The sequence below is a fragment of the Lactuca saligna genome, chromosome 9 (genome assembly GCF_052625555.1).
Source record: "Lactuca saligna cultivar CGN05327 chromosome 9, ASM5262555v1, whole genome shotgun sequence".
In the NCBI taxonomy this organism is placed as follows: domain Eukaryota; kingdom Viridiplantae; phylum Streptophyta; class Magnoliopsida; order Asterales; family Asteraceae; genus Lactuca; species Lactuca saligna.
In genome coordinates, this window is record NC_136425.1 from 172950898 (window position 1) to 173022986 (window position 72089).

Here is a 72089-nt window from a genome sequence, read left to right on the forward strand (position 1 = left end):
CATGACGTCCTCCACCCCTGAACGTTTCTACCGTTCGTGGTTTTGGGGTGTGACACTACACGACTAGAAGAAAGATGAAAACGATGACTTTTACCCATCTCACATGAATCACAAACAGATAGGAGTTTATTTGATGACAATGGAAGATTAATTGAAAAAACTAAGTGTCTTCAAATAGGTTCATTAGGATGAGCAAGTCGTCTATCCATCCTTGAAGAGAGGTTTTAACGCCCATGAAACCCACATGAGGATGCATAGAGAGATTTATTTGCACTACTAGAAAAACAGGATTTTACGACGTGCAATGCGTGTCGTAAAACACTTAGACGACGCGCAAATGCATGTCAACGAAGGCCTTGTCATAATGAGAGACGACACACTTTTGCTGATCGTCTATAGACGACGCGCATTTATGACACGCAATGTGTATCGTTAAAGCCGCTGTCAAGAAAGGCGACGTCATGTATGAAGATGACAAACATTTTTACGTATCGTAATTTTAAATTTTTTATAAAAAAAAAAAAAATTATTTATAGATTTACTAATTTTCAAATTAAATTTGCATATCATGTCTCATAATAGAAAATAAATTACCATATACAAAAAATACAATCCATTGCACAAAAGTTAATGTCATATAAATAATCATTCCAAACGTAGACAAATGTAATACATCAAATGTGAAAGAGATGAAAGTCATTAACAAATAATTGTTGAACTACATGAACTTGTTGCCCACCTTCACAACAAGCACCTGGATATTGAAGCACCTGGATATTGAAGACTTTTTTATTATTTCCTTGAAGGTTTCCATTAACATTGAAGGAAAAGATCATACTAGCGATACAAATTCATAGTCCTTCATGAAGCATCTATACACCAAGCCAACCAGATAAGAATTAAAGACACTGTGATACATTAGGAAATCAAATAAAAAAAAATAAGTTAAAATGATGAACAATGAGACTTCAGGTTAAGAACTTAGTCATACAGTAAATGATTGATGAAAATTACCTTGAATTTCATGTGCTCTTCGTTGAGACTCTCCAATGTGATCCCACCTTATCCTAGTAAAAATTAACCAAAATAGACAACTAATTGGTAGATTTTTAATAGCATAAAAATTAGGTCACGAAGTTTAAAATACCATAAGGTATAACTATTTTCATATAAGGTAATAATAGACTATGAGTATTAAAAATCTACACAACTAGTGTTTTTATTTTACACAAGCACAAACACATAACATAAAAAATGTTTAATAAATAGCAGGAAATAAAGTAAGTTAGAGAGGAAACGTGTTCTTGTGATATTTTAAAAGGAGTGGAGGGAATGGAAGGAGAAGAGAACAACTTAATAGATTTGCCCTTGCCTACATACCCAACTTCATCTTCATCAATGTTCAGCTATGTCTCTATCTTGTAAAGATATTGTCTCCATTCCCCCAATTTGGAGAGGTAGTAATAAGCCTGCACGATAGAATCACAAGAATAATGGAGAAGATTGTAATTTTAGTTTTTAAAACTAGAAGATATACTTCATGATAGAATCAACTTTAATGTATTCATTAAAAGGGAGAGATGATTGAAGTAGTAACTTGAATCCTTTTGATGAAAAAGCCCAATGTCACAAGAATCTGTTGAATATAAACATGTTTTCTATTCCTAAATAAGAAGTAGATACATTAATTTATTATCTTGATTTCAAAAAATTAAAAGTATGATGCAATTTTCATACCAAATCAGAAAGCTGAACATTTGAGAACAAACTCGAATTAATACTTTTATTGGGCCCACATGGAAAGTAACTAGAAGTTTCCCTTGACCTAAACAACTGATTAATAAAGTATTAATTAAACACTTGGAAGTACTTTTTATGGTTATTATGGGAAAAGGGTATATATGGAAAATATGTAAATGTGGGACTTCTCAACTGTAGCCATCTTGTAAGGTCTGTGACACTGGGCCAACAACCAATTCAAACTTTTCCTTTGTTAAAACTGCACAAACTACATCAGCTAAAGCGACAATATGTAAAGAATCAATTCATTCACCAAGAAGTGTCCATTCTCCAAAATACCCCCTTCACTCTTCTACATTGAAAGCTCAGAACCACTTTCCATGTCATCAGACATTAAACCGGTTGCATTTTGACTTCTCATATATGAGTCAAACATGATATGGCTTCAATGTGACCACAAAATGAGAAGGATTAGAGGTTGGTGCACAAAGTGTAGGATCCACTACACAGAAAACATGCAGTTCACACGTTAAATAATGTAACATTTGTCTCCAATACCTGCAGTTCCTAGGTTACATTTTGACTTCTAATATATTATGTTTACCTGAAGTGCTAAAGCTTGTCATTTTGTTACTCCCTGATGATGTCTGGAAAGGTACAATGCAACTACAAATGTTAGATATGAAAATGGATTAAACAAATGTCATTATGCCTTCACAACATTTAAACTAAGAAGAATAGATTAAATTAGAAAAAAAAGTAAGAATGTAGATATATACTTGATGCAGTTCTCATGAACACCGCGATGAGATTTATCATTGTTTGTTCCCTGTTTTGAGCTTCCATAAAACTTCCCAAATGCTTCTGTCTACTGAAAATCATAAACAATGCGAAGAAAATTAATTGAAGGTGACTTTAACAAGAGATCCAAACCTCATCTGTTTTTTTTCTTTCCTATTATTGGATATATAATGTTTCACAAACCTCTGTATAAAAAAAATTAGACAAACCTCGAGATTACTTCAAAACTTCTGAAGAGAGAATCATTTTTATTTCAGTAGGGAGGAGTAGGTTCATTTCGGTACTAAGAAGTCGAGTCAATTGAAAATTCTGAAGCAAGAATCATTTTTATTTCAGTAGGGACAGTACTTAAAAAATTCTGAAGCAAGACCCATCGGAACCCAAGTAGAAAATATGATCACAATTGAAAAAAATATAAATCATAAAAAAACTAGGCTGAATCAAGGGACTGCTTACCTATGGACAACATGAATAACCTCCATCAATGGTTGAACTCATTCGATCCATTTAAAAGCCTACCCTTTACCAAATCGATTGAAGGCGTCATATTGAAGGGTGTTTGTAACTAAAATATAGGATATTGTTGATTTTACTAAGCTAAGTAAACAGATGATGGAGTGTTGACATGGGGAAATATGGATTCGAGCCCTAGAAGCTGAGAAGTAAATGCATCTATGAAACAGGGTACCTGCAATCGATTTGTTGAATGTGTTGGTCTGATTTTTGGGGGTTTTGGTGTGGTCCAGAGAAAAGCGCTAGTTATTACAAAGCTTGGGAGGATCGATCAATGTAACGGGGATTAGGTCACCGACAAGGCGAAGCGAGCATGAGATCACTAGATGTGAGGTTGCCGGCAAGGTGAGGTTGCTGGCAAGGTGTGGTAGCCGATAAGATGAGGCGAGGTGATCAGGTGAGATTGTCGATCATTGTAGCCGCAGAGCACCAAGAACGGTCGTCTTTAATTGGAAGTCGATGACGGTGGGAGACACTCGGAATGGTCGAAGAAGCAGTAGATGGCAGGGATGAGCTAGGGTTTTCAGCCGGTGGAAACAAAGCGGGCTTTTTAATTTTTGGATTTCATTTCCCCCTCGAATCAAATGCGTGTTTCATTAAAATTTATAAAGCGATATGGTTCGATGACACACATTTTATTTAAGGTGCCCTCCGTGTTTTTTTTATTACACACTAATTTTACGGCACACAAAAATATTTGTTCTCTATGCATCATATTTTGGAAAACTGACATCAATTTTTAGGGCACACACAAACGTGTGTCCTCTATCAGTGTGTGTCATTGCTTGTGCATCGTAAAAGGCTGTTTTTCTAGTATTGTTGGTTATGGGGCAACCGGTACAGTCCATCACTAACGTCCCCTCGAAGAAGTGTTTGTCCGTGCAAGTTCTTAATATTGCAATGTTTAGACCAAAGTTCAACATAGATATTATTGTCATCAATTAATTTAGAAACACTGAGTAGGTTTTCGGTTAATTTGGGTACAATAAGCATGTTTGGAAAATGTAAATTAGGCAGAGACGACTGTAAAAACATGAGAAATACCCAATTGGTTTTCGTTTCCTACTTGTAGTTTTTTATCTCCCTGATACTCATCTACAACATTGAGGCATCACATTGTTTTCTGTAAGTGTTCTTATTCTCTTAAGAGTTTATTCCAAGTGTACTTGGTGTTGTGCGAAGCATTTGAGGCATCACACTTGAGGTGCTAGGCTCATAAGGTTTCAAAAGAATCCAAGCTATAAAGAGGTATGTAATTCTTACTAACTATTAGAATAAAAGATCTCCATGTATGCTAGATAGGATTATGAACGTTGGTAAATCATTTTGCATGTATCTTAGTCAAACATAGATCTAAGGTTTCTAGGGTTGCATGTACACCATAGAAGTGTTAAAATGCTCAAAATCCAACATTGGTATTAGAGCCTAGGCATGTTTGTTTTATACTTGATGCAAAATAGATGAAAAACACAGTTTTTTGTTCACTGCCCACATGAACCGCCGAGTCCAAGGGGAGACTCGACGAGTCCATGAAGAAATGCATGCAACTCGTCGAGTCAGTTCATGTGCTCGACGAGTACGTGCTGCAGTGTTCAGATTTTCGAGTTATGCTGCTGGAAATGGACTAGAAACATTACCTTAAACAGTTTTGGTATTTTAAAACATGTTTTAGTTCGTCCATTGTTTATGCTAATCCATTTTCAATGGCTATTATCAAAAATTACAAGTTTTATATAAGTTTGTTATGATACTTGAAATTATTTATAATCATGTTCTTGAACTTATGAATTTAGATGTTCATAGGAATTATTTGTAATCTTCATGTTAGTTAATTCTTGATCATTATGTGTTTTAATGGAGTCCATAACTTGTCCTCAAGTTATGGGAAAACCAAGAGTCACACTTGAATTAAAACCACTAAAAGAACACAAGAGTTACGAAAATGAAGTGTCTTCATTTTAATACTCTAATAAACTCATAAGTTATGAGAAATGCAAAGTTTTGAAAGTTTACAAAACTTTCCCTTAAGTTTTGGAACAAGTAAAGTCATAATTAAAACTTTAGTTCCAACCCTTAGAATTTTAAATATTAAAATTCAACCCTTATACTTTATAATATTATAAGTGAATAATAATTATATATGTATAAGATAAAAGTCGTTTTACCATTAGTAGGCCTCATTCACGAAGCCGGTCTATAAGGGGGGTATAAGGTTGTTGCCTATAAAATGGAAACTTAATGGGTGTCTATTCTCACCCACCGCTTCCATGATCGGTGTAGGGTCGTTAGCCGAAAAGGTAGAACAAAAACTATAATTCTCATAATAAGTATTATGAATATACTAAAGTAACTAAAATTTTATTAATTCCCAAACTTAGTTACTTTAGGAAAATGTGAATAAGGTGCTAATCCATGAAGTTACACTTTGCACTTTGATTAAGTCGTTAGTGGAGCATGTGTGGTTAGCCGACACACTAACTTGGACTTATCGAGGTAGGCAAAGGGTGACTTAATGTTTATCAGAGTATCGTTGGAGCGTGTGTGGTTAACCAGCACTTCGATTGAGGGGTAATACATTAAGTGTACCAAGTAATTTGCATGGTTACTTCCCACCTTGTTTTGTGATCCTCGGCATCCCAGTCACAGAACTTTAAGAGCACACTCGAGATTGAAACATGCCATTGAAAAGTTCAATGAATCTCAAAGAACCTAGGAATTTCTAAACCAATTAAAACCTAATAAGATTTAATCCGTTTTATGGTGGAAATTGGTGAATCGTCATTCACCTACCTTCAAATATTATATAGCTTGGATTACGGCATCCCTCTTCTAAGTTATAAAATATTGTGTTGGGTCCTAGCCTTAATATAGCATTTGGGTGCTTTATTAATGACTACCCTGAAATCTAATCTAAACTTATTCTTTCATTTCAGATTTCTTCCAATAACAATGCTTCTAGCTCAAACCCTACTACCTACTTCTCTATCATGAACCTTTGTGGGAGAGTCATCTTTGATGGATCCAATTTTATGGATTGGATCAGAAACATCAGGATGGTCACTCGCTATGAGGACAAAGAATATGTTCTTGCTACCCCATAGGAGATTGCTGCATTTCAATCACATGAAAGGGATTCTACCAAAGTAGCATGTATCATGACTACCACAATGTAAATTGCGCTCCAAAAGTCTTATAAGGACTATTACCCTTTTGAGATGCACATGGACTTGATGGAGCAATACCATCAAAGTGCTTGTCAAGAGAGGTATGAAACAATCTCCTGCATGATAACTACCCAAATGAAGGACAAAGAGTCCCGCACGAGCCACTTACAGAAAATGCAAAGGTTTGTGGATCGCTTGAAGAAACTGAATGTTGACTTTCCTGCGGAGTTTGAAATAGATATCATTTGCACTCCTTACCTTCATGTTATGGTCAATTTAGAATGACATAACACATGAATAAGGAAGAAGTTACACTTAGTAAACGTCAAGGACTCTTAAAGACTGCATAAAGTAGTCTTAAGGGTAAGTTGGGTGTTACTACTCCTCCTACTCCTACTGTGGACAATGTCTTGGCAATCGGGCATTGAAAAAGTAAGAAGAGAAAGAACCCTTCTAAGGGTACCAAGGGTAAGATCCTTGAAGGCTCCTCTTCAAGCAAAACCAAGAAAGGTTTTGTCACTCCTTCTGCTAACCCTAATGAGGCTGAACACTTCTATTGCCATGAATAGTCGCACTGGAAGCAAAACTGCCCAAAGTACCAGCAAGATTTGAAGGATGGGAAAGTAAAACCCAACCATGCAGGTATATACACTATATTTTCTAATAACTCACTTCATTTTAAGTCTTGGGTCCTTGATACAGGTTGTGGAATTCACATATGTTCTGATTTGCAGGGACTAAGAAGAAGTGAGGATTTAGAGCATGGAAAGATAAACCTAATCACAGCGAATAGGAAAGTTTCACCTGTCACCAAGATTGGAGTTTATTCCTTGTTACTAAACCACATGTTGAGGCTACAGGTTAAACCATGAGAAGTACTCACCTAAGGATGGATAAAACACATCTTGCCTGCAAGATACCATGTCTAACTAGCTAGGTTCCTTATGACTATGAAGTAAGGTATAGGTTGTTTCCATTAACAACCAGATAGGTTGTTTCCATCAACAACCAGATATGTTGTTTCCATCAAAAACCAGAGAGACTTCATTTATGGGGAAGAGCATTGAGTCTTCCGAATAGCAACCTATAAAAAAATCAAACTTGAAATGCTAAGTGCAGTTAAGAATCCTATTTTCGTATTAACTGGTAGTAAATATAATCATTCAAAACTCTCAGTTAGAAAACATCAGCGATTTCGACATTGGTAAGCATTTCTTTAGCAAGCCACGTAGCTTGAAAGAAAGAAAAAAAAAGTGGCAATGGGCTCACTTATGAAAAATAGTTGAAAGATGTTTTTATTTTGGATCATTGTTAAGTGGTAAGGACAATGACAAGCTGGCTCTTGGAAATAACCACAACATACATGTATGATGAGAATGACAATAAAAAACAAAATAAAATAAAGAAAATGGCTAAAAATATGAAAATGTTTCAATATCTAATGTATAATACTACATCTTTTGAAAAAATATATATATATTCTACCGGTAATAACCAATTAAGACTTGGGCCTATCAAGCCTGTTTTCCTCAATGAAATCCCACAGAAGAGCCAAAAACTTAAACCCATCATCAAAGCAAGCCCAAGTCTTCATTTGTAGGAATTTTTTTGATGGTTCATGTAAGCTTGGGTCTTTCATTCTAGCCCTCTTAGGGAACCCTATGGGCCAATGCATATATGCATGGGCTTTATTAATGTGGCTCATTTGATAAATCAGTACATGGATCTCACAAGTCCATTGGCATAGAATATGGAATCTTTTCCATATAAGTTGGTGGTACAAAGCTTATTTGTTCATATAGGCAGTGTGATTTGGGGATCTTTTGTTTGCTCCACAAGGTAGCCAAAGCCAACCATTTTTTCACTAAATAGGCATAAAAGTATTTGAATTGCAGAAAAATAGTGCGAAGAACTAGTCAGAATTGGGACTGCCATCTAATCCGTGACATGGATGATCCACTGAATCCATTGCTGACTTCACCATGATCGATTTGGTAAAACGGTTCGGCAAAGTTTGTTTGTTCATATATGCATCGTGGTTATAGTAGTTGCCAACCATGAAATTTGTACTGCATGGCGAGATTCATCTATCACTCTGTAAACTTCAAACTCATAGTATTCTTGTTTTTTCATAGTTTCTCAACACGAATCTTGAGACTCCCATAATCCTATCAAAAGACCATACAACTTTTCTCACAGACATATTTCATTTAATATATTTTGACAAAGCTCGTACATGTTTCTTCTTAAAACAATTACACTAGAGGAATCTTAAAATAATTGCATAAAAGGAATGAACGTTTTGTAAACAAACAAGATGCACCTTGTGCACCAAGGCAAAGAAACAAAATAAAAAGAAAGATCAAGAGGGATGAACAAGAGACAAAACCGGAAACAAGGAATAATATACTTGGAAAACTTAATACTATAATTAAATTACAAAGGCACTTACATCCCATATTTTTCCAAAACAAAAGCTATTTAACTCCAACTCTAAAACTAAAAGAAAATCAATTAAATAAAAAACACTTTCAAATAAAAAACCTATCGTTTAAAAGATGGTTAACCCAATAATCACCTCATTAATCGGATTGGTCATACCACTCGTTCAAAACATTGTTAATTCCTCTTTGATTAGACTCGTTTCTTATTTTTCCTATTTAGGACACTCATTTCTACAGTGACCAAACTCACCACATTTGTAACATCTAACGTGACTTTTATCCTCGACACGTTCATTTCCATCTCAACTTCTCCTGGATCCCCGACCTCTTCCCCGACCATGTCCAAACTCATCCCGATTTGAATGTATATTGACACAATGCTTACAAACATGTGATTTTTCCTCACTAGCCAACAACAATCCACATTAAGTGTCCTCCACTTTCTCGTTTCCTCTTATACGCTCCTCGTATGCCTTCAATCTACCAACCGCTTCATCAAATAACATTGAATCCAACTCGAAACATTGCTCTATTGAAGCCACGATTTGAAGAAACAACTTAAGCATCAAATCAAGTAACATGTTCACCAAATCACTTCTTCAAGCTCGTAACTGATGGATTATATACAAACAATCCTATGTGTGCATCCAACCCTAGATTGGATCTATATTTTCTCTATAATACATACAAGCATTGAACATATAATACTAAACCCTAACATGCATGTAATATTTTGAAATCTACATAATAAATATTAGAACACATACCTTTGTTGCTATATATTAATAACAACCAATTCTTGAAGATTCTTGCTTTTGAGAACAAGTACCACAAGCCTAGTACCTCTAATGGCTCACAAACACACTAGAGCAAGAGGATGAATATTAGAGAGAGAGAGAGGAGTCACTTGCTCAAAAAATCGGCCCTTCTAGGGTTTCAAGGAGATGCATGAATTCAACAGGCAAAGGGCTCTATTTATAGTTGAGGTTAGCTAGGGTTTTAAGGTGGAAACCCTATTTCCTTACCTTAGGGCCTAAGCAAGTCCATGGACCCCTTCCTTAGGGCTTGGAAGAAAATCTCTAGAACCTTCTAGGGATTTTCTGCACTCCTTAATAAGGGTGATCCAATGGCCCAAAACCACAACTATCAAATAATTTCAAAATAGCCCATGCACTTTTAATCAGTTCCTTTAATCATAAAATTAATTCTAAATTAATTTCTGATTAAAACTATTTAATAATATGATTTCTAATTAATATATTATTCTTATAATATATTAATAAATAATTTTTATGCACCAATTTATTATTCTAAATAATAAACTCAGCGTCTCTCTCCAATAGTCATCCTGTCTAGTTCCAAGTGTGAAGGCAATCCAAAAGGACCATGCTACTATCAAATCACGTACATACCAATTATAGTTATTGGCTTAGACACCCAATCTAACAGTCTCCCACTTGGATAAGTCTAATAACTATAACTGCAAGTATGACTTCAAAATTTGACTAGCAATCGTAGCTCTCAAAGCCGATGTCGAACTGTGAACTAGCCAGTCACATGTCCTTTAGATAAGTGATCTAATATCCCATCATTCTACAAGATTTCATATGGACATGAGATATGGATTATAATCAATGTCTATCCAAAATTTGTTTCCCGATTTCCGATTTATGATGACTTACTAATTGAACAAACCAAATCGGTCTAGGCTTGGCCACGCACTTAGGGTGTCATCACTAAATCATCGAGGGGCCCATAGATATTGCTTTTATCCCATTTAGGGTAAAAGGAACGGATAAACTTCGACTCGTATTCTTGTACTATTCGTTCATAAAATCATACACAATAATACACTTTATAACATCAAGTTATTGATGCGTTTACGTATTATCAATGCACAACCAACTCGTAGACAACAACTCATATGTCTCCGTTTCAATAATATAAGATATTATCGTCTTAAAATAACTTGTGATAAAATCCATGAAGTAATTCATTGAACATGGTTTTATCCAATACTCAAATCTCCATTTCAAGAGTACTCATAAACACTGCAGCAAACTAGTGCTATGTCTAAGCTCTTAGACAATCTATAGTTAGATTCATGACAATCTTAATTCACTACTTACTTAGTTATTCGGAAAGTAAAACATGCGAAGTGAAACACAATAATAACCTAATTAAATATGGTCTCAACCAATTGAATATAAATAAAACACTTATTATTTAATCACCATATTAATTAGCCTTTATTAATTGTATAATGTTTCGAGTAATCAACTTAATACTTAAATTAAAACAGCAGTACGCCATGCTCCAAGCATGCATACTATGTTTAAATATGGTCCTTCCTTTGTGAAATAGATCAATTGAACACATTTCCAATGATGCTCATTACACAATTCTAAATCCTTATTACAAGTGTAAGAATACCAAATTCTTGCCACTACTAGAATTTGTTAAAGTCTAAACTTACATGCAATGATCCTTTTGTAATGTCTATGCGCCAAAGTCAAATAGACTTGGCCAATGATACTACAAAACATTCCATTGGAGATTTGGTTACAAAACAATTCAATGGAAATGAAGTCTCACATTCAAAGAGCATTCCTTGAACATCCTTTTTGCATTAAAGTTACTAATCTTACACATAGATCTCAATAACCAACTCCCACTATGAAAACATTTCCATATTCACATATGACTATCTATTCTGAACAAGAGTTACCTCCATTCAGAACATGTCAATATGGTTCTTCCAAAATTATACAATACTTCCAACTGTCCACAAGCAACCAATATTTGGTAAACCTCAGATTGTCCTTGACAGTTGTTTAACAACTTAAGTCATATCTGGTTCTACTCCTTTTCCATATGTTGAATCATCTCAACATGATATTCATATATGTTCATGACTAAGTTCTATTAAAACTTAAATCTAAACTTTTAGATTTGAAATGAAGTATAAGTGTTCTCTCCCCTATAACTTTCTATAGCGAAACAACTTTCAAATTTGTAACCTTTGTTTCGTGCAATCAGCATTGCCTACTTGCAACACTTAGTATAACGATTATGCTCCCACTAACATAACAATTATACTCTTGCTATCATAACAATTATGCTCCGACTAGCTTTGACATGTACCCAGAAATCAGCTGAACTTCTAGAAATCAATACCAATTGACTTTCTTACCAAAGTTCAGATTTCTGATATGTGGTGCTTCGATAAGTCCTTATCTAGAGTTCTCAAGCTCATACACCTTTCATTAGAAAACTTATGTGTGTGTGTCTAAACCCTTTCAGAACTTATAGCAATAAGTCCCAAATGTTCAAACTATTTTCCATTTCTCACAATTCGAACTATGAAAAGGGATGTTGTAATCATACTCGAATTTGAGAATGCAATTATCACAACTGCTAACTCTAATGATATCAATCAATCCTTTAAAATCCATAAGTGAAAGTTTTTCCTCATAATCATTTTCATGAAGTAGAGCGAAACCTCTTGTTACTTAGATTTTATGGTGTATGTGTTCCTATCCATGTGATTTTGCCATTTCCAACCAATATCATAAGACAAGGTTTATAACAGGTTCAAACTCATATAGACTGAACTTGTTTAATATTAATTTCTTGCCATCCGATAGCACAAGGTCTTACCAGTGCTTCGAAGTTATTAGCAGCTCACCCATATAGATCAATGTACTTTCACCGATCAAGGTGCTTTGCCTTATGCAGTCAAATGAAAAACATAGAACTCATAAGCATTTTAAACTCAAGTCGTGTGCTAGTGATTACTAATAGGTTTATTCTCGATTGTCTTCCTGAAACTTTTCAAGATCAACAATACGTACACTAACTTCTTGACATACAATATTCTCTATTAGGGAACATCCCTCGAAAAAAAATATTGAAGAGTTAGTGTGGGTTCTTATCAAGAAAACACTTCATATAATTGGTCTTAGTTGTTCTTGGTTTAACCAAAACATCACAACTACCAATTTCAAATGTGCTAGAGCAAGAAAACATTTCTTCTCCACATTTCATGAGGTGTTACAAACCTACTTAGAACATGTTACCCAAGGTACAACTTGGAGTAACTAGAGTATGACTCTAAAACTTGATTTTGAAACAAAGTATGACTCATCTTCTAAATTTAACCATTTTAACAATGCCCGATTCCTTTTCTTAGTCATGTGAATGCACTAAGGTACTCTTATAGGATCAATTGTGACATGGTTCCATAATCATTAGGATGATCATAAAACACAATACTAAAGTACTCTCTTTTCCTTTCAGATTGGAGAAACTTTTATCTTTCTGCCCAATGAATTCCTTTTATTCGTTCTGCTACACTTTGAAACTTTTCAAGGTATTATAATTATACTTAATCTTATAAGCATAACCATATTTACTGAACCATTAGTAAATCATGACGAATAGACTTTATTTTCCTTTTTGGTATATCTAACCACATCAATTTGTACTAGATCCATTGGTCCTTCACTTGACTCACATATGCATGTGAACAAGGAATTAATCCTAGATTCTCAAGGATCAGGATTCTCATACATCACACAATTCAAATCGCATGATTTCAAGTTTCTGTCCAATTGAAACTTGAGTGATGAGAATCTTTCCTCACTTGGTAAATTATGACGCTACCACAAGCAATATAACTAAGAATCAAATCCATTTTCAACATTGCTAATAATAGAAATACAAACACCAATTTTCATAATCGCAATTGCAAGTCATCATAAAGCTAATAAGATAAAACCAAAATTTACTTTATTGATAATGTGCGAAAATTTGTCCTTACAATGCAAATACATATGAAAACTATGTTTCTAGATATTCCTAAGCAATCTATCAATCTATCATAACTCTTAAGCAGCAGCACAAAAATCTGATTGTCAAACTATGCGACCGAAATCCATTTCTCACAATCAGACTCAGTTTACTCTTCCTTTAAGCTTCCTTCTTTCTCTTCGAACCTACAAAACATCAAAATGTGATTATCACATCATGTAATAAGAATCTATAAATAAGAACTTAATAGAGTTAGATAATGGATGTACCTAAAGTAGAGTCATACAATTTGACTTTATCATCTCTAAGATCTCTCAGGTTGTCGGGGCAGCTTCGCTTCCAATGCCCCATCAATCCGCAATAGAGACAGATGGACTCTTTAGGAGCGACACGTGAAACTATCTCATAATTGGCCTTTCTCTTACGGTTAAACTTTTTGACCTTGTCCAATTTCTCTCCCTTAGGAGAAGAAATCATTTATGGACTATCATTGTTGTCAATGCCTATATCCATGGAAATTTTGGAGGTAGATCTTCCAAACAAATTTTCTTTACCAGTACGCCAAAGCATTGTTGCTTTAGCAACGATTAGCAAATATCTTAGAGAGACTACGGTCACGTCGTGATCCGTCATCTAGTAGTCCTTCAGGAACTGACTATATGATTCAGGAAGCGATTGAAGAACCAAGTCAGCAGCTAGCTTCCTTAGGAAAACGACACCCAACATTCCCAATCTGTCAATGTACAACTTCATCTTCATGACGTGTGCATACACAGAACTTCCATCTCGGTGTTTACATCCAATAGGGCTTGAGTGACCTTGAACTTTTCAATTCGACGAAAACGTGGGTCAAGGAGAATCACTGGAGGAGGTGGAGGAAGAGAAATATGATTTCCAATTCCACCATAGCACGAAGAAGGGAATGATATTTCACCTTGATCGACACGTGCAAGATCATCATCGGAAGGAAATCCTTTTCCAAAGGATTGAGGAAGACCATAGTTTTCAGAACTAGACATCTACAAAAGGGAGAAAATTCAAGTGAGTTGATTTAATCCATAATATAAGACCCAAATCAAATATTCAAGCTAGGACCCAACACGATAATTCACAATTCATAAGAGGGATGTCGTAATCCAATTGTAATTCCACCATGAAAATGAAATTTTAAACAAATTAGGTTTTAAATGAAATTCCTAGATCTTTAAGATTCATTGAACTATTCAATAGCATTTTCAATCTCGATTATGCTCTGGCTTTGTGACTGGGATGCCAAGGATCACAAATGAGATGTGAATAACCATGCAAATTAGCTTGGTACTCTCGATGTCATTTATCATCTAATTAATGTGTTGGTTAACCACACACGCTCCATTAATCAACGATAATTTACGAGAAACTCATTGCCAATAGTATTGATCTCAAATTAGTGTGCTTGTTAACCTCACTTGCTCCATTAAGGACCAATAAGGTGCAATGTGCAATTTCATGGATTAGCATCAAATTCACATTTTTCTAAAGTAACTAATATTATGAATTTTATAACATCGTTTAGTTACTTTATATATTTTTCATTATACTTATTAATGAGGATTTAATGTCATATCCTACCCATTCGGCTAATGACCCTCCACTAGTCAAGAGTGATGTGGGTAAGAATTGATACCCAATGACGGTCGTTTTATAGGTCGTTTCCTTAAACACCCCTTACAGACCAGCTTCATGAAAGAGGCCTACTAACGGTAAGACTGAATTTTCTTATACATATATAATATTAGAATTTTAATTATATATAGTACAAGGGTGTATTTTAAACATTTAAAATACTAGGGTTTTAAATCTTATTTAAAATTTTCAAAATTAATACCTTTTAATTTAAAACTTTAAATATTAAAAACCTTGATTTAATAATTATCCAATATTAAACAATTAATTTAAACTATTAAATCACATAAGGATTATCCATTAAATTAAATAAAATAATTTAACTTAATCCCTTATCCATTAGATTTCCAAATTTTGGGAAGGGATATTTCAAAATCTTTAATTATCCTTTTAAATAATTAATAGGATAATTACAAATGATAACACCTACCAAAAACCCTAGATTTTTGAAATCTAACCTTGGGGAAGGAATTTTTCGAAAATTCTAGGGTTAGCAAACCCTAAAAATCGAAATCATGAGGTCAAAGCAAAGGGATCAAAAAAACCCTAATCAAGTTTCGAAACTAGGGTTTTGAAGCCATAATTTCGAAAAATCCAAGCCATAGGGTTTTAATGCCATAAAACCTGATTTTGTAAAGTTCAATCTATTGTATCAAATCTAACTGGAAACAAAAACCAAGTGCTCTGATACCGCTAATGGGTTATATATAAACAATCTTATGTGTGCATGCAACCCTAGATTGGATCTATGTTTTCTCTATTAGACATACAAGAATTAAACTCAAAATAGTAAACCCTAATATGCATTTAATATTTTGAAATCTACATAAGAAAGATTAGAACACATACCTTTGTTGCTATATAGTAATAACAACTAATTCTTGAAGATCCTTGGTTTTAAGAACAAGTACCACAAGCGTAGTACCTCTAATGGCTCACAAACATAGTAGGGCAAGAGGATATCATATGAGAGAGAGAGAGAGAGATCAATCACTTTCTCAAATATTCGTCTCTTCTAGGGCTTCAATGAACTGCATGAATTCAAGAGGCAAAGGGCTCTATTTATAGTTGAGGCTAGCTAGGGTTTTAAGGTGGAAACCCTAATTCCTTAGCTTAGGGCCTAAGCAAGTCCATTGACCCCTTCCTTAGGGCTTGGAAGAAAATCTCTAGAACCTTCTAGGAATTTTCAACCCTCCTTAATAAGGATGATACAATGGCCTAAAACCACAACTATCAAATAATTACAAAACAGCCCCTGTAATTTTAATCAGTTCCTTTAATTTCGAAATTAATTTATGATTAAATACTAATTAATAATATGATTTCTAATTAATATATTATTCAAATAATATATTAATAAATCATTTTTATGCACCAATTTATTATTCTAAATAATAAACTCAACCTCTCTATAACATCCCAAATTTCGGGGCCAAAAATTTCATTTTTAATTTAGTAACTTGTAACACAGTTTACCAAAACATTTCCAATTGTCATATCAATTTATAAAAACATAATAACGTGTCTCAAAACCATATCATCAAAAGTAATAAAATCAGAGTAAAATCCCAGAAAACTCAAGGCGAAAATCAAATGTCTTTGTGATGTGTTGCTACACTGCTGGCTCCTTCCCCTTGGATGAAGATGTACCTGAAACCAAAACTGAAACTGTAAGCACAAAGCTTAGTGAGTTCCCCTATCATACCACAAACTAAAACAACATGAATATTGTTGGGAAATTCTGGGGTGACCGAGCTACCCATGTCAAGCCATTCTCGGGTGCTGACCAACCCATGTCAAGCCGTTCTAAGGTACTGACCTACCCATGTCAGGCTATTCTAGGGTGCTGACCTACCCTCCGGTCTATCTTAACCGAACACGAGGACTATTTCAGCCCCTACCGCTAGCATATAATATCCTATCATAATCATGTTGTCAGACATATCTTGGGTGTCCGACCTACCCGTTGGTCCTAGCGACCGAATCGGGGACTAGTGCCCTCCTACTGATATTGTCTCACATAACATAACGTACTAGCATAAACACATATCAAGCAATAACAAACCAGACAGTTATCACAAAGACAATTATCTCAACTAGACAACTCCTAGTGGGCCGGCCTTGGTGCCTTAGACCCACATCTACTGAAAGGTAACTCACCTCGATGTCGAGTAGTGTCTGAACTGTCCTTAGTATGAAATTCGACTCTCCTAGACTCCTCAATCCCTACACGACAACCCTTCTAAGTTATCATTTTGAATATGTAACCCCAATCGGGGTCAACTCAATTCAGTCAAAGTCAACTTTGGTCAAAGTCAACATCCAGTTGACCTGACTCGCCGAGTTGGTTTACCAACTCGTCGATTCCATACTCCTCTTATCTAATCCAACCTCCGACTCTACTCGTCGAGTTCATCCTTGAACTTGTCGAGTTCATCTCTCTCATAAGAATGTGTCCAATTTATGACTCGCCGAGCTGTATGAACAGCTCGTCGCGTCCATCTTCAAAGATTTGGAGAGTGCCTTGTACTCATCGAGTTTGCTCAAACACTCGTCGAGTCCCATGATTCCCAGGTCCCTTATGAGCTTAAACAGTCGAGGGACCTTCCGTCCTATCATCTGATCCATCTACAGAAAGGATTTGGTGGTCATTACACTCTGACTCGCCAAGTCCTAAGAACGACTCGTCGAGTCCATCCTTGACGATTACTATACAGTCGATTTAAATGGGTCTTAACACACCACAACCATAGATCTAGCCTCCTAATGTCTATTTTTTACGTAAAGTTTCGAACTTGGTGTACATGCATGGGGTCTTTGGCTTAATAAGCCATAAAAGATCGTCTACAAGATGCATGGGGTGTTTATGGCAACAAAGTGGGCACTTTTATGCCATAAAGACCCCCAATAGCCCGAGATCTGAAGCACAAACTCATTTCTTATACCAAATCCTGAATACATCCTCACTAGGGCTTAGAAGGATGTAAAACAATGTCCAAAATCAAGATCCAAGCAATGAATAGAAAAAGTTTCAGGTTCATACCTCAAATAAGCTGGAAATGAGCTTAAAACTCTAGATCTTCTTGTTTTCCCATGATCTCACAAGACTCCTTCTCCTCTTCAAGCTTCAATCACACAAAAATAACACCACAATGCTCAAGAACACACAAAAATGGCTAGGGTTTTGAGTTAGGGTTTGCTCTGGACGATGGGGCTGAGTTAGGCCTCCAACTCGAGTCCCAAAGGAAAATATAAGAACTACTTGAATTGAATGCATACCAGCTAGGGATAGGGTGTTACACTCTCTCTCCAATAGTCATCATGTCTAGTTGTCAGTGTGAAGGAAATTCAAAAGGACCATGCTACTATTAAATCAAGTACATACCAATTATAGTTATAGGATTAGACGCCTAATCCAACAGTAACGAAGACTCCTTACTTTTAACGTTAAACCAGATAATTTCATCACAAAATCATCAACCGTTTCACCCTCCTGCATGCGCAAGCTTTCAAGCTCCCTTTTTAAGGTTGCAAGTCGAGCCGTTCTCACCCGATCCACACCCAAATACTGTGTTTTCACCCCATCCCACACTTGCTTTGGGTCTGTGTAACTGCGCAAGCTTTCAAGCTCCCTTTAACCAACAACATCCTTTTCTCTATAACCCCAAGTTCTTTAACCAAGCTTGTTCCGAGAGCACTCTTCCACCGGACAATAAGACAAGGTCACAACCACATTTACCGTCTTTTGTCACCTGCAAAACGAACTAAATCCAAGCTACCCGCTTTGACGTCTTCCCATCCATTTGTTCCACACCTCCGGTTATTCTCTCACAAGCCCAATTAAGAGAAATCGGTTTTGCTTGTAATCAACCCCGAATCACATCCCCTTCAACAAAATCGTTCTGATACTAAGTGTAAACACAACAATTGTGCCTTGTGTACCATGGTAAAGAAACAAAATCACAAGAAAGATCAAGAGGGACGAACAAGAGACAAAACTAGAAACAATAAATAATTTACTTGGAAAACTTAATACTAGAATTAAATTACAAATGAACCTACCTCCCATATTTATACCAAAACAAAAGCTATTTAACTCCAACACTAAAAATAAAAGAGGAACAATTAAATTTAAATAATAAATAAATAAAAACTCTCCAACTCTAAAGCTAAAAGATGAACACTTAAATAAAAAAAACTTCCATAGAAAAAACCCTGCGTTTAAAATCCGATTAACCAAACACATTTAATAAAGCCAACGCTTTTTTCATTTGGTATTCATGGTAAATCAAACTAATGAAGATAATTATTCCAAGGTTTATTCAAATGAAAGCGTTGGTTTGTGATGTGAGATTGCGCCTTCGCATACAAAGTGAGAATGCTTATGATATTGTACTTAATCACATGAGCAGCTCATGTCATCTGATATAAAACCTTTTGTGTTGCATATGTTATCATGTCCTCCTATAAACGGAAAAATAAATAAAATAAACATGGAGCTCTATAAAGAGAGATTTGATGGTGATAACTTATAAGAACAAGTACAAACCATGGAGACGATTGACATCTACGCAAAATAATTTACTTCGCCTACTTCATATCATGACGATAAAGATAATCAGTATCGAAGGGTTGTCAGTTCATAAGTATAATAATTAAGGATAGTTTGCTTGAAATCCCTAAAAATTATCAAAGAAAGAAAAACAGTCACATTTGGAATACGATAAATATAAAAACTCAAATTTCTCTTATATTATTCAAACCAAAAAGGAAAACTTTAAAACAAAAGAGTATCTATCGACTATCATGCACCCAACTACTTCTTAAAATACGAAAGAAAGAATGGAAAATCGAGAGAAAAAAATAAAGTGTGTATAAAAGAAGCGTAAGCGATAATATGCCCTCTCTGCATCAATACTGTGCCCAAACTTGAGATGGACGCATCGCAATATACTACAAAATCCTCCATGCCCTCCAGCAAGGCTAAGATTGGCGCCTCGCACAATCTCTGTCTCAACGTCTCAAACGCGGCCTGCTTCTCAGGCCCCTAGCGAAAGATCACGGCTTTCCTCGTCAATCGGGTCAAAGGCACGGCTATCTTGGAGAAATCCTGAATAAATCTCCGATAGTAGCCTGCCAGTCCTAGAAGCTCCAAATCTCAGATGGAGACCTTGGAACCTTCCACCTCATCATGGCCTCCACCTTGGCCGGGTCAACCGAAATCCCATTCTAGTTAACAAGATGCCCAAGAAACTGCACCTCGCGCAACCAGAACTCACACTTAGAGAACTTAGCATAAAAGCTCTCCCTCCTCATAGTACCCAGAACCTCCCGCAAGTGCTCCTCATGTTGCTCTCGCGTCTTGGAATAAACCACGATGTCATCGATAAAAACTGTCACATACCGATCCAACATCGGTCTGCACACGCGGTTCATGAAATCCATGAACGCGGCAAGAGCATTGGTGAGGCCGAAGGCATCGCCACAAACTCATAGTGACCATAACGCGTCCGAAAGGCAGTCTTCTGCACATCCTCCTCTCTGACCCTAATCTGATGATAAACTGAACGCAAATCGATCTTGGAGAACCAAGATGCTCCCTATAGCTGGTCAAAGAGGTCATTAATCCTCGGAAGTGGGTAACGGTTCTTCACTGTTACCTTATTCAGCTCCCGTTAATCTATACGCATCCGATGCGACCCATCCTTCTTCACAAATAAAATTAGGGCTCCCTAGGGTGAACTGCTCAGTCTAATGAATCCTTTCTCTAACAGCTCCTGCAGCTGTATGCACAGCTCATGCATCTCAGGAGGAGCCAACCTATATGGTGCTTTGGCTATCGGAGCCACACCAGGGACTAGGTCGATCCTGAACTCTACTTGTCTCTTCGGAGGTATCCCAGGCAACTCCTCGGGGAATACATCCGCGAACTCTCGTACTACTGGCACATCGTCCACCGTCGCCTTACCCGCCTCCTGGGTATCCATAACATAGACGACATATCATGTGCAACCCTGCTGAAGGTAGCGTCTAGCCCTCGCAGCTGAACATAAAGTTGTTCCTTGTTGTGGACTCTCACCCTGAATCACCAGCTCTCCCCCGATTGGGGTACCGACCCGTACCAACTGTTGTGTGCAGTCAATCACCTCCCCGTTGGGGCTTAGCCAATCCATAACTATAATAACCTTGTTCCCCTGTAAACGTATGGGAACCAAGTCTACCAGGTAACGCTCCTTGAACAATCTCAAAACACAATCCCTGAAAACCTGGGATGCTCCACTGACCGGTCGTCCGCAATCTCGATCTCTAGAGGGCATTCCAACATGCCCGAGGACTCTGGACACTTCTTGCTAAGCGCAAGAGAGACAAACGATCGGGTAGCACCCGAATGAAACAACACTTGAACTAGGATGACGTTCACATGGAACAATCCTAAACATAGCATACATATATCATATCAAAATCACAGCGACATAACATAAAAGAGTAAAGAGAAGAAAGCATACCCGTCACCACATCGGGTGCGGTGCATGCCTCTTCGGCTGTCAGCAGAAATGCTCGGCTCCACACCACTGGAGCCTCTGTCTTGACCTTTCGGCCATCCGTCACTCGTGTTGTCGCTGGAGTCAGCACCACTACTGGCACTGTTGTTGATACTGCTAACAATCTAGGGCAGTTGGCCTTCTTATGGCCGCTCTGATTGCAATGGAAGCAAATTAGGTCTGACATCTGAACCATGAGGGCGGGGGCAGTACAATACCTGCCAAAGTGTCTCGTCTTGCCGCACTTGTAGCAGCCCGAAGATCCTGCTTTACAAGCTCCCTCATGCGGCCTACCGCATTTCCTGTTGCGGCTCTGGCCTAGCTGGCCCTTCGACCTAACATCGGATCCCTTAGGTTTCTTCCCTGAAACCCTTGTAACCTACTCAGTCTCTGCCTTCCTCTTCCTGAGGTGCTCCAAATCAATCTCCCTCTCCCGCGCCCTAGCAATCATGGACTTTAGGGTTGAGCAAGCTGAATAACTGACATGCTCCCAGATATCAGACCTCAACATATCATGGTAGCAGGTCTTCGGCATCTCCTCGTCCCCCGCATACTGAGGTACCAACAAGGCCCTCTCTCTAAACTTGGCGGTGATCTCCGCCACTGTCTCAGTTGTCTGTCTCATATCAAGAAACTCACTGGACAGCTGTTGAAGCTCCACAGCTGGCGCAAACTCCGCCCTGAACTGGGTCACAAAATCTGATCAAGTCATAGCCTCAATGGCTGGGGCTCCCAGCAAGTCACCAACTAACTCCCACCAATCTCTACCTCTATCCCTCAAACATCCCGTAGCAAAGCGGACTTTCGACCCCTCCAGGCAGAAGCTCTTCAACTGCACAGACTCCATGTCTGCGATCCATCTCCTGGCAGCAATGGGGTCCTTCACCCCGTGAAAGTTCGGCGCACTACTCCCCCTAAAGTCCTTGAAGGACAGTGTGCGCATACTCGTCTGGCCAGACGCCAAATCTAAATGTCCAAAAGCGATCCTCCATCAGCTCAATAATCCCCTCCTTGATCGACCCAAAAATGACTGGGGTTGTCTCAAGGATACCTTTCGTGATCTCAGACGCGATGAACTTGCATAGCCCATCATCGACCTGCTCGGACCCTACACCCGAGCCTGATCCTGATCCTGATCCAGATCCTGAACCTCCTGTTCCATGTCGTGTGACCACCATACTGAAAATAAAGCACGTAAATGTCAAGATCATACATACTTTCGAGAGGTCTCACACACTCCCCAAGTTTCCTAGTTCCATTTCGACCCTCCTTGACTCAAGTATGGATCCTCTGCTTTCAGTAGTACGGGCCCATACTACCTTCCACATGTATCCGTACTTTCCTCAAGGATTGCCTCAACTTCACCAAGTCCCTTAACCATTATCCATTTCCATCTAATCTCATCCTAGGCTTTCCTAGGGCACCCCCTGATCCTGATCTTGATCCTGATCCAGATCCTGAACCTCCTGCTCCATGTCGTGTGACCACCATACTAAAAATAAAACATGTAAACGTCAGGATCATACATACTTTCGAGAGATCTCACACACTCCCCAAGTTTCCTGGTTCCATCTTGACCCTCCTTGACTCGAGTACAGATCCTTTGCTTTCAGTAGTACGGGCCCATACTACCTTCCACATCTATCCGTACTTTCCTCAAGGATTGCCTCAACTTCACCAAGTCCCTTAACCATTATCCCTTTCCAACTAATCTTATCCTAGGCTTTCCTAGGGTACCCTCTGAACTACTCTCCGCCATCAGCTACACTAGGGGTCCCTACCACCCTTCCTTAACTAGCTTGTGAATACTGTTACATATCCGCTCACTAGTTAGTTAAAGTTGGCCAGAACCCTTATAGCACAAATCAAGCAGCATTTCTGCATTGAGTAACCAAATCAAGCATAACCTAATCAGGCTATCCTACTGCTGACAAGATAGCCCTAACATACAACTCATATGACAGGCATATAAGGCATCCTTCCTAGATCCTTAGCCCTATTCTAGCATGCACTTCTCAGAATCATATATCAGGCATATGAGGCATCCTCCTAGATCCTTAGCCCGATTCTAGCATGCAGTTCTCATAATCTTATATCAGGCATACGAGGCATCCTCCTAGATCCTTAGCCCTATTCTAGCATGTAATTCTCAAAATCATATCATAAACATAACAAGTATGGGTATCTTGGGGACAACTTACTTGAGCTCGGTCGGTCGCATGCATCACACACCCTGTTCTTTTTCCAAAAATTCTTTAACTCAAATTTTAGAAAACTGTTTTCTTGTGAAAATCTTTTAATCCCTCGGTTTGAGTCCGGACACCACCGAAGGTGTGTCCGAATCCCTCAAACCAGGGCTCTGATACCAACTTCTAACATCCCAAATTTCGGGGCCAAAAATTTCATTTTTAATTAAGTAACTTGTAACACAGTTTACCAAAACATTTCCAATTGTCATATCAATTTATAAAAACATAACAACGTGTCTCAAAACCATATCATCAAAAGTAATAAAATCATAGTACAATCCCAGAAAACTCAAGACGGAAATCAAATGTGTGTGTGATGCGCTACTACGCCGTCAGCTCCTTCCCCTTGGATGAAGAGGTACCTGAAACCAAAACTGAGACTGTAAGCACAAAGCTTAGTGACTCCCCCCATCATACCACATACTAAAACAACATGCATATTGTCGGGAAATTCTGGGGTGCCCGACTTACCCATGTCAAGCCATTTTGGGGTGCTGACCTACCCATGTCAAGCCGATCTAAGGTGCTGACCTACCCATGTCAGGCTATTCTGGGGTGCTGAACTACCCTCCGGTCTATCTCAACCTAACACATGTACTATTTAACCCCCTACTGCTAGCATATAATATCATATCATAATAAGCGGCATTGCCCTTCTTCACTCACGCGAAAAGACCAGCCAAGCATCATTGGCTTGGTCAGCCTTTACCTGACCAACTACCTAATACTACGCAGGCTCATTAAACAGTGCTTTTTAGCTTTCTATCTGGGGTGTCCGACCTACTCGTTGGTCCTAGTGACCGAATCGGGGACTAGTCCCCACTAACTGATATTGTCTCACATAACATAACGTACAAGCATACACATATCAAGCAATAACAAACCAGACAGTTATCACAAAGACAATTATCTCAAGTAGACGACTCTTAGTGGACCGGCTGTAGCGCCTAGTTCCTGGTATGTAAATCTTAATTGAGAATCTTTCTTTTTTTAAGCCTTGGACTCGGCGAGTCATAGGTCCGACTCGCCGAGTAGGGACGAGACCCGGGACACGTTTAAGTTGGCGACTCGGCGAGTCCATATCCTGGACTCGGCGAGTCACCGCTGTTGGATGAAACCCTAAGTTTCAGGGGTTTGCACCCTATTTAAACCCCATATCCGCCCCCATGCCAGCCCCTATTCACCCCCAGAGCTCCCAACCCTCGTTCTAAGCTTGTTCCTTGAGAGTTTGAGGCTATTGTGTGTGTTCTTGAAGGCTTTGAGGCAAGAAGGAGAAGTAGATCAAGAGGAAGGAGAGCCATCCAAGCATCATTGTGTTCTTTCAACAGTTTCATTGAGGTATACCCCATTTTCCCCCTGTTTCTATGCTTAAGGGTTCATTTAAGACATTCTTGAGCCATTCCCCAAGCTAGTATGTGCATAATGTTTCGTAATAAGTTGTTTGGCCTCTAGATCTAGGCAAGATTGAGTTCCAGGAGCTCAGATCTGTTAGCTTTATGGACCCATGTGGCTTGTTCACCCTAGATCTACCCTTTTGAGGCATTTTGAACCCTAAAATCCATATTGGTGAATATCTACACGTAAAGTTGGAAACCTTACGTGTGATTCGCGTCCTAGAAGCCCAGATCTGTGAATGGCATGGACTGGAATCGAACAAATTGATGTAATTAATGGGTGCATGGCAACGACTCGGCGAGTCGTTCATGTGAATCGGCGAGTCTGTTCGCGAGTCTTCGAGTTGTCCCCTTTTTGCTGTATCAAGTTTGAGCAGTGAGTCACAGGGTGTGACTCGGTGAGTTGGAAGCTGAACTCACCCATGGTAGGACTCGGCGAGTCATGGCCTGGCTCGGCAAGTCCAAGGCAATCTTCATAGATCAAGAACAGACTAGGCGAGTTGTTCATACAACTCGGCGAGTCTAAGCATGAGTGTTCATCGGATGAAGATGAACTCGACGAGTTGTTCATACAACTCGGCGAGTAGGATGAAGGACTTGAACATCAGTTTGGATGGAGAACTCGTCGAGTCAACGCCTAACTCGACGAGTAGGAACAGAACCCTGGATAGTCATTTGGACATGGACTCGACGAGTTGGATAGCCAACTCGGCGAGTCGGGTCAACTGGAAGTTGACTCTGACTTTGACTTAGGGCATGGTCGGGGGTAAAAGGGTCATTTCACCCAAAAAGGCAGTAAATAGTGATTGATTGAGTATGTGTGGGAATTACAGCCGGAGGATTTCCGGAGTAGCAGCAGCAGCAGACAGTCGGTTCCCACACACACCAGCAGCCATTTCGAGGTGAGTTTCCTTTCAGTAGTAACGGGTCTAAGGCACCAAGGCCGGCCCATATGGACGAGACGTTAGTATTAGAGTGTGGGCCGAGCCCGTATCTCTTAATTGAGTGATTACGATATATGCTAGTACGATAGAGCTGTCTATACTTGTTGTCTGTGTGATACTTGTATGATATGAGTTGGCGGTTGAGTGTGGGCTAGGCTCGTATCTCTCCGAGAGTGGAGTGTGGGCTAGGCCCGTATCTCCCAGATAGTGAAGTGTAGACAAGGCCCGTATCTCCCAGATAGCGAAGTGTGGGCAGGGCCCGTATCTTCACGAGTGTGGGCAGGGCCCGTATCTCATAGTTGAATGTTGTTTGTTATATGCTTGCATGGTATGGGGTATTATGGGGGGAACTCACTAAGCTTTGTGCTTACGGTTTGTGGTTTTGATTTCAGGTACCTCTTCAGCTAGGGGAAAGGAGCTGGCGCGGTAGCAGCATATCACACATACGCCTTTTGTTTCCGCATTACAGATTCTCTGGGATGTACTCGGAATTCTGATTATGATTTCACCAGTTTTTCAGACATGGATTTTTATCATGAATGTTTGTAATGATATTTTACGTTTTCATCTAAATTAAAAATGAAATTTTTAACCGGTAAATTTTGGGGTGTTACAAGTTGGTATCAGGTCCCTGGTTTGAGGGATTCAGACACACCTTCGGGGGTGTTTGAACTCAAATCGAGGGATTAAAAGATTTTGGAAGGAGAAAATGTTTCTAAAAGGGTTAAGTAAAGGGTTTTAAGAAAGAATAATGTGTGTGATGTGCGCAACTGGCCGAGCTCAAGTAAGTATTCCCCAAAATACCCATACAAGTTTATGTTATGTTTATCAGCTTTTGTAGAACAGCATGCTAGAATAGGAATAAGGATCTAGGAGTGATGACCTTATGTGCCTGCTTTATGTTCTTAAGTATATGAAAGAATTGCATGCTAGGTTTGAGTAGACAGCAGTAGGGTAGCCTGTTTAGGTTATTCCTAATAGTACGAGTTTAGCATTGTATGCTATTTTAGTGCTCTCGGCGAGGATAGAGTGGCTTGAGATTATTTTCCTTATGTCCAAATGTTGTTTGCTTTGTGCTATGTGGGCCTTGAAGTGATGGGAGTTAACTGTTAGGTGAATACGCTAAAGTCACATGTGATCAGGGTCGTATAAACTCAAAGTGTTGGATTTGACCCTATTGTGTAGCTCTTGTTTGAGTCTTAACCGTTGTAGGGATGAGTCCCTTACTCGAAGGATTATCTGAGCCTCATCACATATGATTGTATTCAGGTAATAGTTAATTGACATCACCAAGAGGCCTTCAACAACTGAGGACTGGTTTGGGTGAAGTCAAAGGTTTCCTAGGGTAAGCCTAGGATAAAGAGTAGCAGTTATTAGCGGTAGTGGAAGGGACCTGGTGGAGTTAAGGCAGTCCTTGAAGAAGGTACGGATAGATGTAGAAGGTAGTATGGGCCCGTACTACTAAAAGCAGAGGATCCGTACCTGAACCAAGGAAGGCCAAGATGAGACCGAGAAACTTGTAGTGAGTAGGATCCCTCCAGGGGTATTAGTATCGCTAACAATTGTTATTTCTTGCATTTCAGAATGGTGGTACTACGCCCGAGCCCAGCGGTTGGCAGTTTAGGAGAGGGGTCGGGTTCGGGATCAGGTTCCGAGCTAGTTGATGAGAGGCTGCGCGAATTCATCGCGTCTGAGATCACCAGGGGTATCCTTGAGTCGACCCCCATTATCTTCGGGTCGATCAAGGAAGGGATCATCAAGCTAATGGAGGATCGCCTCAGGGCGTTTAGGAGCGACATGGCATCCGGCCAGTCGGGATCTCGCACACTGTCCTTTAATGACTTCAGGGGCAGTGGTGCGCCGGATTTCCACGGGGTGAAAGACCCCATTGCCGCCAGACGATGGATTGCAGACATCGAGTCTGCACAGCTGACTAGTTTCTACCCCGAGGGGTCGAAGGTGAGGTATGCAGCAGGGTGTTTGCGGGATCGAGCTCGAGACTGGTAGGAGTCAGTGGGTGACTCGTTGGGAGCCTCAACTATCGAGGCTATGACCTGGTCGGACTTTGTGACCAGGTTCAGGGCAGAGTTTGCACCGGCGGTCGGACTTCAGCAGCTGGCCAGGGAGTTTTTGGATATGAGGCAGACGACTGAGATTGTGGCGGAGATCACCGCCAAGTTCCGAGAGAGGGCCTTGTTGGTGCCCTAGTATGCAGGTGACGAGTATATGAGGAGGACCCGTTATCATGATATGCTCCGGGCCGACATCCGAGAGCATGTTAGTTTTTCAGCTTGCCCTACCCTGGAGTCCATGATCGCCAGGGCGAGGGAGAGGGAGATTGATTTAGAGCACATTCGGAAGAGGAAAGCAGAGGCGGGTCAGGTGATTGGGACTTCAGGAAAGAAGTCTCGGGGATCAGATGGGAGGCCGAAGGGCCAAGGGGGACCGGGCCGCTGCGGGAAATGCGGCAGGACACATGAGGGAGCATGTCGGCGGGGATCAGAAGGCTGCTACAAGTGTGGCAAGACAGGGCACTTTAGCAGGGATTGTACTACTCCCGTTGCGGCGATATGGTCATCTGAGTTACTGTGTTTCCACTGCAACCTGAGGGGCCACAAGAAGGCCGATTGCCCCCAATTGACAGGTTCAGCACCAGTAAAGGTGCCAGCCCCAGCGACCCTACGGATCACAGATGGCCCACAGGGTAAGGCAGAGGCTCCAGTGGTGAGGAGTCGAGCATTCCAGTTGACCACCGAGGAGGCACGCGCAGCACCCAATGTGGTGACGGGTATGATTTTTTTCCTTCTTGTTTATTTATAAGATGTTATGATATTGAGATGTGCCCGGTATATGTATATGTGTTAGGATCATTCCATGTGAATGGTATCCCAGTCCAAGTGTTGTTCGACTCGGGTGCATCCCGATCGTTTGTGTCCCTTGCGCTTAGCAAGAAGTTTTCTGAGTCTTCGGGCATGCTGGATTGCCCTTTGGAAGTAGAGATTGTTGATGATCAATCGGTGCGAGCATCGATGGTATTTCGGGACTGCGTATTGCGGTTGTTCGAGGAGCACTACTTGGTGGATTTGGTTCCTATTCCGTTGCGTGGGAACAAGGTGATCATAGGCATGGATTGGTTGAGCCCTAATGGGGCGGTGATAGATTGTGCGCAGCGGTTAGTGCGAGTCAGGACCCCGGGTGGGGGAGAGTTAGTGATTCATGGCGAGAAGCCACAGTGCGGATCCGCTGTATGTTCAGCAGCGAGGGCTAGACGTTACCTTCAGCAGGGATGTGTTGGATGCGTTGCATACGTAATGGATACCCGGGAGGCGGGTAATTCGACCGTGAGCGAGGTTCCGGTCAAGCGAGATTTCGCAGATGTTTTCCCAGAGGAGCTTCCTGGGATACCTCCCGAGCGACAGGTGGAGTTCAGGATTGACCTCGTTCCTGGTGCGGCCCCGATAGCCAAGGCACCATATCGGTTGGCTCCTCCTGAGATGCAGGAGTTGTCTACGCAGCTGCAGGAGCTGCTAGACAACGGATTCATTAGGCCGAGCAGTTCACCCTGGGGAGCCCCGATTCTGTTTGTGAAAAAGAAGGACGGGTCGCACCGGATGTGTATAGATTATCGGGAGTTGAATAAGGTAATGGTGAAGAACCGTTACCCACTCCCGAGGATTGATGACCTTTTTGACCAACTTCAGGGAGCATCTTGGTTCTCCAAGATTGATTTGCGTTCGGGTTATCATCAGATGAGGGTCAGGGAAGAGGATATGCAGAAGACCGCGTTTCGGACGCGCTATGGTCACTATGAGTTTGTGGTGATGCCGTTTGGGCTCACCAATGCTCCTGCCGCGTTCATGGACCTCATGAACCGCGTATGCAGACCGATGTTGGATCGGTCTGTGATAGTCTTTATTGATGACATCTTGGTTTACTCCAAGACGCAGGGGGAGCATGAGGAGCATCTGAGGGAGGTTTTGGAGACCCTGAGGAGGGAGAGCTTGTATGCCAAGTTCTCCAAGTGTGAGTTTTGGTTGCGCGAGGTGCAATTTCTCGGACACCTTGTCAACCAGAATGGGATTCTGGTCGATCCGGCCAAGGTCAAGGCCGTGATGAGATGGGAGGTTCCGAAGTCTCCATCTGAGATTCGGAGTTTCCTAGGATTAGCAGGCTATTATCGGAGGTTCATTCAGGATTTCTCCAAGATAGATGTACCCCTGACATGGTTGACGAAGAAAGTCGTGGTCTTTCAGTATGGACCCAAGCAGCAGGCAGCATTCGAGACACTGAGACAGAGATTGTGCGAGGCGCCAATCTTAGCCCTGCCAGAGGGCATGGAGGACTTTGTGGTTTACTGTGACGCGTCTATTTCAGGGTTGGGTACGGTATTGATGTAGAGAGGGCACGTCATTGCCTACGCTTCGAGGCAGCTCAAGCCTCACGAGGCGAACTACCCGATGCATGATTTAGAGTTGGGGGCAGTGGTTTTCGCCCTCAAGATTTGGTGGCATTACCTCTACGGGGTTTGATGTACCATTTACACGGACCACAAGAGTTTGAGGTACCTCATGGATCAGCCGAATCTAAACATGAGGCAGCGTCGATGGTTGGACGTGGTGAAGGATTATGATTGTGAGATCCTTTACCACCTGGGAAAGGCCAACGTGGTTGCCAATGCGCTTAGCCACAAGGCAGCACCGATCAGTGGTATGTGCATGAGGATGACTGTGGTGACTCCCCTGTTAGAGGAGATCCGGGAGGCTCAACAGGAGGCTATCAAGGAGGAACATCGAAAGAGCGAACGTGTGGTGGGTCAGGTTTCCTCCTTCGATTATGATAGCCGAGGACTATTAACACTGCACCGTAGGGTGTGGGTGCCGTATCACGGAGGCGTGCGTCAGATCTTGATGGAGGAGGCGCACAAGTCCCGATTCTCTATTCATCCCGGGGCGTCGAAGATGTATAGGGATCTTCGTCTAGATTATTAGTGGCCCTGTATGAAGCGGGATGTGGCATGGTATGTCGAACGGTGCTTGACCTGCAGGAAGGTCAAGGCCGAACATTAGAGACCGCATGGGAAGATGCAGCCGTTGGACATCCCGTTGTGGAAATAGGAAGACATCACGATGGATTTTATCACAAAACTTCCCAGGATTGCGCGCGGAGTAGATTCGATTTGGGTCATCGTGGATCGATTAACCAAGAGCTCCCATTTTATTCCGATCCAGGAGAGCATCTCGGCCGAGAAGTTGGACGATATCTACATCAGGGAGATAGTATCGCGGCACGGGGTGTCGGTGTCAGTAATATCAGACCGAGATGTGCGATTCACTTCCAGATTTTGGAAGAATTTTCATGACGAGTTGGGCACTCTCTTGCATTTTAGCACCGCTTTTCACCCGCAGACGGATGGTCAGAGCGAGCGGACCATCCAGACTTTGGAGGACATGTTGCGGGCATGTATGTTAGATTTCGGTGGTAGTTGGGATACCTATCTTCCCTTGGCTGAGTTCTCATACAACAACAGCTACCACGCGAGTATTGACCGACCACCATTCGAGATGTTGTACAGGCGGAGGTGCAGAACCCCGATATGCTGGGGTGAAGTTGGCCAGAGAGTCATGGGAAGCACCGAGGTGGTGCTCGAGACGACCGAGAGGATCCAGCAGGTTCGGAGCAGACTGCAGACTGCTCAGAGTCGGCAGAAAAGTTACGTCGACAAGCGTCGATCCGACTTGGAGTTCCAAGTCGGGGATATGGTTCTCCTGAAGGTGTCGCCTTGGAAAGGCGTCATTCGATTCAGGAAGCGGGGCAAATTGGGCCCGAGATTTATCGGACCGTTCAAGGTGATAACCCAGGTGGGCAAAGTGGCGTATAGATTGGAGCTGCCAGTCGAGCTCAGCCAGATCCACAACACTTTCAATGTTTCTCAGCTGCGAAAGTGCCTAGTGGACGATTCAGCGGTAGTATCGTTAGAGGATATTCAGGTTGATGACAGCTTGAATTACATTGAGCGCCCAATCGCAATCCTCGACAGGAAGTCGAAGGATTTGAGGAACAAGAGGGTGGAGCTAGTGAAGGTGCAATGGCAGCACCACAGGGGTTCGGAATGGACTTGGGAGCCGGTGGACGAGATGATGGAGCATTACCCCGAGCTGTTCCAGGATCGAGCAGCAGACTTCGAGGACTAAGTCTAAAATAAGTGGGGGAGATTTGTAGCGCCTAGTTCCTGGTATGTAAATCTTAATTGAGTATTTTTCTTTTTTTAAGCCTTGGACTCGGCGAATCATAGGTCCGACTCGCCGAGTAGGGACGAGACCCGGGACACGTTTAAGTTGGCGACTCGGCGAGTCCATATCCTGGACTCGGCGAGTCACCGCTGTTGGATGAAACCCTAAGTTTCAGGGGTTTGCACCCTATTTAAACCTCATATCCGCCCCATGCCAGCCCCTATTCACCCCCAGAGCTCCCAACCCTCGTTCTAAGCTTGTTCCTTGAGAGTTTGAGGCTATTGTGTGTGTTCTTGAAGGCTTTGAGGCAAGAAGGAGAAGTAGATCAAGAGGAAGGAGAGCCATCCAAGCATCATTGTGTTCTTTCAGCAGTTTCATTGAGGTATACCCCATTTTCCCCCTGTTTCTATGCTTAAGGGTTCATTTAAGACATTTTTGAGCCATTCCCCAAGCTAGTATGTGCATAATGTTTCGTAATAAGTTGTTTGGCCTCTAGATCTAGGCAAGATTGAGCTCCAGGAGCTCAGATCTGTTAGCTTTATGGACCCATGTGGCTTGTTCACCCTAGATCTACCCTTTTGAGGCATTTTGAACCATAAATCCATATTGGTGAATATCTACACGTAAAGTTGGAAACTTTACGTGTAATTCGTGTCCTAGAAGCCCAGATCTGTGAATGGCATGGACTGGAATCGAACAAATTGGTGTACTTAATGGATGCATGGCAACGACTCGGCGAGTCGTTCATGTGACTCGGCGAGTCTGCTCGCGAGTCTTCGAGTTATCCCCTTTTTGCTGTATCGAGTTTGAGTAGTGAGTCACAGGGTGTGACTCGGTGAGTTGGAAGATGAACTCACCCATGGTAGGACTCGGCGAGTCATGGCCTGGCTCAGCGAGTCCAAGGCAATCTTCGTAGATCAAGAACAGACTCGGCGAGTTGTTCATACAACTCGGCGAGTCTAAGCATGAGTGTTCATCGGATGAAGATGAACTCGACGAGTAGGATGAAGGACTTGAACATCAGTTTGGATGGAGAACTCGTCGAGTCAACGCCTAACTCGACGAGTAGGAACAGAACCCTAGATAGTCGTTTGGACATGGACTCGACGAGTTGGATAGCCAACTCGGCGAGTCGGGTCAACTGGAAGTTGACTCTGACTTTGACTTAGGGCATGGTCGGGGGGGGGGGGGGGTAAAAGGGTCATTTCACCCAAAAAGGCAGTAAATAGTGATTGATTGAGTATGTGTGGGAATTACAACCAGAAGATTTTCGGAGTAGCAGCAGCAGCAGACAGTCGGTTCCCACACACACCAGCAGCCATTTCGAGGTGAGTTTCCTTTCAGTAGTAACAGGTCTAAGGCACCAAGGTCGGCCCGTATAGACGAGATGTTAGTATTAGAGTGTGGGCCGAGCCCGTATCTCTTAATTGAGTGATTACGATATATGCTAGTATGATAGAGCTGTCTATACTTGTTGTCTGTGCGATACTTGTATGATATGAGTTGGCGGTTGAGTGTGGGCTAGGCCCGTATCTCTCCGAGAGTGGAGTGTGGGCTAGGCCCGTATCTCCCAGATAGTGAAGTGTGGGCAGGGCCCGTATCTCCACGAGTGTGGGCGTGGCCCGTATCTCCCAGATAGCGAAGTGTGGGCAGGACCTGTATCTTCACGAGTGTGGGCAGGGCCCGTATCTCATAGTTGAATGTTGTTTGTTATATGCTTGCATGGTATGGGGTATTATGGGGGAACTCACTAAGCTTTGTGCTTACGGTTTGTAGTTTTGATTTCAGGTACCTCTTCAGTTAGGGGAAAGGAGTCGGCGCGGTAGCAGCATATCACACATACGCCTTTTGTTTCCGCATTACAGATTTTCTGGGATGTACTCTGGATTCTGATTATGATGTCACCAGTTTTTCAGACATGGATTTTTATCATGAATGTTTGTAATGATATTTTACGTTTTCATCTAAATTAAAAATGAAATTTTTAACCGGTAAATTTTGGGGCGTTACACCGGCCTTGGTGCCTTAGACCCATTTCTACTGGAAGGTAACTCACCTCGATGTCGTGTAGTGTCTGAAGTCTCCTCGGTGTGAAATTCGACTCTCCTCGACTCCTCAATCCCTACACGACAACCCTTCTAAGTTATCATTTTTAATATGCAACCCCAACCGGGGTCAACTCAATTCAGTCAAAGTACACTTTGGTCAAAGTCAACATCTAGTTGACCTGACTCGCCGAGTTGGTCTACCAACTCGTCGAATCCATACTCCTCTTATCCAAACCAGCCTCCGACTCTACTCGTCGAGTCTAGCAAGAACTTGACGGGTTCTCCTTCAATCATACCATCAAGACCATCTTCATCCGACTCGCCGAGTTCATCCTTGAACTCGTCGAGTTCATCTTTCTCATAAGAATGTGTCTAGTCTATGACTCTCCGAGTTGTATGAACAACTCATCGAGTCCATCTTCAAAGATTGGGAGATTGCCTTGGACTCGCTGATAGTCATCCTGTCTAGTTGTCAGTGTGAAGGCAATTCAAAAGGACCATGCTACTATTAAATCAAGTACATACCAATTATAGTTATAGGATTAGACGCCTAATCCAACAGTAACCAAGACTCCTTACTTTTGACGTTAAACCGGATAATTTCATCACAAAATCATCAACCGTTTCACCCTCCTGCATGCGCAAGCTTTCAAGCTCCCTTTTTAAGGTTGCAAGTCGAGCCATTCTCACTCGATCCACACCCAAATACTATGTTTTCAGCCCATCCCACACTCGCTTTGGGTCTGTGTAACTCGTCATCTACAACACCATGTCTTCAGGTATCGCTTGAAACAAAAAAGAAAGAGCTTGTTTTGACTTCTTTTGATCTGATGATTCACCTATCGCCTTTGTTTCAACCGTCTCCTATATGGTTTGTGCATCCATAATCGACTTAACTTTGACCGCCCACACCAGATAATTCGTTGGAGTCAAAACCGGAACTTGATACGTCATCGAACATCCTTCTTTAACGAACAACATCCTTTTCTCCTTAACCGCAACTTCTTTAACCAAGCTTGTTCCGAGAGCACTCTTCCACCAGACAATAAGACAAGGTCACAACCACCTTTACCATCTTCTATCACCCGCAAAACGAACTAAATCAAAGCTACCTGCTTTGACATCTTACCGTCCGTTTATTCCGCACCTCCAGTTAGTCTCTCACAAGCCCGATTAAGAGAAACCGGGGTTGCTTGTAATCAATCTCAAATCACATCCCCTTCAACGAAACCGATCTGATACTAAGTTTAAACAAAAAAAAAAATGTGCCTTGTGTACCATGGTAAAGAAACAAAATAACAAGCAAGATCAAGAGGGACGAACAAGTGACAAAACTAGAAACAAGGAATAATATACTTGGAAAACTTAATACTAGAATTAAATTACAAAGGAACCTACGTCCTATATTTATACCAAAACAAAAGTTATTTAACTCCAACTCTAAAACTAAAAGAGGAATAATTAAATTTAAATAATAAATAAATAAATCCAACTCTAAATCTTTTAAGATGAACACTTAAATAAAAAACTTCCATAGAAAAAACCCTGGGTTTAAAATCCGATTAACCAAACACTTTTAATAAAGCCAACACTTTTTTCATTTGGGATTCATGGTAAATCAAATTAATGAAGATAACTATTCCAAGGTTTATTCAAATGAAAGCGTTGGTTTGTGATGTGAGATTGCACATTCGCGTACAAAGTGAGAATGTTTGTGGTATTGGGCTTAATAACATGAGCAGCTCATGTCATTGTGATATAAAACTTTTTGTGTTGTAGCAGCTCATGTCATTGTGATATAAAACTTTTTGTGTTGTAGCTGTTATCATGTCCTCCTATAAATGGAAAAATAAATAAAATAAGGTAGCTATTAAATACACAATCTATGAAAATCCTATTTTTTAAGTCAACCATTTACTATTAAAACACACCCTAAATCTGGGAAAATGTGTAAAAAGACTGAAACCCTTTGTAAGAATTGTAATTTGTGAATTTTAAATACAATTAATTATTTATTTAAAAAGCTTTTTGATTAGCGTGTTATCTTTCTATTCTAATAAAAGAATAGGTTTAATCATATATACAAGTGTCATTCAATTGAACCATTCATTAATGTTATATATCATTTATCATGCCACTTGTCAACCTATTAATTATTCATTTCAAATTTTAAAATTTAAATTTCCTACTCTAATTTTATTGAATTAATAATTGATTCTTTATTTTAAATTTCAAATTTTAAAATTTCTCCCTTTAATTATATTAAATTAATAACATTAGATTAAAAAAAATTAATATAAATTATAAAATGATATAACTTTACGTATTTATTTAAATCGTTAAATCAACGATTATAATTTTATATAACTAAAAAAATATCTCTTAAGTAATAATATATTTAAAATAATTGATTAATAATTTTGATTTTTTAATAGTTTAATTAATTTATCACTGGTTATAAACTAGTTCCTTAATGAAAAGATCCCAAAAGTCTACACAAAATATGTCGTTGACATGATTCGAACCTTATCCTTCTAAGGAACATAACTGCATAATTACCACCAAACTAATCAACCTTTTGATTTTAAAAGCTGAAATATTATATATAAAATACTATATTGCTAAATCTATTATTATTAATAATATAGTCATTATTATTATTAATTATATTATTTATATCATATATTATTATTATATTATTAATATTGTATATTATTATTATTATATTATGAAATATATATATATATATATATATATATATACCAATTATATACAAATAAACATATTTTATAACGTATAAATTCACTTAAAAATGTATATAACTCGTATTTGAAGGTATTTGTATATGTATTTAAATGTATACGTACTCTTTCAAGTATATATTTTCAATATATAAATACCTTATACCTTTAAATTTTATTTATACCTTAAAGCATATTTTTATTGTTTTATATATATATATATATATATATATATATATATATATATATATATATATATATATATATATATATATAACGTTTTAGCCAACGACCAACCACTATCTTTGCCGCCTACAACAACGGCCGGCTACCGCTTAGAACACGCCGACAGCCTACTGGCAACCACCTATATTAACGTTCGTCCACAGTGTAGAAAAAATAGAAAGAGAAAAGAGAGAGTTTGTGATCGTGAGGAAGAAATACCGATAGGAAGAAACAGATGGAGATAGAGACTGAGCAACATTGGTTCAATGACAACAATAATCCGGTGGCGACAGTTCTCTGATGGCGCCGCTACTCCGATCGTCGGCTACTTACCGCCTACCAGATCGAGAGAAAGAAAGAAATACAGATCAGATGAGTTGTTTTGTTTTGGCCAGCGATGAATGAAGGTAATTATTCGGTGACGACAAAGGTCCAATCCGGTAGTGACGGTGGTCTTTAGCAGCCAAAGCAACAAAATGAGAGAATAGAAAACTCAACTACTTGTAATCAGTTTTTTCGGAAAACAATACAATTTCAACCAATAAAAATATTTCAAACATTAATTATGATTGTCTAAATTGTAAAATGGGATGTCTTTTTAGCCAACCCCTAAAATAAACATTAAGCGCTATAAAATTAAGCGCTATAAAGAGAGATTTGATGGTGATAACTTATAAAAACAAGTACAAACCATGGAGACGATTGACATCTACGCAAAATAATTTACTTCGCCTACTTCATATCATGACGATAAAGATGATCAGTAAGTATAATAATTAAGGATAGTTTGCTCGAAATCCCTAAAAATTATCAAAGAAAGAAAAGTCACATTTGGAATATGATAAATATAAAAACTTAAATTTCTCTTACATTATTCAAACCAAAAAGGAAAACTTTAAAACAAAAGAACCTATCTATCGACTATCATGCACCCAACCACTTCTTAAAATACCAAAGAAAGAAGGGAAAATCGAGAGGAAAAAAAAAAAAAAACTGTGTATAAAAGAATAACTAAAATGAATAAAAAAAATTATTAATTTCCTCGGAAACAAGAATTGCTATCTTTATTGTTCCTAGTAGCGACGCTGCCATTATTGTTGTTGTATGTGGTTGTGGTGTTTACAGCGGTGTTTGGATGAGAACCGCCGTCGCTACCACCGCCGCCACCGATAATCGACGAAATCGCCACCGCCAAAGCAGCAGTAAAGTTTGGATTAGTGGCGAGGGCAGTGACGGTGTCAGCCAAAGCGGTGTGCGACGGTTCTTGGCTGTGCAACTGCAGCGAAGACAGATCCCCAATTTGCGAGATGATTCCGGCCGCCGTATCCTGTGACAGTTGAAGCCCTGAAAATTTCGACTGGTTGTATAAACCCTGCCCAAATATCTGGGGCAGTAAAGCACCATTTTGACCGGCGAAGTTCTGTTGTTGACCCAGCGGCGGAGATTGAGTGAGGTCTAATGTGACGGTGGGGAACGGGGCGGAGGCGGAGATTGTGGCAATGTTTGAGGAGCACGGGAGGAGAGTTCTTGCTAAAAAATTGGGATTTATGATACCGTCGGAGCTGGGCATGGATCCTGAGAGGAGCATTCTGGCGGCGGAAGAAGTGGTGGAGGACATCGCCATGGCCGCCGGTGGCAAAGGGTGGTTGTGGTTGCCTTCGTAGGTGGTGATCAGAATTGTTCTATCTTCTGCACATCTTTGTACCTATTCAATCACATTATCAATTTAACTAATCTTTCCTAACTTCATAGAAATTTTTTAAGTTATGAAGTAAAATTGTTTTTTTTATTATTATATTATTTAGTTTTTTCTATAAATATATAAATTCCTAAAAAAAACATGCAAATTTTAAATTGCTATATGCCTTGCAAATAACGTATTAAATAAATAACACAAGAGAATCTTACTTGTTTTCTAACGGGGCAACCAACAGCCATGGTGCACCGATAATATGCTCGAGGACATGGATTTCCTTTCGCCATTTTTTGCCCATATTTTCTCCATTGACACCCATCTGTAATCTATAAATAAAAAAAATAAAAAAAATTAGCAAATAACAATGATGTAGAGGTTGATTTTCAAACTATTTTGCATTAATTATATGTTGTATAAACATATTATGACAGTGATTAACAGGAACGTAGATATAGACACTTTGATAGAAATTAATATTTCAAGCAACGGATGATTTAGGTGAAAGACAACTTCTGATTTTGTTAATAAAAAAACTAACATGAGAGAGTCAACGTTTTCAATGATGATATAGTCCACTACTATTTTTGATGGTGTTCATGTATATGTAGTCTAAAAAAAGTACTATATACGTACGTACCATGGGAGCTTCGGATCGAGCACGAACAGAAACCCTAGCTTTTCGAATGGTTGCTTCAGTAGCTTGATCGATATTACCATCACCATCATTCTTCAAATCATTCAATCTCATGACCTTGTTTGAACAAATCAAAGCCTGCTCAGGGCTCTCTTCTCTCTGATCTTTACCGATGATATTATTGATCGACTTTCGATGAAGTTCATCGGAGGACGATCGGGAATTCTCATCAGTTTCCACCGTTGTTGGATCTGCTAAACCAATAAACGGGATCTCTCCTCCTCCTCCTCCTCCTCCTCCATCAATGTTAGGTTTACGATATTCATCGAGATTTTTTTCTTGTTTTTGTCGAATTACCTTCGTCAGGAGTGTATTGTAATTCAGATTTGCTTGATTCAACTCTTGTTTTAATCGTTGATTCTCGCTTTTCTCTTCTTCTAGTTGTTGTATGTAATGATGTATCACCTCGTTCTTAGTTCGTTTAGAATTTATCAGAGACATTCCGTCATCGGAAACGGAATGATCGTTACTTGTGCTTCGAGTAAGAAGATGCAAACCAGTCTGTATAGTTCACAATTCGATTCATTAATAGCAAAACCATAAATTTTTTAAAAAGGAACACTACTCCTAAGTCCTAATCAACTAATCATTGCATATCGGATCATTTCTGTTTTTACAATCCCAGTTGATTCCTACTTCAAAAACAAAAACAGATCTGTGAATGTCAAAATCAACACGGATTAATCGGATTCGTTCTGAATTAATGTAAAAATCTATACTCATTCGTGTTTGAAAACGGTCTGATTACGAGTAACAGAGATGAGATACTAAAATCGTAAACTTACGTTGATATTACGATGAAGATGATCGGAAGTATCACAGTCGAACTTTGACTGTTCATCTACGTCCTTTCTATCGGCAAAGAAATCCATCATCTGTTTATTCTGATCATCAGACGCAGTTCCGGTGAGGTTGACTGGAAATTGAATGGTGGTAGGTGAATGAGAAGAAGAAGCGGTGGTGTTTCCGGCGGAGTCTGCTTCGGCGTCCATTTACGGTTGTTGAATATCGGAGTTTTTCGTGTGTCTGAGAGCGTGGAATTAACAGAGTGATGAGATCTGAATCAAAGGAGAGTCCACTTGGCCATTTATGAAGATATGAAGATTGAAGAGGAAGGAGAGAGAAAATGGAGTCTTCGAATGAGCAGTGGACTCGGCAACAAAAATGGATATCAGGTTATGACTCCTGACTAAAAACAAAAATATGGTGAATCTGAGTGTTTCCATTTTCTAGATTTTTATTTAAGAAAGTCATGGGATTTGATTTTGTTTTTTTGTGTATTTACTTTTCAAATTTTGAATTTAATGTATCTATGTTTGCATCTATATTATTATTTTTATAAGTAAAAGAATAAGTAAATATTAATTTTATTCAATTTATATTTACAAAATAATATTTAAACTTAATATTAAAAAATATATAAATTTAATATTTTTAATAAAAATTCAATTATAAACCAACTAATCTATACTTAAGGATAATCAATTAATCATAAACATAATTGTTTTGTTATGGAAATTTAACAAATAATTATCATTCTTATAATATCACAAAATAACAATCAATTTTCAAGTGGGTTACATAATACTACTAAAATCAATTTTCAACTATAGTGGGTTGCATATTACTAAAAGTTTTTAAATTGCTTATTTACACAATTTTTATTTAATAAACATATATTTCAAAGTTTCAAAATCTTGTAGAATTTCAAAATAATTCTTAAAATTATGAAATTGTTCATAAAATTATTAAATTTTTTTAAAGTTTTTTGAAACAGAGTTATATTTAAAAAAAAAAAAAAAAGTTTGTTTTGAAGGTTTTCAGGTTTGTTGTGGCAGTAATTTTGCAATTTAAAATTTGTCTAATTACGAAATTAATGGCATTTTTTATGACTATTGAGAAAAAAGTTACCTGATTAAATACTATATCATAAAGTATTATTTTTTAAATATTCCTTATAATTTAGATAGCAAATCATAGTATTTAATTACAAACTAATACCATTGACTACTAAACATTATTTGAAACAGGTTCCTAAAACTTGACTTGAAATAAGTTTGTTTTGTGGTCAAGATATATGAGAGGAAGAGGGAGTTTTTTTGTTTTATTGCTTGTAGAGGAAGGGAGTATATCGTGACACGTGGCAAGTAGGACCCACAAGCATTTGTAGGTCCAGAGTGGAAGACTGACGAAACTTGCTTCCGAGCTTTGTCAAAGATGAGCTTAACCCGTTCCCTAAAATTTCACCGCCCCAAATATCCCGGCGTTTCCGCTTCTCGACGGAGTTGGTAGGATAAATTTTACAAAGTTTTACTTTACCCCCCTAAATTTCTTACCGACTATAATTTCATCCATTTTCTATAGCCAAAAATGTCAAACTATACTTTATTGAAAACTTATTGCAAAGTGCGACCCAACGGCTAAGCATGTGCAGATCAAGCAATAACTATGAATCAAGTTTAACAAACAATAACAAAAAAGACTTAGAGACGCAACTTGTCGTCCGTTCGCCTTCTCATTCGTTGTATGATGATAACTAAGATGTATTAACTTGTAAATAATGATATTTATATTTTAGAATAACAAAATGTAACTCCAACAAAAATGGAGGTAAAGAGAGGTTAAAAATAGGTAACTGAACCTGTTTTCAAAAAATACATTCGGTTTAAAAGGAAAATGAAAGAACAAATTATAAAACAGTTAGTCATCATAAATAGTTTCATGTATAATAAACGCCAGCCCGCCATGAAAGAATAAAGAACTAAATGAATAATCAAGTAAACAAAATAAAGAGACTTTTTTAGTATATTATACGATACATATATAGTGAAACACATACTAGCAATAAAGCATGAACCATACACTAGCCATAAAGCATGTAACGTATACAAGCATATAATAAATATGGGACAAAAATCAAATTCATATGACTACAAGCTCATGCAATCCTGAAAGAACTACAAGTACAAACAAATTTCAAACTCAAAGGTAGCTGTTATATACTTTGCAACATCCTAAAAATACAGTCTAAAATTTTCGTTTTAATTTAATAATAAAATCATAGTCATCGAACATCATATAAAAATCATAAATAGTGTATCTCAAAATATCATAACTACTATCAAAAATATCAGAGTATAAACATCCCAGACTGAACACATGGTGTGTGCACTACAGTCATCCCAAGCTCCTCTTTTGAAAACTGAAGTACCTGAAACCAAAACTGAAAACCGTAAGCACGAAGCTTAGTGAGACTCCCCAAACTACCACATACCATACACATAATCATGCTACTGAGAGATACGTGTCCCGCCCAAACTCAATCAGATACGGGCCTCATCCACACTCCACTAACTAGGAGATACGGGCCCCACCCATACTCCACTACTAGGAGATACGGGCCCCGCCCACACTCTGCTGACTAGGAGATACGGGGCCCGCCCGCCCACACTCCGCTACTAGGAGATATGGGTCCTGCCCACACTCCGCTGACTAGGAGATACTGCCCATAACTCTAAAATCTCCACTTGGGGTAAAAGGACCATTTTACCCATAACTTAGCTTGGTCCAAAGTTAAGGCCCAAACTCATACTCTGAAGGCCTAAAAGTCAAATAATCAACCAAGGCCCAACTATAGCCCAATTTTCCAAATTGGGCCCAAACCCCTTACATGCTCTTACCTTAAGGCCCAACCATTTATTCTTGGTCCAACACTTGGCATTCTAATGGTCCAATATCTCATAATCATCAAAACCCAAATATGGCCCACCTATGGCCCAATTTTCCAAATTAGGCCCAAGATTGTCCAATAGGCCTTATCCTAAAGCCAAATCCAAATATTCTAGTCCATATACTTACTAATAGTTGGCCCATCAAGAGTCCATACATCTAGGCCTAACAGAAAGGCCCAACTCAAAACCCAACATAATTAGGGTTTTCACATGAAATAACGATTAGGATTAATTAGAAACACTTAAACCATTAAGGACTCAATCCATTAAGTCCATCAATCTACTAGGTCAATCATATAATGTAATTAGGCACAATTCAAATTTCAATTCCAATGGTCTATAATGTGGGTCCCGATATGTCCAAACCAACATATTTACAATTAGGGTTTTCAAAACCCTAATTAGGGTTTTTATCCCAATAACGAACCAACCAAGACCAACATTAGGCTTTTAGGTCCATTAGGGTTCTATTGGGCCTAGCACCACCCACTTCCACCTCGAGTAGTAGTGGTCGGCGGCGGCTCACGACGGTAGCCACCATTTCCAATGGTGGTGGCTTATAACCTTGATTCAACTCCATCAAAACAACCCGGAAAACAACATACACCTTAATACACTCACACACACGCACACAACCACCATCATACGGTGGATGGCGGTGGTAAAACGATGGCAGCTACCACCTCATGGTGCACCAACTATAGGGAAACTCAAATCCAAAGCTAGGACTCCAACTCTATTCTCTTCAAAGCTCATTCTTTACTCAAAGAATCCCACAATAACACTTAAAAGCTTAAAATGGCTACTCAAGCTAAGAAAACTGAAATTAGGGTTTTGAGGGGAGTTGATGACTAGAAATGGTGGCCACAAATGAGGGCACCATGTTTCTTAAATAGGGGCACACCCCACAATTAGGGTTTTCACTCTGAGCCTAGCACGTCCAGCGTACCAGGTGGTTTCCGCGTCCAAAACACACACATGAGTACGCTTAGCGTACACATGCATACGTCCTGCGTATTCAGCTACCACCTTTTCTCAAATAAAGGGTCAAACTTGACAACTACAATAAAGTTAGGGTTAATGAGATATACTTGGTCTCGGGATGTTATAGAAGAAAATAGGGTATAGTTTCTTGAATTAAATATTCAAGTATGACTCTTTTAATTTAATAATAATACTTTGTAAAATTGTAATAATCATATTAAACAAAAGTGGTTTCTTTAGTTTATTTTTATAAAAATAATGGGTAATTTTTTATAAGAGATTGTGATTTTTATAAAAAGTGTGGTAAAAATGATGTATAATTACTTATTTGAATCATCTAAATTCAAATTATTATAAAAATCATTATCAGCAAAGATAATAACACATTACACGAAAGTTAGGATGATTCCTAATTCTTTTCGTTAAAGTTTGAGTGTTTAAGTCGGGTATAGAATCTGTCGCATTTGGTGACGAATTCACCAAAAATCTGAATATGTAACATTTGTTAAGAATTAATTTGTCATGTAGTATAATGTTCATTAACTCAACTACATCGCATCAATCATGCCTAAGCCCGACAAAATCCTTAGAAAAGTCTTTCATCCATAGGTTTGGTAAAGATATCTGCATATTTAAACCGTTGTCGTATTTATGAAATGAACTTCAATGTTGCCATCCTCGACATGATCTTTAATAAAGTGATAGCGAAGTGTAATGTGTCTGGTTTTCGAATGTTTCACATAATTATGACAAATTCGAATTGCACTATAAGAATCAAAATATAAAGGTATCTTCTTCATGTTGATGGCGTAATCACGAAGCTGACTTTGAATCCAAATAATTTGAGAAGTGCAAGCCACAACAACAACGTATTCGGCTTCTACTGTGGAAATGGAAACACAAGTTTGTTTCTTTGATTGCCAGTTCACGAGCTTCCCATCCAATAATTGATAGCCACCACTTGTGTAACATCCTAATTTTCAAGATCAAAAATTTCGTTATTGATATAACGATTTAGAAAAAAATCATAAGAAAACATCATCGAGTCACATTATTTCATAAAACCATAATCACTTGTTTCAAAACCATATCATAAAAATAGTAATAATGTTAGAGTGTGATCCTAAGAATCTCATAATGCGAAAATCTTGTGTGTGTGTGATGCGTTGCTACCGTGCGGGTTCCTTCCCCTTCGACGAAGAGGTACCTAAAAACAAAACTAAAAACTGTAAGCACAAAGCTTAATGAGTTCCCCCATCATACCTCATATCATACATAACACATAATGCATAACATAGCTCGATACTAACTACCCCTTCGGTCCTATCGACCGGTACTTTGTCTAGCATATCCGGGTGTTGGCCTCCCCTTCAGTCCTATCGACCGATACCTTGCCTAACATATCAAGGTGTTTGCCAACCTATTCGGTCCTATCGACTGGTAACCTTGCCTAGTATATCAGGGTGCTGGCCTACCCCTTCGGTCCTTCGACCTATATTAGGGACTATTTCACCCCTATTCTACCACATAGCATCACAGTGCATAAACATACAAGTCATATAATGCCTAACTTATCTGGGTGCTAGCATACCCCTTCGGCCCTATCGATTGTACTGGGGTCTATCCTACCCCTTCTATTACATATCACATAACATCATAATATACTAGCACATAATCATAACAGATAACAATATACAAGATAATTATCACAAAGACAATTATCTCTAATATAACTCTTACTAGTGGGCGGTCCTTGGTGCCTTCGACCCACTTCTACTGGAAGGTAACTCAACTCAATGTCGCATAGTATATGAACTGTCCTCGGTGCTGGGATCAACTCCTCTCAAACTCCTTAAACTCCTACACGTAATAACCTTCCTTAATCACCATTTCATACTCTTAACCCTTTCAGGGGTCAACTAAGGTCAAAGTCAAAGTCAACACCCTAGTCAAAGTCAACTTTTGGTTAAAGTCAACGTATGGTTGAATCAGCTCGCCGAGTTGGCTCGTTAACTCGTCAAGTTTCATAACTTATAGAATCTTGATTTTGCGATCTGACTCGTCGAGTTGCCCTTCAACTTGCCATGTGGTTCGCACCATTATAATAATGGCAGTTGAACCCATAATCACTGTTAAGTTTCTTGTCAGTATTCGCATCCTCAATCCTAATTTCCTTCTTCTCAACTTTCTTTTCCTCTCTCACTACCTTCCCAGAAGAACTTCCCTTCGGCTCACTTGGCTTATACTTTGAACTAAATGGCTTTCTGAAAAATTTATTGACCTTATTGTTCGAATAGAAAGTCACTCAGTCGTCATCAGAATTGACAATAAAACCTTCTTCTCCTGAATCTTCTTTCTAAACTAACTCATCATCAACTTCTTTCCCAAAGACTTTCGACATCAATGCAAGTGGTCCTCCCGAATTCATATTTGTTTCCTTAGCAATCTCATTTACTTCATTTTCATGTGCCTTTAACACATTGTAAATATCACTTAAAGAAAAGTTGTTGAAACATTGTTGTGTATTGATCATCAAGCTGACATTAAGCCATTCTTTGTGCAACCCCATTATGAATGTCAAATTGTACTACATTATTGATCTGTTGACACCATATCTGCTACACTTAAAGATTAACTTGTTTAAACGATCATAGTACAACTCAATGTTTTCAGCTTCTTTTTGCTTGAAATCTCCTAACTCAAGCAGACACTGCTTCACAGAACTCTTTTTGGTTTCTCACTTCCTTAATATTTCTCCTTCAGTGTGTCCCAAATCTCTTTTGCAGAAGAACAACCACAGACATAGTTATACACAACTGGTGGAAGAGCTCCTCTTAATTTACACATGCATCGCTTATCATTTGCTTTCTTCTTATCATCTTGAGCCTTAACATCTACTGAAGAACCTGCACTTCCAACTTCAGTTAGCATTAACGGACGAAAATTACCACTCTTAATACACCTCCAGAGATCTTCATCTATTCCAGTAAGATAATCCTCCATTATATCAACCCATTGTTCATAAAACTCAAGAATCAGCATCAGGATCTTAGTTGATGAACCAAGAAGATGAGAATAAGAAGTCATAGTGTTCGTGTTGAAATTAGCCATTGATTTATGGAAATGATTTTGAGAAAAAAACTTCAGAAATTAGGTATTTGTTGATTAAAACTTCCAGAAAATCAAACCAGAAACACTCGATTATAAAAACAAAAAGCAGAATCGTATCAATACAACGGATCTGTAGAGATTTTCAAATTCAAAAGCACGGAATGATTTTTGAGTCTAGAACTAGATTAAAAAACTTTTGAAATCAAAAGAAAATCAGATAGCAGTTGTATGAATACTGCTCTTATACTAAATGAAGTGCTTATTAATCAAGTGTTTGAATGTAATCAGAGTTAAGATTGAAATATGAACATTGAATGTCAATAGAATCTGTATGACTCGATTTATGTTTCTGAAAGGTACAAAGAGAATATAGAGTAAAGTAGCAAATGCTTCAAAAGGATCCCCCTAACTTTAGTACCTATCATTAGGGGTGGCAAATCGTGCTATCGTTTTGTGTTTCCGTCTGACACGACATGACACGACACGATAAGGTTTTATGTAACACGAACATGACACGACACGATATCGTGTTTTTTTAACTAACACGAAAATGAACAAATTAAAAAATGACAAACACGACATGACACGAAAAATATATCATATACTAAAAACTAGGTTATTTAATGAATACTTTATCAAATATAACACGAAAAACACAACAAACATGAAAAACATGATAAAGAATTGCTAAATCGTGTCAATTTCGTGTCGAATTTTGAACACGAACATGTCACAACACGACATCATGTTTTTTACAGTTAACACGAACACGACATGAACACAAATTCAAATTCCAGTTTCGTCCCAATTTCGTTTCGTGTCGTGTATTTTTATTGTGTCATGTCATAAATTGTCACCTCTACCTATCACCTATTTATAGGGATAACAAAAGCATACAAAAAAAAATACACAAGGGCTTATACATTCACGCTTCAACATTACAACATACCCTTATGCAAATAACCAAAACTTACTTCGATACTAACTAAAGACATAGGATGTTTCGACACCTTACAAAAAATTTGACCCCTACAAACCCATTGCTCAAAAAGGTCCAAAATCCTAAATGGCATCCTAAAGCCCAATAAGGCCCAACTTCTAAATTGGGCCCAAAATCAGAAGTATAATGGTCTAACAAGACCCAAACCCTAAAAACCCAATATATGGCCCAAACCCGCAAAAGTCAACCCAAAAGTTAAACAACTGAGTATGTTGGGCATACTTAGGCTTACACTTGGCGTACTCCATCGGGGACAGTAAGGACTTAAAAGGAAACATACAAAATCTCTAATCTTACACCTATGAAAAGACCAAATAATCTCTAGGTTTGAATCACATGAGATACAGAATAACGATATCATCATATATGAATTCAAATATCCATGTGGCAGGTTGGCAACACGCAAGAGGCCATAGTCCTTTTTTTTTGGGGGGTTTTTTTAGGTTTCCCTGTTTAGTATAAATAGTACCTCCCAAGTCCCATTTATTACATACAAGAAAACACAACCCTCTCTGATTATTATTCTCCCCCTCTGCAACATAATACTCTTCATGCTTTTCATGTAATCGCCTTTTGTATTTATCAGTTCTTCCATAGTTGTTAGAATGAACAAAGTACACATTAAATCCCAGGGTTTTAGGTCAACCTTAGTGCAACGTAAAAAAAGGTTTTAATTATAAAAACCTTTTTATAATTAGATATGATCATGAACGATCAATTTGTTTTTTTGACTAATCTCGGTAATTAATTATTAATAATAATACTAATACTACTACTAATAATAATAATAATAATAATAATAATAATAATAATAATAATAATCATTAGTATTCACAACTAATTGACGTATAATTGTCAATATTATTTGTCAGTTTTAATACTTGCTCTTCAAATTTTGAAATACAACATATTTCACCATGTTTGGTCATTCATGTATTTGAACAATCTTTTACACTACTCTAGTAGGTAGATTTCCATTTTATGCCTAACATTTAAAGTGCCATCTTGTGATTTCCTATATTAAATTTTATAATAATAGACATATGATTGAATTAACAAATAAGAACGATGGAGTGTATAAAATTCACCAATATATCTTGCAATTTACCGTATAAAATTCATTAAGATATCTAGCAATTTGATTATCAACTTATCTTTTTTCATCCCCTATTAACTTAATGTTTTGAAAGACAGCCTGATAAGAAAATTTTAATAGTTCTATATGTTAATAATCTAACTAATGGGACTTTGATTATATGGATGTAAATTACACTATCATAAACATATAAGTTTTTTCAACTCATCCTTTTTCATATTCTATTATTGACTTAATGTTTTGGAGGACAATTTGACAAGAGAATTTTAATAATTCTAATTCTGAGTGTTAACAATATGTTTGAGACTTTGATTTATGGAAGTAAATTATAGTATCATGAGACACACTTTTTGGTATAAACATATAATTATATCTATATTTTATTTTATGTAAATAAGTAACCAAAAAAAAAAATGAAAAAAGATAACACTTCTATTTATTCATCCGTGTGTATTATTCCCAGAGAATTTCCAAGGACCCAAAGTGGGTATTAACCAAACTTGCGGGGTACTTAACTGCAAAAGCTGCAGTTAGTTGCTCATCAAAAGCGGTGCTTTATTCTTCCATTCGTCATATTGCTCCCTCTACACGCCTCGGCGGTTCTCTCAAATCTCAGGTGAGTTTAACCTTTTTTCCCCAATTTGCCTTCATCGATATTCTCCGATCAGCCGGATTCAACTGCTATTGTGTATGTTTTATACTTATAACTACAATTGCTTCTATGTTTTGTTTATTTAATGTGTACAGTCTACTGATTCCTAGCGAATATTTTGATCGCTGATGAAAATTTAGGGCAATTACTTAGTGCAGTTTTTGTGTAGTTCTTATGATCTATTATTGGAATCGTATTCTCCGTATTTCACTTCGTTACTACCATAACTACAGTTCGGTTTGGAAAAAACCGTGATTGTTGACAGATAACGATGCATGTTATTCGAATCGGTAAACTGGAATTTTTTTTAGTAAGTTCATGGAAAATAGGTAGGAAATCATAGTGGATTTAAGGTAGGGACGGAATCATGTGTCTAGTTTTTATTTTTATTTTGGCTAGCTATGTTTATGATTGTTCTTCAATTCTCGTAATCGTACTTTATGAATTGATATCTCACACGTAATTGGCATGTTTTGGTTATTAATGGTTAATATTGACAATTGTAGTGCACGTTTATCTCAATGATGATGTAATGATTTTTAGTTACCTCCCTTTTAGGGAAAAAAGAGTCCAACACGTTTTAATTAGAAACCTAATTTCATTTTTCTCCCCAAATATTCACATCTTATTTGGTTTAATGTGGTTATTTGTTTTTTTTTTTTTTTTTTTTTTGTAACAGTATAAAGGATTCATATCAGTTTATAAGTGTTATAACTGAGTTTTTTGAAACATTACTTCGTTGGCAACATATAGTAGCAACTCATAGCTTTGTCCTCCATTTTGCAAATTTTAATGTTCAAATCAATATTTAATAAAAAAAATTTCTCATTGATGCAGTGTTCAACATGGATATGACAATGAAAGCAAGTCTGCTTGCCTTGTTTTTGCTGTTTCTTCTGTCACCTTCAGCATTTTCAGCCTCTAATGGTGGATTGATTAGAGTTGGACTTAAAAAGAGGAAGGTTGACCAACTTACCCAAATCAATGGACATGGTGTCTCAAAGGAACGAAATGCTATAAGAAACTTTGGCCTTGGAGGCCCTCTCACAGATTCAAACACTGACATTATTGCATTAAAGAACTACATGGATGCTCAGTATTATGGTGAGATTGGTATTGGAACTCCCTCTCAAAAGTTCACTGTGATCTTTGATACTGGAAGCTCTAATCTATGGGTGCCTTCTTCAAAGTGCTACTTTTCAGTGAGTTTGACTTTTCTAATTCAAGATTTCTCTCAATCTATAGCTTCAATCATGTGCTCATAGCTCTTCATATGGATGCAGGTAGCTTGCCTTTTTCACTCAAAGTACAAGGCGAGCCATTCAAGCACCTACAAGAAAAATGGTATAGTCTCTTTCGATTGTTTCTCAATGGCGTTTTCGTAATTAACTGTATTTTTCCTCATATGTCAATTAGGGACATCTGCTGCCATTCAATATGGAACTGGAGCTATCTCTGGTATCTTTAGCCAAGACTCTGTCCAACTTGGTGATCTTGTTGTTAAAGAACAGGTAAAAATTAAGAAAATTTGGTTTTTTGATTCACTTAACCACTATTTTCTCATTATGCCTTTTCTTTTAATCTTTCTTTTTTCAGGATTTTATAGAGGCAACAAAAGAGCCTGGGATCACTTTCTTAGCAGCCAAGTTTGATGGTATTCTTGGCCTTGGATTTCAAGAAATCTCTGTTGGAAATGCTGTTCCTGTCTGGTATTTTTCTTCCCCTGTTTCTTATTGACTTAATTGGTACATAACTTAATCAGGACATATATAAAGTAGTGTTTCTTTGAGTTATTTCCAACAGAGGTGGCTTAACATGTTAGTGTCCTTTCTAAATTAAGGGTAAAATGGTCATTTACTCAGATTCAGATTGTTAATTGGGATATTTTCATACCCTTTTAGGTACAACATGGTAAATCAAGGTCTTGTTCCAGAACCCGTATTTTCTTTTTGGTTTAATCGCAATGCTGATGAGGATGAAGGGGGTGAACTTGTGTTTGGTGGGGCCGATCCTAATCATTTTAAGGGCAAACACACATATGTACCTGTGACCCAAAAGGGCTATTGGCAGGTAACTATCTTATTATATATATATATATATATATATATATATATATATATATATATATATATATATATATAATTTAGTATTTATTAAGTCATCATACTGAATTTCATTTTTCTTTTTTGTTTTTAGTTTGATATGGGCGATGTCCTAATTGGAGATACAACTACTGGTAATTGGAGGCTATTTTTGTATTTTTTATCTGAAATTAAGAATTAAAAAAAACTTGTAGATTTTTATTTATTTATTTACCGATGTTTTTCAATTTCAGGATTTTGCAGTGATGGTTGTGCAGCAATTGCGGATTCTGGAACCTCTTTGTTGGCAGGTCCAACGGTATGTTTTAAAAATCAATTTTTTAAAGCATTTTTCTTTTTATAAAAAAACTAACATTTTTATAAAAAAAAATTATATGTGAAACTTGTTTAGACTATTATTACTCAAATCAATCATGCAATTGGTGCTGCTGGAGTAATGAGTCAGCAATGCAAGACATTGGTTAATCAATATGGAAAGACTATAATCGAGATGCTCTTATCTGAGGTAAAACATTCTATTAATAATTTTACTTATAGAAATTTCCAATTCTACCCTTAATCTTTTTCATGATGCTGTATAGGCACAACCCAATAAAATCTGTTCTCAAATGAACTTATGTACTTTTAACGGTGGCCGAGATGTTAGGTCAGTTTCACATTGCATTGGTTATGAATTATTAATTATGAATTATGATCATATTATATTTCTAATTATATAAAATGAATATTAGCTAATAATAATTTAATTTTTTTTACAGTTCAATAATTGAGAGTGTGGTTGACAAGAATAATGGTGGTGTTGGTGTACATGATGAGATGTGTACTTTCTGTGAGATGGCAGTTGTTTGGGTGCAAACTCAAATAAAAAAGAATCAAACTGAAGATAACATACTTAACTATGTCAACGAGGTGAAAAACAAATTAAAATTACTTTTTTACCCCTACTTTATTATCAACCAACACTGATTAAATTATCTTTTTAAATTCAGCTTTGTGATAAGCTCCCAAGTCCAATGGGAGAATCTGCAGTTGAGTGCAGCAGTCTTTCCTCCATGCCCAATATCGCGTTTACTATTGGTGATAAAATTTTTGAGCTTTCCCCAGAACAGGTAACAACTTTTTTTATTTATTTTAAATATGTAAAAAGTCCTTGAGTATAGCTGATTTTTTCAAATTTGGTCCCAAAAAGTGTTCATTTGAGGTTTTTGGTTGATGTTCCAAGTAAAATGTAAGGATCAAAATTGTAAGAGAACATTTTGGGATCAAAATTGTAACAATCAGGTATACCCAGGGATCAAAAATTTTATAAGAACCTCAAATAAGGACCAAAATTGCAAAAAATAGGTATAACAGTGACGAAAATTGTAAATTTACTCTTAATGTTTGAAATGTGTTGTGATTGATCAGTATGTTCTGAAAATTGGTGAGGGAGAAGTAGCACAATGCATCAGTGGATTTACTGCTATGGATGTGGCCCCACCTCGTGGACCGCTTTGGTAAATTACTCACTCCACCTCTACTATATGTTATACTGTGTTTGACATGTTTACTTTTTTGTATGAAAAAGACGTAAATATCCTCCAAAAATAGCCCTAAAATAAAAGCCATGTAACAAAATGTGTTTATGTTAATTAATATTGTGTTTATGTAGGATTTTGGGAGATGTGTTTATGGGTCAATACCATACGGTGTTTGATTATGGGCGCTTACGTGTTGGATTTGCTGAAGCAGCTTGAGGGAGGGACAGACTTTTCTGAATGTAAATATTTTCTAAAAAAAAGAGTTCAAATAAAGTCTTTTCTGTCGTATGTGTTTTTACTTCCGTAAATTTCGTTGTTGGATTGTAAAAAACGTGAGGTGGTATGTGTTAGGAACTGATGTTTGTTTGTTTGTTTTACCGGTTATCGTTATGTTATATGGTTTGTTTTTGTTTTTATTATCTTTGGTTGCTGAATTCAATTCTCACTCATGTCAAATGATCTGGTTAACAAATGTATAATGTTGTAATAAGTCCAATATTTCAAGGAGGAACACATGAAAAATCCTTGGTAAAGTAAGTACATTGATTTTTATCAAATTAGTTGTTTCTGGATTTAAAGTTGTGAAATATGTGGCAAGATTTAGCAACTAATGAAAATGATATTTTTTTTCAAATATTTTAAAACTCGAATTTCAATTGGAGAATGGTAGTAGATATAATTGGTCATCTAAGTTTTAGCCGTGTAGCCGTTTAGTCTTGGTAGATGCAAATTGCAACGATTATGAAGAAACATTTTAAGCAGAAAACAAACAAGATTATTATGATCATGTAAAATTAAAGGCAAACTGTTATAAAGGGAATAAAGGTTTTTTTTTTTATTTTTATTTTTTTTTTATTTTTAACTTATGCATGCATAAGAGTGATCGATATCTAATCTAAGATGGTGTTTGGTTAAGCTTAAAAATGAACTTTTTAACTTATTATTAACTTATTATTGATTTCACATTGATACAGGTTAAAATGAAATGAGTGTTTGTATATAACTTTTTAAAATTAATTGATAACGGTGTGGAACAGAAGATAAACCATTTTTAACAATCACTAAGACCTAACTAATAAAAAATCCTTATTATTTCTAGTTCTACATTTCTAGGAAACAATTTTTGGTTATTTTGTCAAACGCTAAAAATATTTGTCAATTTATAGCGTTTCGACACTGTATAAACTAATCCAAATATTTTTAAAATCGTTGTTCGCTAATAAACTAATAAGTTAAAAAAAACTTATCATTTCAAATAAGGCCTAAATAAGTAGTGTATACACAAAATCTCTTATGAATAAATACCATTTTATCATAATAACTAAGAGAATATTAAATGATAAATAAATATTTACCTAATATCTGTTATTACATAAAAACTTTATTTATAAAAATACCATTTATAAAATAGCTAAATTATATTCTTCACAAAATCATAGAAATTATCGATTATAGTGATTATTTAAAACCATAAAAATAACCATAAACAATGATTATTCTTAAGAATAATAAACAATGAGTATTCACAAAAACTATAAACTAAAAAAGAATCAACAAGATGAAGAAAATATAATGCCACTATATTTTTGTAATAGCTATTTACAAAACCATTAATTAAAACGAATTACAACTTCAAAAGTAATGAAAACTATTATACTATTATACTATTATACTTATTGTGTAAACAAAAACTAATGAAACTAAAACCGGTAAAGTGATTATCCAAAAAAAAAAAAGGAACGTTGGATTAGTGTGGTAATTAGAAACGTAATTTGAGAAACCGAGGGTCTGGGTAAAATCATCATTTTGTCACTTAGAATATTAAGGCATTCTGTTGGTATTAAGTTAAAAAAATATAGTCATATAGTTGTCCATGTTAAGTTGTCTTCATATTATATCCGTTAAATTAAAAAGAAACAACCGTTAAGTTAGTTGTCGTGATGCTTTGCTTAACTCGAAATGAATGAATAAAATGTTTATGTTTTGCTTAATTTGATGGTTAATTGAACAGTTAGTAGCTGGAAACTGAAAATTTAACCAACTTGCGATATTATGTAAGCTCATGTTTGCGCCTAGCACCTTGCTAGCCTTTTAATATATTTATGCTTTTCAAAAAATTAAAAGTTACGTGCTAGTTAACATAAAACAAGTTATTTTTACACATGTAGGTGGAGATTATCATCTATGCTACTATGGTTTATAAACAAGTAAATGTATGTTGTATTTTTTAGAAAAATCTCATTATTTTGGGATAATTAATAATTAAGTCCTAAAATTTTTTTTTTAAATAAATTAATCCAAGAAACCTATAAATTTCTTCACTTTAGCCTATATTGACATGTTTAGCAGGTCATGAAATCAAATTGTTAATTTTACAAAATAATGAGATTTTTCTACACATTCACTCAAAATTTGTATATAATGTATAAATATATTTTTATGTATTTTTTAAAATATTTTTTTCATATATATATATATATATATATATATATATATATATATATATATATATATATATATATATATATATATATATATATATATATATAATGCATTTATATATTTCTTAAAGGCTCTTTTTGAGTTTTTTATGTAGTTTATTATTATTATTTTTTAAGTTTTTTTATGTATTTTACACGTATAAACATATTTTTTACGTTTTATATGAATTTTTAAGTATTTTACGCACTGTTATGTATTTTGGTATATTTTTCATGTATTTACGTATTTTTTAAAGTTTTATACATAATATTTTACATATTTTTATTTATTTTAAATATATAAACATATTTTTTTATATATTTATATGCACTTTTGAAGTATTTTAGTGTGTGTGTGTGTATATATATATATATATATATATATATATATATATATATTACGTATTTATATATCTCTTAAAGGTTATTTTTAAGTTTTTTATGTAGTTTATTATTATTATTATTTTACGTATTTTTATGTATTTTACATGTATAAACATATTTTTTACGTTTTATATGAATTTTTAAGTATTTTACGTACTGTTATGTATTTTGGTATATTTTTCATGTATTTATGTATTTTTTAAAGTTTTATATATAATTTTTTACATATTATTATGTATTTTAAAATATAAACATATTTTTTTACATATTTATATGCACTTTTGAAGTATTTTAGTGTATATATATATATATATATATATATATATATATATATATATATATATATATATATATATATATATATATATTTAAAATTAAAAAAAACGTAAAAAAAACCTGATAAAAAAACTTTAAAAACACGTAAATACGTAAATAAATATAGAAAAACATGTAAAAACACTTTAAAAAAATACATAAAAATACGTTTATACATTATATACAATTTTTGAGAATATTTGTAGAAAAAGTCTCATTATTTTAGAAAAATTATCGATTTGATCTCATGATCTGCTGAACAAGTCAAAACAGATTAAGTGAAGAAATTTGTTGGTTTCTTGAGTTTTTCTATTCATTTTTTTAGGACTAAGATTGTTAATTTTTCCAAAATAACATGACATTTATGTAGATTTCCTTTTTTTTATGTACTTTTGGAGGAAAGGATCACTAATATATATATATATATATATATATATATATATATATATATATATATATATATATATATATATATATTGAATGAGTGTGCTTATTATTTTTATGTGAGTGAGAAAGATACATATACTAACACACACACACTCTCTCTCTCTCTCTCTCTCTATATATATATATATATATATATATATATATATATATATATATATATATATATATATATATATATATATATTGAATTTTATTTGTTCTCATTCTACCTCTTACAATAAGATTAGCTTTCCAGTTGCTAAACTTTGATTTATTACTTATTACAAAACTTATTTCATTAGGCGGAACATGTTTTCATGATTGAACTTTAAAGAACTATTCCATAAATTTCTAATCAAATACATAATATAGTTTTATACACAACAATTTATGTTTTAAAGATTTGTATTGTAAAAATATTATGCATAAATTCATCTTATTTGGTTACCTAAAATAAAAATTAACTTATTGAATGAGTTTATTTAATTTTTTTATGTGAGTGAGAGGGATACATATAGTAACATTATATATATATATATATATATATATATATATATATATATATATATATATATATATATATATATATATATATATATATATAGGCTTAGGTTGTTTGTCACACCCCCGAACCAGACGGCGGAAACGTCCGGCGGCTGTCGTGACTCAATTGAATACCATCACAATGAATATACATGAAACATAACATTATACATCACCAACATTTGGAATGATACAACTGGTAGCGTTTACATCCATTACATTGTTCCAAAACATTACTTTCTCAAAAATAACTGTTCGATACAAAATTAAACCACAGTAAAACATCATAGAGTACAATTCATCCTTCACTTTATCTGTTACCTGAGAATACAAGTATTTTGAAAAACGTCAACATATGAAATGTTGGTGAGTTCATAAGTAATGTTTAAAATCCAGTGTTTGTAATGTTTTGAAAAACCACCAGAAAATCCGATATTTTCTGAAAATAGTATAGTCAAAAAGGTGTGAAGATCCATAGGTATGCTTGTTTGTTTCTATACTTGTAAAAATTGTTCATTTAAAATTGTGTGCATTCCGAATCTGTATGTATTGAAATACCCTAGGAAAACCCGATGTTTTCCTAATTCTTTGAATTACATGAAGGTACATTGAAACAATTGCAACGCGTGAAATTATCAGTACCAGGCGACGTTGGATTATTTTTGAGCATGATTATTTGCTACAAACACACGTTACACAAACGACTAGTCTATAGCAATACTAACGATCCCGTAAGCGTCGTCCGTACTAATCACGTTATCCAACCGCCCCGACTACGTGTAGTCCCACACCCGAAGAGAACGAGGACACGAAGGCCTCGATGACTCCATTAGCCGGTTGGGGATAAAAAGGTACGAGGGGTCCCAGACCCGCCTCGCATGAAAATGTAGACTCTACTAGCAATACCAAAGGACCCTTGGGGACCAGTAGTATACAAGCCATTGAAAGTCCTTTTATGTTATGTCGGATCGGTAAAACCCAACACTTCGTAAGATAGAGGTCTTCGGGCCTTAAGATCAGGTCATTGGGCTAGCTAGGCTCAACAAACAAGATTTTACACTTTTGGGGCTCAAAGATGGTGCGTAGACGTCTGTGCACACTCGCATGTATAATGAATTCCCAATCGTTATTTGTATGAATCGTAGTGTTGTAGTATCATAGTGTCGTCGTGTTAGTAGTTTCGGATTTTTTTATTGGTTCGAGACCGAACCAATTCGTTTAACAATGACTTTTGGTGTTGTAATGTATTGTATTTCGTCAATAGTCGTGGTACCATCATTTGGTCAAATTGCATGTATTGAATTAGCCTTGAAAATTTTCTGTTTTCAGCCCCTCCTTGTTTGTAAAAATTTACTTTTTCAACCCTTTATTTAAATACTTTCCGGTTTGGTCCTTAAATCAATTTTCTTGACATTTTAATACCAAAAATTATTGAAATAAATGTTTTCCAGCATATTTTTCCTAGAAAACAGCTTAAGTCCCTGAAATTTCAGTTTTCTCGGTTATAACCCTTCTTTTTCGCAAGTTTGACAATTTTGGCCCAAATTGTAAAATTTTGCAACTTTAGTCCCTTTTAAATTTAAAAAGCATTTTAAACCTTTGAAAAGGACTTGGATCACTTATAGTCCACTGTTTTATAGAAAAACACAGTTTTGGCCCTCCAAAACAGAAAATTTCGCATAATGGGCCTCATTGGGCCAAAAATGTCATTTTTAGCCCATTAAGCTTGAAATTTATGTTTTTAATCCTCTAAATGAGTATATTTCCAGAAATTGTTTTATTGAAACTGTTTTGACACAGTTCATCCATCAGAATTCGTGATTTGTCAATTTGGGCCCTTAATTTTCGTATTTTTCACATTTTAGGTCCAAAAATTGTGTTTTTAGTCCAAAGAAATTATTACTAAACCACTTAGCTATTTTTCTAGAGACACTTAGTATGTAGAAATATAGTAGAGGCTAAAATCATTTAACATAAGGTAAATCTCGGTTTTGAGGAGTTTTATGGCTAAATCCAACATTATAACTCACAAAAGCACACATATAAGCATGGAAATCATACAAAGCATACAAAACACATATAGATCTACACTTTCACTTGTATCCCCCCCCCCCAAAAAAAAAAAAACTCATAAAAACAGAAAATAGGGGGTATGAAGCTCACCTTGAGTTGTAGTTTCGGTTTTGAAGAGAGAAAAGAAGAAAATTTCGATCCTAGCAAGTCTCCTTGGTAGATCTCGAGTTTAGTGACTTCTAAGGTGCATGATCACAAGTTGGAATAGATTTAGAAGAGATTTTTGATGAAATGAAGTAGCTAGATCATGGATTAGTCATCAACTTACCTTAGATGATGTGTTTGTGGGAAAAACCTCCTTGAAAAGCTCTTGATTCTCGAAACTTTTGAAGAAGGAGGAAGGAGATGTCCTTCAAGACTTAGAGAGAATGAAATGGATTTTTGTGAGTGTGTGTGTGTTGTGTTCGGCCGAGAGCAAGAAGAGAGAGGAGAGGAGGTGACCTTTGAAGTGCTATGCATGGAGATATGGGATGAGTTGCATGGATATCCAAAAGGCAATAATGAAGTGGCAAGACAAAGTCAACTCTCATCTTATCCTTGGGTTTGGGCCTTGGGCCGAGATTTTTGGAAGGAAAAAGGGAAAATTTTGGCTTTAATGCCCACAAGCCCATGTGTATACTAAGTTAGGTGAGTTTTAACCTAAAAAAAATTATAATATGATTCTTACACTTTGTTGGACTAGTTTAGGTTAATCATGGTTCAAAATTTTGAATTTATTTCATTCTAGGCCCAATATAGCCCAAAATGTTGAAACAAATAGATGTGGGTCCAATTAGAGCCCATTTAAGAGTTCTAAACCCAAGATAGTCAAATTGGAAGTTTATTGGTCCATTAGGCCCAATAAGGAAGTTCTAGTCCAAAATGGACCTAAATAAGAACTTCTAGGGTTTCCAATTGCTTGTTGACTATTTGTAATGCTTGTATGGTGTATTTGATTGAAATTTTGTTGTCGCAATCATAGGTGTTACACATGTTCTTAAGCTTTTGATTCACTTTAGCTTGAGTGTATAGTTTACAAGACACAAAATTTCCAGTTGTGACATCATCCCCCCATTAGAGGGAATTTCGTCCCGAAATTCTGTTTGAAAGCTAGATTTGAGAATGCTAGAATAGGTGAGGGTACTTTCGCTTCATTTGATCTTCGCGTTCCCAATTGAATTCTAGCCCACGCTTTGCGTTCCACCGTACCTTCACGATCGGGATGCGGCTCTGTTTAGTACGCTTCACCTCCCTGTCCATGATTTCGATTGGTTCTTCGACGAACAAGAGATTATCATTGATTTCGATTTCGTCAAGAGGAATGACAAGGGTTTCGTCTGATAGGCACTTCTTTAGGTTAGAGACATGAAACACGGGGTGTACACCGTTTAGCTCTGCGGGTAGTTGTAGTCTGTATGCTACTGGACCAATTCGGGCGACGATTTCGAAAGGTCCAATGTATCGTGGATTTAGTTTTCCCCGCTTCCCAAAACGAATGACTCCTTTCCAAGGCGAGACTTTTAACAGTACTCGATCACCGACCTGAAATTCTAAGGGCTTTCGACGTTTATCAGCGTAGCTCTTTTGTCGGTCACGCAATGCTTGCAATCGAGCTCTGATTTGAACGATCTTTTCCGTGGTTTCACGGATGATCTCCGGTCCCGTTAGTGCTTTATCCGACATGTGTGTTTTTGCTAGCTGGGTGTCACCTACTTCAACCCAACATAACGGTGATCTACATTTACACCCGTACAGTGCTTCGAAAGGAGCAACCTTAATGCTCGAATGGTAACTATTGTTGTATGAGAATTCGATTAAGGGTAGGTGGGTGTCCCAAGACTTTCCAAAGTCTATCACGCATGCGCGGAGCATATCTTCGAGCGTTTAGATGGTTCGCTCGCTTTGACCATCCGTTTGTGGATGATAAGCGGTGCTCATATCGAGGTTTGTTCCCATCGCCTTATGAAGTGATTGCCAAAATCGGGACGTGAACCTACCGTCCCTATCCGAGATGATAAATGTTGGTATTCCGTGGAGTCTCACGATCTCTCGAATGTATAAACGCGTCAATCTCTCCATCTTGTACGATTCTTTAATTGGCAGGAAATGGGCAGATTTCGTCAGTCGGTCAATTATTACCCATATGGTGTCTAATCCATCCGACGTTTTGGGTAGCTTGGTCACGAAATCCATAGAAATCCCTTCCCATTTCCACTCAGGGATTGCCGGTTGCTGTAACAATCCTGATGGTTTTTGGTATTCCACCTTTACTTTGGCGCACGTAAGGCACTTACTGACGTAGGTCGCGATTTCCGCCTTCATGTTAGGCCACCAATAGTGTTGTTTAATATCCAAATACATCTTATCGGAACCGGGATGAATGGAGTATCGCGTCTTGTGGGCTTCCTTCATGACAACATCTCTAAACCCTCCAAATTTAGGGACCCAAATACGGTTCATGAAATAGTATACTCCATTCTCCTTTGCCTCCAGGTTCTTTTCCATTTCGCGCAATACTTCGCTTGCTCTATTTTCCGTCTTCATGGCTTCTGACTGAGCTACTGCAATTTGAGTGGCCAGGTGCGATTGAATGGTTATCGAGAGAGTTTTCGTACAACGATTAGAGTACTCCTTCCGACTTAAGGCATCAGCTACCACGTTGGCCTTGCCTGGGTGGTACTTAATCTCACACTCATAATCGTTTAACAATTCAACCCATCTTCGTTGCCTCATGTTCAACTCCTTTTGGTTTAAGATGTGTTGGAGACTCTTGTGATCCATGAAGACGGTGCACTTTGTACCGTAAAGGTAATGCCTCCAAATCTTTAGGGCAAAGACTACAACTCCCAACTCTAGGTCATGGGTCGTGTAGTTTACTTCATGCGTTTTTAGTTGGCGGGATGCGTAGGCTATCACTCTCCCACGTTGCATGAGAACGCAACCTAAGCCCTGATTTGACGCGTCGCAGTAGACTACAAAATCTTTCGTTCCTTCAGGCAGAGATAGTACAGGTGCGCTACAGAGAGCTTGTTTCAAGGTTCAAAATGCAATCTCTTGTTTATCTGTCCATTTGAATGGTACGCCCTTTTGCGTAAGCGAGGTAAGTGGCTTGGTGATCTTAGAGAAGTTTTGAATGAATCTCCTATAGTAGCCTGCTAATCCCAAGAATTGACGAATTTCTGTGGGCGTTGTCGGGATTGCCCATCCTTCTACAGCTTTGACCTTAGAGGGATCCACATGGATTCCATCTTGGCTGACTACATGACCTAGGAAGTTCACACTTCGCAGCCAGAACTCACACTTAGAGAGTTTGGCGTAAAGTTTTTCTGATCGCAGAGTTTCTAAGACTTGTCGAAGATGTTGGCCATGCTCTTCCTTGCTTCGAGAATAGACGAGGATGTCATCGATAAAAACAATGACAAAGTTGTCGAGGAACGGTTGGCAAATTCGATTCATTAGGTCCATAAATGCGGCAGGGGCATTCGTTAGACCAAAGGGCATTACGACAAATTCATAATGTCCATAGCGAGTTCGGAAAGCGGTTTTTGGAATATCCTCTTCCCGGACTTTGAGTTGGTGGTATCCGGACCGTAGATCTATTTTAGAAAAATAACTAGCTCCTTGGAGCTGGTCAAATAGGTCATCGATTCGTGGGAGTGGGTAGCGGTTCTTGATTGTGAGTTTATTTAATTCTCTGTAATCGATGCACATTCTAAAAGATCCGTCCTTCTTTTTGATGAAGAGCACCGGAGCTCCCCATGGCGAGTAACTAGGTCGAATAAATCCCTTGTCCAAAAGTTTGCTGAGTTGGCTGGATAATTCCTGCATCTCGGCAGGAGCCAGCCGGTAGGGTGATTTAGCGAGAGGAGTTGCTCCTGGAATAAGGTCGATTCGAAACTCAACCTGTCTCTCTGGGGGTACTCCCGGGAGATCTTCAGGAAACACGTCCGGAAATTCACATGCTACGGGAATGTCTCGAACGTTAATCTCCTCCTTGGTTTTATCCACCACGTGAGCCAGGAACGCCAGATTGTTCCTTCTTAGATATTTCTGTGCCTTGATGCACGAAACGAGGCGAAGGTTCATGCTAGACTTGTCTCCGTAAATTACTAGGGTTTCGTGATTTGGGAGACGAAGACGAACGGCCTTCTCATGGCACATAATTTCGGCATGGTGGGGGCTTAACCAGTCCATGCCGATGATCACATCGAAACTCCTAATTGACACTGGCATTAGATCTATTCGAAAGACGTGTTGATTAAGAGTTAGGGTACATCCGGTGTAGATTTCCCCAGTGGATTTGGTTTTCCCATTGGCCATTTCCACCGTATAGGTTTCATTTAGCTTTTGGGGCAGTTGTTTTAATAAATGCTTAAACTTATTGCTTACGAAGCTTCGCTCCGCTCCGGTGTCAAATAAGATGCATGCATAAGCGTGGTTTAAGGGAAACGTACCGGTAACAACAGAGGGGTCTTGAATGGCCTCACCCTGACCCATGGTCAACATCCTTCCTGTTCCTCCATTTCTTAAATTGTTGTTGTTAGGACAGTCTCAGCGGATGTGTCCAGTCTTCCCACATCCGAAGCAGGTGTGGCTAGGCCCTGCGTTATTGCTGCTGGCATGGGTGTTGTTGTTGTTGCGATGGTTGTTGTTGTTGGTTCCCTGATTTTGGTTCTGGGGAGGGTAAGCCTTGCAGTACTTTGCAGTGTGTCCCCTTCGGTTGCAACTGGTGCACTGAAAATCCTTGCATTCTCCATAGTGATGGAAACCGCACTTGTTGCATTTGGGAAGATTACTGGAATAAGGTCTGGAAGCATTTGAAGTGGCTGAGGTTGGAGCATGTGGTGCGGCTGGAACCGGTGCGGTAACAACATTAACCGCCACTGTCTGTTGCTTCTTGGAGGTGTCGGGGCCCTGGCGCCCCTTCCTCTTATTGTTCTTTCCCCTCTTGCCATCACTTTCCTTCGTCTTCTCAGTCTCCACTGGCTTCTCTCCCTTCTTGTTGTTATGGTCATACAACCTTTTTGCCAATCTTTTCGCACTGTCAAATGTTTCGGGATTTGCAGCTATCACATTCCCTTGAATTGGTGATGTGAGTCCCCAGATGAATCGCTCAATCTTCTTTCCTTCCGAGGTGATCATACCCGGGCATAGCAGAGATAGTTCGCTAAATCTCGATATGTAGGCATCGATATTCGCGTTCTGCACAGTGAGGTTCCATAGCTCTTGCTCCATCTTCTGTATTTCGCCTCGTGGGCAGTACTCAGCCATTAGCATTTCTTTCATCTCTGTCCACGGCATAGAGTTGGCTACAGGGAGCGTCATGGATTCTACATGTCCGTTCCACCAGGTGAGCGCTTGATCCATAAAAGTGCAGGCCGCGAACTTCACCTTCATGTGCTCAGGGCAGTCGCATATCTCGAATACCGACTCCACCTTTTCGATCCATCGCTTCAGAGTGATCACCCCTCCAGTGCCATTAAAAGTTCGTGGTTTGGCGTTTGTGAAGTCCTTGTAGGTACATGTCTTGGGGGTCCTTGATTCATTCCATTGTTCGAACTTCCGGCTCCTTGCCCATTGACTCCTCCATTGTTCCCTTGATGAATTTGCGCAATCGCTGCAGTGACTGCTGCAGATACAGCTACCTGGAAAGCGGCCGAGTCAACTTCAGGTGGGGTTGGTCCTGGGTTTCCGCGAGTAGGTTGGGGAGGCATCTTTCTGTCACAATACGGAAAGATGTTGAGGGTATGTTGTGTCTGTGAGGGCGTGATCCTACAGACTAGGTGCATGGTACGAACTTAAACACTACTACCATTGACCAATCAATCATAATTTCTCAACACATAGCAATTTGTAATATCGTAACAAAACACGAAAAAAAATTTTTATTAATATTATCCGCATTTGATACATGAAAATTTTGCTCATAAGAGCATACATGAGTGATACTAGTTCGACAACATAACGACTCTATGAGTAGTGTAGTCACTTAAACATAGAGTCGGAGTACATAGCATATTTCCTAACGACCTACTATGATAAGTCTATCCCTAACCGCGATGAGCTGCGTCCTACTATAACGGTGAAATCATATGCCGAAGTGCTGAGCCAACAGCTAAGCCATCTCAGTCATGTCTACAATGACCTCATCCCTCTCAAGCTCTGCTTTCACGACACGTGCTTCCATGGCGAACAGTTGTTGCCGCAAGTCGGCAATCTCGGCTTCTGGGGAGCGATTTTCCCTCGCGGGATTCACTGGTGGGATGTGGTGATCTTGTTGCGCTTCGCTAACAGGAGATGCGACGTGATCTATGTCCGGGGCCTGATCCTCCCCCATGTCATCGTCGGTCTCCTCGAACTCGTAGTCGGTGTCCATGTATTCGTCAGGTTCAACGCCATGGACTCCCTCCTGATTCCCCTCTGGTTCGTCTTCGAGTATCCCGTGTGCTCCTAGGGCTTGGTGAAACTGAATGCCCTGATGCTCTCCCTCCATGAAGACTGGGAGAAAGTATACGAATAAGCTATCACTTTCCTATGACTCTACCGCTATTGCACAAGCTAAACAGGCGTTCTCTTTTTGGTGGTAGGGGTATAGTTTTAGATTCCCTAGCTATCCTGATCTCATCAAGACGTGTGTTAGTTATACATTGGAGAGAGTGTAGTTGATCAGGCTACATCCACTCCTTGGTACCACTAAGAGCAGTCCTGAATTTAACCGAGATACTAGTATTATTTTTGTTTGGTTCGGTGTTATGTTCCTACTCCTAGTGCAAGCAAGGGTGTTTTATTTACTTGTTTTGTTCAGAGTTATGTTAGTCCCTCTTTTTGGTTTATAGTTGCATATCCATGTGTGGCTAGATATGCTAGTTCACTATAAACAAAGCTCTGATACCAACCTGTCACACCCTCGAACCAGACGGCGGAAACGTCCGGCGGCTGTCATGACTCAATTGAATACCATCACAATGAATATACATGAAACATAACATTATACATCACCAACATTTGGAATGATACAACTGGTAGCGTTTACATCCATTACATTGTTCCAAAACATTACTTTCTCAAAAATAACTGTTCGATACAAAATTAAACCACAGTAAAACATCATAGAGTACAATTCATCCTTCACTTTATCTGTTACCTGAGAATACAAGTATTTTGAAAAACGTCAACATATGAAATGTTGGTGAGTTCATAAGTAATGTTTAAAATCCAGTGTTTGTAATGTTTTGAAAAACCACCAGAAAATCCGATATTTTCTGAAAATAGTATAGTCAAAAAGGTGTGAAGATCCATAGGTATGCTTGTTTGTTTCTATACTTGTAAAAATTGTTCATTTAAAATTGTGTGCATTCCGAATCCGTATGTATTGAAATACCCTAGGAAAACCCGATGTTTTCCTAATTCTTTGAATTACATGAAGGTACATTGAAACAATTGCAACGCGTGAAATTATCAGTACCAGGCGACGTTGGATTATTTTTGAGCATGATTATTTGCTACAAACACACGTTACACAAACGACTAGTCTATAGCAATACTAACGATCCCGTAGGCGTCGTCCGTACTAATCACGCTATCCAACCGCCCTGACTACGTGTAGTCCCACACCCGAAGAGAACGAGGACACGAAGGCCTCGATGACTCCATTAGCCGGTTGGGGATAAAAAGGTACGAGGGGTCCCAGACCCGCCTCGCATGAAAAGGTAGACTCTACTAGCAATACCAAAGGACCCTTGGGGACCAGTAGTATACAAGCCATTGAAAGTCCTTTTATGTTATGTCGGATCGGTAAAACCCAACACTTCGTAAGATAGAGGTCTTCGGGCCTTAAGATCAGGTCATTGGGCTAGCTAGGCTCAACAAACAAGATTTTACACTTTTGGGGCCCAAAGATGGTGCGTAGACGTCTGTGCACACTCGCATGTATAATGAATTCCCAATCGTTATTTGTATGAATCGTAGTGTTGTAGTATCATAGTGTCGTCGTGTTAGTAGTTTCGGATTTTTTTATTGGTTCGAGACCGAACCAATTCGTTTAACGACTTTTGGTGTTGTAATGTATTGTATTTCGTCGATAGTCGTGGTACCATCATTTGGTCAAATTGCATGTATTGAATTAGCCTTGAAAATTTTCTGTTTTCAGCCCCTCCTTGTTTGTAAAAATTTACTTTTTCAACCCTTTATTTAAATACTTTCCGGTTTGGTCCTTAAATCAATTTTCTTGACATTTTAATACCAAAAATTATTGAAATAAATATTTTCCAGCATATTTTTCCTAGAAAACAGCTTAAGTCCCTGAAATTTCAGTTTTCTCGGTTATAACCCTTCTTTTTCGCAAGTTTGACAATTTTGGCCCAAATTGTAAAATTTTGCAACTTTAGTCCCTTTTAAATTTAAAAAGCATTTTAAACCTTTGAAAAGGACTTGGATCACTTATAGTCCACTGTTTTACAGAAAAACACAGTTTTGGCCCTCCAAAACAAAAAATTTCGCATAATGGGCCTCATTGGGCCAAAAATGTCATTTTTAGCCCATTAAGCTTGAAATTTATGTTTTTAATCCTCTAAATGAGTATATTTCCAGAAATTGTTTTATTGAAACTGTTTTGACACAGTTCATCCATCAGAATTTGTGATTTGTCAATTTGGGCCCCTAATTTTCGTATTTTTCACATTTTAGGTCCAAAAATTGTGTTTTTAGTCCAAAGAAATTATTACTAAACCACTTAGCTATTTTTCTAGAGACACTTAGTATGTAGAAATATAGTACAGGCTAAAATCATTTAACATAAGGTAAATCTCGGTTTTGAGGAGTTTTATGGCTAAATCCAACATTATAACTCACAAAAGCACACATATAAGCATGGAAATCATACAAAGCATACAAAACACATATAGATCTACACTTTCACTTGTATCCCCCCCCCCCCCCCCAAAAAAAAAAAAAAAAAAACTCATAAAAACAGAAAATAGGGGGTATGAAGCTCACCTTGAGTTGTAGTTTCGGTTTTGAAGAGAGAAAAGAAGAAAATTTCGATCCTAGCAAGTCTCCTTGGTAGATCTCGAGTTTAGTGACTTCTAAGGTGCATGATCACAAGTTGGAATATATTTAGAAGAGATTTTTGATGAAATGAAGTAGCTAGATCATGGATTAGTCATCAACTTACCTTAGATGATGTGTTTGTGGGAAAAACCTTCTTGAAAAGCTCTTGATTCTCGAAACTTTTGAAGAAGGAGGAAGGAGATGTCCTTCAAGACTTAGAGAGAATGAAATGGATTTTTGTGAGTGTGTGTGTGTTGTGTTCGGCCGAGAGCAAGAAGAGAGAGGAGAGGAGGTGACCTTTGAAGTGCTATGCATGGAGATATGGGATGAGTTGCATGGATATCCAAAAGGCAATAATGAAGTGGCAAGACAAAGTCAACTCTCATCTTATCCTTGGGTTTGGGCCTTGGGCCGAGATTTTTGGAAGGAAAAAGGGAAAATTTTGGCTTTAATGCCCACAAGCCCATGTGTATACTAAGTTGGGTGAGTTTTAACCTAAAAAAAATTATAATATGATTCTTACACTTTGTTGGACTAGTTTAGGTTAATCATGGTTCAAAATTTTGAATTTATTTCATTCTAGGCCCAATATAGCCCAAAATGTTGAAACAAATAGATGTGGGTCCAATTAGAGCCCATTTAAGAGTTCTAAACCCAAGATAGTCAAATTGGAAGTTTATTGGTCCATTAGGCCCAATAAGGAAGTTCTAGTCCAAAATGGACCTAAATAAGAACTTCTAGGGTTTCCAATTGCTTGTTGACTATTTGTAATGCTTGTATGGTGTATTTGATTGAAATTTTGTTGTCGCAATCATAGGTGTTACACATGTTCTTAAGCTTTTGATTCACTTTAGCTTGAGTGTATAGTTTACAAGACACAAAATTTCCAGTTGTGACATTGTTTTTACTAACTATCGTGTGTCCGAATGTACAGATCTGGACTACCTGATGGAATATAATCAAAAGTTATGATTAGAGGGTCTATGATATTACAATAGGGTAACATGTACCATATAATCACATAAATTTCAGCATAAGGGCATTTTAGTTAATTTACCCATATTAAAAAAGGAATTTTTCGGATTTTCAGGTATAATTAATTACTTTATTTTTAAAAATCTAAATATTTTAAATTAATGCAAATTTAAAAATTCGATTTTATTCTGTCAGAATGACAGAATTCCAAACATAAACTAGTAAAGCTATTATCAATTTTATTCTTACATAATATATTTCCAATGCGGATATTTTTAATAATTAACTAAGAATTCTACATATTATTCATATACATCCGAGTTGGAATGAGGGTCTATTATTTTATTCTTAATATACATCCGAAAATAAATACCAATCCATACATATTTTTGCCTTATACATTTTAATATAGTTAACAGAATATCATAAAAAATGAATAAAATTCTTAAAATATAACATTCTTGAATATACAATTCTTGAACAAATAAACTTGATATTCTTCAGTGGTCCAGATAATCCACTTGATTCCAACTATTCTTCGCAAATATACTTGTTTTTGAACTCGATTCCAAATCTTTCTTTTGTATGATCAATATTGAATTCCTTCTCCATGTCATTCTAAAAGAATACGATGCATTACTCGTTAGTATTACCAGTTATACAAATATACTTATTGTTAACAAACATTCTCATAGGCATTCTAACAGAATGCATTTATACAAATAAATTATGACATAATACATTACAGAATGTACTTAAATCAGTCTTTTATTATATATATATATATGTATATATATGTATATATATATATATATATATATATATATATATATAAACATTCTAAAGCATTTATAAATAAATTATGTCAGAATTAGTAGCAACACATGTTTTATGCAATATTTATATTCTCATATAATGAACAGGTGTTTGCATATCTATTTTTTGAGAATATAAATATTTATAATTCACTACTAAAAGTCTAAAGTAGAATTTTTACCATATCTATTTTGCATATCTGACAAAATGAGCAGGTGTTTGCATGAAATATTTCTAATTCACTACTTATGTTGATTTGGAATTCGAGATTCTATTCTAACATAATTGGAATTCAAGATTCCATTCTAACAGAATGTTGTAAGATGCATATATAACAAAAAATGGTTAAAAAAGCATCAAAATCTAACAAAAAAATTCAAACTTCCTACATACATGGTTCTTCAAATAAAGCTTATAATATGTTGTGATTACTTGTGATTAATGTAGCTGTAAAAAATAACTATGTAATTAGATGAAATGAATAAAATGATGTTGATAGATCCCAAATTACCATTTTAAATTCTAACAGAATGCATACCAAGTAACACCATTAACCAAGTTAAAATTCTCTTTGTGATTCTTCAAGAATTTGAACATTAAATTCTTTTTCAGCATTTTCACAAACACCTATCATATATAGATAACAAATAATCAAAGTTCAATTATAAAAAAACAAAGATCAATTAATTTGAACAAATACACATCACCTAATTTATAGTCTGTAATTTGTATAATGCAAAACAATAAAAAAATCAAGGGAAAACAATAAAAACTTCTAACATGGATGATGTAAAACAATAAAAACTTTAATCGAAAGTTAATGAAAAAAAAACAATAACCCACAAAAAATCACATTGAATGTAGCCATTACACATTCCAATTGAAATTCTAATGGTATGGTCTTGACATGTATCCATAACATTATTATCAAACATGTTAACCCATAAAAAAT

At 37.5% G+C, this 72089-nt stretch overlaps 2 protein-coding genes across 2 annotated transcripts; one reads left to right on the forward strand and one right to left on the reverse strand.

Annotated features, from left to right (window-relative positions):
* Positions 1-38331: 38331 nt before the first annotated feature.
* LOC145016559 (WRKY transcription factor 6-like) lies at positions 38332-41097 on the reverse strand. The gene is made up of 4 exons (XM_078974836.1): positions 40688-41097; positions 39846-40403; positions 39421-39534; positions 38332-39217 (listed from the first exon to the last, which is right to left on the reverse strand). The coding sequence occupies exons 1-4, from the start codon at positions 40892-40894 to the stop codon at positions 38546-38548; spliced, it is 1551 nt and encodes a 516-aa protein (XP_078830962.1). The 5' UTR covers positions 40895-41097; the 3' UTR covers positions 38332-38545.
* Positions 41098-50307: 9210 nt separating this feature from the next.
* Positions 50308-54514, forward strand: LOC145018796 (cyprosin-like). Its single transcript, XM_078976640.1, has 14 exons — positions 50308-50440; positions 51314-51678; positions 51760-51820; positions 51893-51987; positions 52073-52185; positions 52378-52546; positions 52673-52712; positions 52812-52876; positions 52970-53083; positions 53160-53224; positions 53337-53487; positions 53568-53687; positions 53986-54074; positions 54230-54514. The coding sequence occupies exons 2-14, from the start codon at positions 51322-51324 to the stop codon at positions 54312-54314; spliced, it is 1524 nt and encodes a 507-aa protein (XP_078832766.1). The 5' UTR covers positions 50308-50440; positions 51314-51321; the 3' UTR covers positions 54315-54514.
* The last annotated feature ends 17575 nt before the right edge of the window (positions 54515-72089 follow it).

Bases quoted from the DNA above. Each gene is read 5' to 3' on its own strand.
- LOC145016559 (XM_078974836.1), bottom strand. From the start codon at position 40,894: ATGGACGCCGAAGCAGACTCCGCCGGAAACACCACCGCTTCTTCTTCT. The intron at 39,535-39,845 runs GTACGTACGTAT...TTTTATTTATAG, and splicing joins CTCGATCCGAAGCTCCCATG to ATTACAGATGGGTGTCAATG. The intron at 39,218-39,420 runs GTAAGATTCTCT...GTGATTGAATAG, and splicing joins GTTGCCCCGTTAGAAAACAA to GTACAAAGATGTGCAGAAGA.
- LOC145018796 (XM_078976640.1), top strand. From the start codon at position 51,322: ATGGATATGACAATGAAAGCAAGTCTGCTTGCCTTGTTTTTGCTGTTT. The intron at 51,679-51,759 runs GTGAGTTTGACT...ATATGGATGCAG, and splicing joins CTTCAAAGTGCTACTTTTCA to GTAGCTTGCCTTTTTCACTC. The intron at 53,225-53,336 runs GTCAGTTTCACA...TTTTTTTTACAG, and splicing joins AACGGTGGCCGAGATGTTAG to TTCAATAATTGAGAGTGTGG.